This window comes from Bos taurus, chromosome 15, assembly GCF_002263795.3.
Source record: "Bos taurus isolate L1 Dominette 01449 registration number 42190680 breed Hereford chromosome 15, ARS-UCD2.0, whole genome shotgun sequence".
Taxonomy (NCBI): Eukaryota; Metazoa; Chordata; class Mammalia; order Artiodactyla; family Bovidae; genus Bos; species Bos taurus.
In genome coordinates this window covers 303,934-376,022 of record NC_037342.1, presented here as the reverse complement: position 1 = coordinate 376,022, position 72,089 = coordinate 303,934, and the positions used below count along the sequence as shown (strand labels likewise).

At 37.7% G+C, this 72,089-nt stretch overlaps 1 long non-coding RNA gene and 4 pseudogenes across 1 annotated transcript; 4 read left to right on the top strand and 1 right to left on the bottom strand.

Annotated features, from left to right (window-relative positions):
- Nucleotides 7,672-8,582, bottom strand: OR4C12EP (olfactory receptor family 4 subfamily C member 12E, pseudogene; annotated as a pseudogene).
- On the top strand, nucleotides 24,372-24,859 carry OR5M13KP (olfactory receptor family 5 subfamily M member 13K, pseudogene; annotated as a pseudogene).
- Nucleotides 33,001-69,437, top strand: LOC132342277 (uncharacterized). The gene is made up of 4 exons (XR_009490592.1): nucleotides 33,001-33,147; nucleotides 39,550-39,602; nucleotides 42,047-42,111; nucleotides 69,072-69,437. It is a non-coding gene; the product is annotated as an uncharacterized lncRNA (long non-coding RNA).
- OR5M49P (olfactory receptor family 5 subfamily M member 49, pseudogene) lies at nucleotides 37,549-38,457 on the top strand (annotated as a pseudogene).
- OR5M13IP (olfactory receptor family 5 subfamily M member 13I, pseudogene) lies at nucleotides 65,284-66,221 on the top strand (annotated as a pseudogene).
- Nucleotides 69,438-72,089: the final 2,652 nt, after the last annotated feature.

Sequence of the window (72,089 nt, the reverse complement as noted above, 5' to 3'; positions counted from 1 at the left end):
CTCAACAATGAGTTGACTTCCACATCTGTGTTAATCCACTTGACTCTTGACTGTGCAATGTTCCATGAGTGATAATGGAACAGAGGGAAGTTGATACTCTAGTTTTAGCCTCTCACTTATAAAGTCTCACCCCAAGAAGAAGAAATGCAAAAAAGGCAAAATTGTTGTCTGAGGAGGCCTTACAAATAGCTGAAAAAAGAAGAGAGCTAAAGGCAAAGGAGAAGAGGAAAAATAAATCCATATGAAAATAAAGTTCCAAGGAATACCAATGAGAGATAGCAAAGCCTTCCTAAGTGATCAGTGCAAAGAAATAGAGGAAAACAGTAGAATAGGAAAGACTAGAGATCTCTTCAAGAAAATCAGAGGTACCAAGGAAACATTTCATGCAAAGACAGACACAGTAAAGGACTGAAAATGTATGGACCTAACAGAAGCAGAAGATATCAAAAAGAGGTGGCAAGAATACAGAGAACTATAAAAAAAAAAAAAAAAAAGATCTTAATGACCTGTATAACCATTATGGTGCGATCACTCACCTAGAGCCAGACATCCTGGAGTCCAAAGTCAAGTGGGCCTTAGGAAACATCACTATGAACAAAGCCAGTGGAGGTGATGGAATTCAAGCTGAGCTATTTCAATTCCTAAAAGATGATGCTGTGAAAGTGATACACTCAATATGCCAGCGAATTTGGAAAACTCAGCAGTGGGCACAGGACTGGAAAGGTCAGTTTTCATTCCAATCCCAAAGAAAGGCAATGCCAAAGAATGCTCAAACTACTGTCCAATTGCACTCACCTCACATGCTAGCAAAGTCATAAGGAAAATTCTCCAACTTAGGCTTCAACAGTATGTGAACCATGACAGATATTCAAGCTGGATTAAGAAAAGGCAGAGGAACCAGAGATCAATTTGCCAACATTGGTTGGATCATTGAAAAAACGAGAGTATTCCAGAACAATATCTACTTTTGTTTCATTGACTATGCTAAAGTCTTTGACTTTGTGTATCAGAACAAGCTATGGAAAATTCTTCAAGAGATGGGAACACCAGACCTCCTTACCTACTTCTTGAGAAATCTGTATGCAGGTCAAGAAGCAACAGTTAGAACTGGACATGGAACAACAGACTGATTCCAAATTGGGAATGGAGTATGTCAAGGCTGTATATTGTCACTTTGGTTATTTAACTTATATGCAGATTACATCATGTGAAATGCCGGACTGGATGAAGCACAAGCTGGAATCAAGGTTGCCAGAAGAAATATCATTAACCTCAGATACATAGAGGACACTACCCTTAAGGCAGAAAATGAAGAGGAACTAAAGAGCCTCTTGATGAAGGTGAAAGAGAAGAGTAAAAAAAGCTGGCTTAAAACTCAACATTAAAAAAAATGAAGATCATGGCATTCACTCCCATCACTTCATGGCAAATAGAAGGGGAAAAAGAAGAAACAGTGACAGAGTTTATTTTATTGGACTCCAAAATAACTGCTGATGATGACTTCAGCCATGAAATTAAAAGACTCTGACTCCTTGGAGGAAAAGCTATGACCAACCTAGACAGCATATTAGAAAGCAGAGACATTACTTTGCCAGCAAAGGTCCATTTAGTCAAAGCTATGGTTTTTCCAGTGGTCATGTTTGGATGTGAGAGTTGGACCATAAAGAAAGCTGAGTGACAAGTATTGATGCCTTTGAACTGTGGTGTTGGTAAAGACTCATTACAGAAAAATAAATAACCCAATCAAAAAGTGGTCCAAGGAACTAAACAGACATTTCTCCAAAGAAGACATACAAATGGCTAACAAACATGAAAAGATGCTCAATATCAGTCATTATCAGAGAAATGCGAATCAAAACCACAATGAGGTACCATTTCATGCCAGTCAGAATGGCTGCTATCCAAAAGTCTATAAGCAATAAATTCTGGAGAGGGTGTGGAGAAAAGGGAACCCTCTTACATTGTTGACGGGAATGTAAACTCATATAGCCACTATGGAGAACAGTGTGGAGATTCCTTAGAAAACTGGAAATAGAACTGCCATACGACCCAGCAATCCCACTGCTGGGCATACATACCGAGGAGACCAGAACTGAAAGAGACATGTGTACTCCAATGTTCATCACAGCACTGTTTACAATAGCCAGGACATGGAAGCAACCTAGATGTCCATCAGCAGATGAATGGATAAGAAAGCTGTGGTACATATACACAATGGAGTATTACTCAGCCATTAAAAAGAATACATTTGAATCAGTTCTAATGAGGTGGATGAAACTGGAGCCTATTATACAGAGTGAAGTCAGCCAGAAAGAAAAACACCAATACAGTATACTAACACATATATATGGAATTTAGAAAGATGGTAATGATAACCCTGTATGTGACACAGCAAAAGAGACACAGATGTATAGAACAGTCTTTTGGACACTGTGGGAGAGGGCAAGGGTAGGGTGATTTGGGAGAATGGCATTGACACATGTCAATTATCATATGTGAAATGGATCACCAGTCCAGTTTTGATGCATCATACAGGATGCTCAGGGCTGGAGCACTGAGATGAACCAGAGGGATGGGATGGGGTGGGAGGTGGAATAGGGGTTCAAGATGGGGAACACATGTACACCCATGGCACATTCATGTTGATGTATGGCAAATCCAATACAATATTGTAAAGTAAATATAATAATAATAATTTTTTTAAAAGAAAATGCTGAAGCTGAAGCTCCAATACTCTGACCACCTGCTGTGAAGAACTGACTCATTGGAAAATACCCTTATGCTAGGAAAAGTTGAAGGCAGGAGGAGAAGGGAAAGACAGAGGATGAGATGGTTGGATGGCATCACTGACTTTATGGACATGAGTTTGAGCAAGCTTCAGGTGTTGGTGATGGACAGGGAAGCCTGGGGTGCCATAGTCCATGGGGTCACAGAGAGTCAGACATGACTGAGCAACTGAACTGAACTAATATTTGCAAGGAGATCCAAACAGTCCATTCTGAAGGAGATCAGCCCTGGGATTTCTTTGGAAGGAATGATGCTAAAGCTGAAACTCCAGTACTTTGGCCACCTCATGTGAAGAGTTGACTCATTGGAAAAGACTCTAATGCTGGGAGGGATTGGGGGCAGGAGGAGAAGGGGACGACAGAGGATGAGATGGCTGGATGGCATCACGGACTCGATGGACGTGAGTCTGGGTGAACTTCGGGAGTTGGTGATGGACAGGGAGGCCTGGCGTGCTGTGATTCATGGGGTCGCAAAGAGTCAGATACGACTGAGCAACTGAACTGAACTGAATATTTTCTAAAAGATAGCACAGTATTATATGCATAATAAATATTTAATGTGTTGGGATATATGTGTGTGTGTGTGTGTGTGTATATATAATCAAATTTACTAAAGTGAAGTCCAAAGATAGTACTAGAGACTAGGGAATTCCTTTCTACTTTAAGTGATTCAAGTTTAAGGAACATTCTGGCCTAACCTCAGGGGGAAGTACAATTTGTTTTTATTCCTGTTTAAACTAAGGATAAGAAATAAATTGAAACTATAATTATCAGCATATGAGTGAATAGTTTGCTCTTAGTAAGACTTTTTATCTTATTAATGAGAGCTCTTTAAGTAATATTCTTTTGTTAACCTGTTTACTTTCAATTAACATTTCATTATTAACAGCTGTTTTTAAAAATACATGGCTCTGGCTACATAGAAACCGATTTCAGGATAAATGCACTCCTTTTATTCTTTGTGTTTTAATTCATTAATAAACATTTTGAGCACAAAGAATGTATCAATCATGTTTATCATTGCTGGGATTGCAATGGTGAAAAAAATAAAGAGAGAGAGAGAGAACTAGATTCTGCCTTTACAAAGTTTAGGATCCACTGAATGACTCCCAAGAGGAAGTAAAAAATTACAACATGGTGTTGTCAATTACAGGCTTCCCTGGTAGCTCAGTTGATAAAGAATCTACTGCAATATAGAAGACTCTGGTTAGATTCCTGGGTCAGGAAGTTCCCCTGGAGAAGGAATAGGATACCCTTCCAGTATTCCTGGGCTTCCGTGGTGGCTCAGATGATAAAGAATCTACAGGCAATGCAAAGGACCTGGGTTTGATAGTGGAAGCACAGGGTAACCATGAAATTTGTAGGGAATATAAATTTGTACAGTCACTATGGAGAATAGTATGGAGATTTCTTAAATAATTAAAAATAGAATTGCCATATGATTCAATGATTCCACTCCTAGGCATATATCCAGAGAATTTGAGGAGATCCATGCACCCCAATGTTCATTATAGCACTATTTACAATAGCCAGGACATAAAATCAAACTAAATGTCCATCAACAAAGGAATGGATAAAGAATATGTAGTACATATATGTAATGAAATATTACTCAGCTGTAAAAAATGAAATAATGCTATTTACAGAGATATAGACAGAACTAGAGGAGAAGGCAATGGCACCCCACTCCAGTACTCTTGCCTGGAAAATCCCATGGATGGAGGAGCCTGGTAGGCTGCAGTCCATGAGGTCGCTAAGAGTCGGACATGACTGAGAGACTTCATTTTCACTTTTCACTTTCTTGCATTGGAGAAGGCAATGGCAACCTACTCCAGTGTTCTTGCCTGGAGAATCCCAGGGACGGGGGAGCCTGGTGGGCTGCCGTCTATGGGGTCACACAGAGTTGGAAACAACTGAAGTGACTTCACAGCAAACAGAACTAGAGACTTTCATACTTACTGAAGTAAGTCAGAAAGAGAAAAACAAATATTGTATAATAATATGGATCTATAAAATGGTACAGATGGACTTATTTGCAAAGCATAAGTAGAGTCACAGACATAGAGAACAAACTTATGGACTTACAGTTACCAAGGCTTGGGGGAGAGGGAGCAGAATGAATTGGGAGATTAGGACTTACATATATACTCTACTATGTATAAAACAGATAAATAATAAAAACCTACCCTATAGCACAGAGAACTCTAAATGGAAAGAAAATCCAAAAAGGAGGGGATATATGTACATGTATGACTGATTCATTTTGCTGTTCAGCTAGAAACTAAGAAACATTGCAAAGCAACTATACTCTGATTAAAATTAATTTTTAAAAAGAACTATGAGAATTTGCAGAAATGCAAGTGCCAAGTTTAATTTTAAAATAATAAAACAAAGTGTTATACAGATTTATTCACATATGAAAAAGTTTTTACTTTAAAGATTGGAAGACAAATTATATGAAATACTTATTATATAATATGTTGGTATTTTAACATAAAGATACCAATGTTTTTAATTATTATTTTCATAAATCAAAACTGTTCATAAAAATTGTTAATGTGAGTGTAGTTTGGCATAACCACAACTGTTGACAGTAGTGACTAGCAACAGAACAAAGCACAAAAACATACAGGAATGAGTTTGTGGTGGCAGCAGACTGGTCTGAGGAACATGGGTACATGGATGCAGAGGAAGAGTGAATTAGAGTTGATAAAATAACAGCTTTTTAACTGTTTTAATGAGAATTAAAATTGTCTTGTGATATAAGAACTAGAACTTCAAGAGAAAAAAGTTAAAGTAGTATAAGCAATGAAGTGCAATGTGAGTAGAGATCACTGTTACAGCTGATGAACTAATGATCATCTCTGGGACCATCTGATCATGTTCAATGGGAAAGTATGTGAAGTTTTTTTTCTTTTTTTTAATAAATATCTCCAGCTTCATTACCTCATTTCTGTCTGAACTGTCTGAAAAAGACACCCTAGAGTTGTGTTTAATGAGTAAAAGGTATGTGGACAAAGAATCATATCTCAGTATGTATCTCAGTTCTATTACAAATTTCAAGTTTGATCGAATCATGCCATTAATTCATCCATGGGCAAAAGCTAAACTTTCTCAAAAAGATTGGAATCCCAGCCTGGGAAGGAAATCTACATTCTAAATGAACTCCTTGCTTGGATACTCATTTCTCAGTCCCATGGCTTTTTTAAGAGAGCTTGTTACCCCCTTTATAGTTAATATGCTGATACAATTAATAATTGTATATGAACTTTTTTGGTTCAAATTACTCTGTTCAGTTCCCTGATAAGACCCTGCCTAATAAAATACTGAAAATATGTTATACAATGCCAGTCTAATAGGCATGCAATAAGTAGTATTTCTTTTGTACAACCAAGATTTAATCAACAAGAACATTCACAAAAAAATGTCTATATTGAGGTCAGAGTCCAAAGAGGAGGAAAATCATTAAGCATTTTAATAATCAGTTGCTGTTGTCATTGTTCAGTGGCTCAATCGTGTCCGACTCTGTGATCCTAAGGACTGCAGCAAGCCAGGCCTCCCTGTCCTTTACTATCTCCCAGACTTCGCTCAAACTCATGCCTATTGAGTCAGTGATGCCACCCAACCATCTCATCCTGTCATCCCCTTCTCCTCCTGCCCTCAATCTTTCCCAGAATCAGGGTCTTTTTTAATAAGTCAGCTCTTCACATCAGCTGGTCAAAGTATTAGAACTTCAGCTTCAGCATCAGTCCTTCCAATAAATATTCAGGGTTGATTTCCTTTAGGATTGAGTAGTTTTATCTCCTTGCTGTCCAAGGAATTCTCAAGAGTCTTCTCCAGCACCATCATTTGAAATCATCAATTCTTCAGCACTCAGCCTTTTTTTATGGCCCAACTCTAACATTCGTACATGTCTACTGGAAAAACCATAGCTTTGACTATACAGACCATTGTGGGCAATGTGATGTCTCTACTGTTTAATAAGCTGTCTAGGTTTGCCATAGCTTTCCTTCCAAGAAGCAAGCATATTTTAATTTCATGGCTGCAGTTACCGTCCACAGTGATTTTGGAGCCCAGAAAAGAAAACTGGTCACTGCTTCTACATTTTCCCCTTCCATTTACCATGAAATGATGGGACTGGATGCCATGATCTTAGTTTTTGAAATGTTAAATTTTAAGCCACCTTTTTCACTCTCCTCTTTCACCCTCATCAAGAGGCTGTTTAGTTTCTCTTCACTTTGGGCCATTAGAGTGGTGTCATCTGCATATCTGAGGTTGTTGATATTTCTCCTGGCAATCTTGATTCCAGCTTATGACTCATCCAGCCTGGCTTTTCACATGATGTACTCTGCACATAAGTTAAATAAGCAAGGTGACAATATACAATATGGAAAATATGTAATACAATGCTAATCTTATAGGTGTTTCATGGATAGTATTTTTTACACTATACAACAAAGATTTAATGAACAAGAAAATTTACAAAATAATCTATACTGAGGCCTGAGTCCATAGTAAAGGAATACCATTAAACATTTTTTTAATAATTGGTAGTAACCAGCATCTCAATGTTATATAATAAGACAACTTTAATATCCATCAAAAACAAGATTCATACTTTTTAGTTTTTGAAGATATTCCAGATATCCTGTTAATAGACAAATATGTATGACTAACAAGCATTAGGTTGTGACAAGGAGAGTGTGTGATGGGAGAGAGTAAGTCAGGATTCCAGCCCAAGTGTTAGATCCGTGCTTAAGTGTCTATCTGCAAGTATATTCAACCCATTGTTAGATTTGGTATATTGATCAAGAGGATTAGACAAGAGTACCTCTGTTATTTCTATCTGTAATATTTAATGATTATACTTAAGTACTATCTGAAGTCACTTTTTCTTCCAGTGTTTCTCCATAGCATTTTTTATCTCAGCATTTCTGAGGGTATAGATTAAAGGATGTAACATAGGGGCCACCATAGTGTAAAAGACAGCAACAGCTTTATCAATGGGCAGAGTTGTGACTGGAAGAAGATACACAGATATGCAGGACACAAAGACAAAGCAACTACTGTGATGTGAGAAACACACGTAGAAAGGGCTTTGTGCCTCCCCTCCAAACTGTAAGTCCTTAAGGAGCACAAGAAGACCACATAGGAGACCAACAGGAGGAGGAAGTTTAACAGGCAGATGAACCCACTGTTGGCAGCAACAAAGAGATCAAGAATGTGAGTGTCCATGCAGACAAGCTTTAACAAAGGGTACAAGTCACACATGAAGTGGTCTATGACACTGGGGCCACAGAAGGGCAGCCAGACTGTAAAGAGGACCTGAAGGGTTGCGTGGAGAAATCCTCCAGTCCAGGCCACCCCCAGCAGGAGGAGGCACAGCCTGTGGCTCATGATGGCCGTGTAGTGCAGAGGTTTGCAGACTGCCACATAGCAGTCACAGGCCATCTCTGTGAGCAGGATGATCTCAGTAGCACCAAAAATGTGTTCTGCATAGACTTGAGCCATACACCCATTAAAGGAGATTGTTTTGATCTCCCGAAGGGAGTCCACAATCAACTTAGGAGCTGAAGAAGAAGAGTAAATTGTGCCTATCAAGGAAAGGTGGGTCAGAAAGAAGTACATGGGGGAGTTCAGAGACTGCCTGGTAGTTATGGTAACCACAATGAGCAGGTTGCCTGAGAGGGTTACCATGTATAAGACCAAAAAACTGACAAACACTATTTTTTGCATTTGGGGGTTCTATGTAAGACCTAATAGAATGAATACAGTCACATTCCTTTCATTCTTCATCTATGTGGTGTGGTAATAAAAACTCAGGGAAAGAATGCTTTACCTTAAAAAGAAAATAAAAAAGAACCATAAAACAGTCAAACACACCAAAACTCTGCCTTTAAGCAGTTCTCTAATAATGTCACTGCTACTGCTAAGTCACTGCAGTCATGTCCAACTCTGTGCTCCCCCATCCCTGGGATTCTTCAGGCAAGAACACTGGAGTGGGTTGCCATTTCCTTCTCCAATGCATGGAAGTGAAAAAGTGAAAGTGAAGTCGCTCAGTCGTGTCTGACCCTCAGAGATCCCATGGACTGCAGCCTTCCAGGCTCCTCCATCCATGGGATTTTCCAGGCAGGAGTACTGGAATGGGGTGCCATTGCCACACATGAGTCTTACTTTCCCCAAAACTCTGTAGGAGTAGTATCTTAAAACTTCTTTTAGTTGACTTAGTTTTTTTTTTTTTTTAATTCTAATCTCGAGCTATTTTTCTTTTTTTTTTCCAGATTGGCTTCTTTTATTTAGTAATATACATGTAAGTTTCCTCAATGTCTTTTCATGGCTTGACAGTTCATCTCTTTTTATCACTGGATATTCCATCATCTGGATGTATCACAGTTTATCTATTCACCTATTGAAGGACATCCTGGTTGCTTCCAAGTTCTGGAAAATATGAATAAAGCTGCTATACACATTATGTGCAAGTTTTTGTGTGGACAGAAGTTTTCAGTTCTTGTAGGTGAAGTGCCAATGAACACATTTACTGAATCACATGGTGAAAAAGTCCTAGCTGCCTGCAAAGTGACCGCCATCTTGAATTTCCACCTGCAGTGAATGAGATTTCCTGTTGCTCCACATCCTTGTCAATATTTGGTATTGTGTATTGTCAGTGTTCTGGATTTTGGCCATTCTAATAGGTGTGTAGTGGTTCTATTTTTCTTCTGATCGAGCTATTTTTCTAAGACATAGAATAACCAGAAGAAATAAATTCAATTTCCTTGGCCATAGTGTCTGAAATATTTCAATGGAACATCAATATAATGGAAAAATTGGGCCATTAGATATAACAATTTTGGAGGATAACCTAAAAGTTTATGTATAAAATACCATGGATCAAAAAATCACAAGTCTATTTTTACAAATTATGTAAAAACAGGTAAAAATTTAGTGAATATACTTATTGAATTAACATTTAAAGATTATAAGTTTTATATACATCTTTTAAAAATAAGGTTCAAATTCAAAAATTTAACTTATAAAATTGTATATACTTTTTTTAATCTATGTTAAAACATATGTATAGAAGATTTATAAGAAAAACAATTTAATGCATTGAGGACATTTCCTCCTGAATGTGAGATTATGGTTGATATTTTATTTCTCATGTTTTTCAGTATTTTCTAAATTTCTACAGCTTACATTACTAATTATATCATGAGAAAATAAATATAATTTTCATGTTTTGTCTTAGAGTTGTGATGTTGAAACTATGTTGTTTTAAATTGATTGGAATATGCATGAGAAAACAGACATAGGGAATTGTACTTTTGTAAATCATGGGACCCCAAGAAATATCTAAATATAATTTTAGTTAACTGCTTTAAAGTACTTGAAATTGTTATCAATTCACCAACTAGACATAGAGTGAGGACACAACTGGCACTCTTTGACTTGAAAATTAGGATGAAGTGTGAGGCTTCCACGGCTGCCCCATGGGTCACTTATAGTTACCCTAAATCCCATCTTTATTCTACCAAGCAAAAATTTTGGCCTCTGCTTTTAACTTATACCATTTATACATATAGCCAATAAGTCCTCTGAATAATCAACCATATCAGTTTAAAGCAAAGTCTATTTCAACTTACTTGTAATAGTAATACACACATTATTCAAATAAACTTTAAGGTAGCATATAAAACTAAGTTTTATAGGACATTAATAATGGCATTATTAATGTTCACTTTTTTCCTGGATCTCAGATTCTCTTATTCTCTTTAGGTATTCTTAAAGCAAAAAGGCAGTGAATAGTAAAATGATTTCTCCCAGTTACACATGGCCAAGTTGAATAATGAGTTATGTGGAAAGGAAATATCTTCCAGATGATCCCACATATTCTTCATTGAGAAGCTAGTTTTAGTGTTCCAAGCCCCAGAATAGTGGTCTCCCTTCTAGATAGCCCAGTGTATCACAGAATCCTTCCAGAGAAGGGAACACCTGAGGAACAAGTTGAATATACTTCTAATTGCTTCTCTTCCCTAGAGAAGATGGCCTTTGGGAGAACCAAGAAACAAATAATATGTTTTTATAATTTCCTGAGGGTCTGTATCAAAGGTTGGATTTCATGATCAAAATCACATAGAAAATTCCAAACATGACCCACCTGTTCTCATTATTTCACTTATTGCTTCAGTTTCTTGAAAACCTTAAAGTAATTAGAACTATGTTTAAAATAATTCTATCTTATCAATGTCTTTGATATCCTCTATTAACTGACAGACTCAAACACATGATCATTTTCTTCTTACGTACTAGACTTAACTATGCCTGCTGGTGCTGCTGCTGCTGCTAAGTTGCTTCAGTCGTGTCCGACTCTGTGCGACCCCATAGACGGCAGCCCACCAGGCTCCTCTGTCCCTGGGATTTTCCAGGCAAGAATACTGGAGTGGGGTGTCATCATTGCCTATTAACACTCAAATCCTCTATGATACATATGTTTGGGGAAATGAGAAATAATGTTAATCTCACAGAGTAATTCTTATCTCTCATAAAGGCATTAATACTACAATTGAGAGGCAATAACAAGCAGATAAACTTCCTTCCAATCAGAGAAACCTTTATTACTTTTTTTTTTTTTAAGTCCACAGCTCTTTCTTCCTTTAGTTATTTTTTAAAATTTTATTTTATTTTTAAACTTTACATAATTGTATTAGTTTTGCCAAATATCAAAATGAATCCACCACAGGTATACATGTGTTCCCCATCCTGAACCCTCCTCCCTCCTCCCTCCCCATACCATCCCTCTGGGTCATCCCAGTGCACTAGCCCCAAGCATCCAGTATCGTGCATCGAACCTGGACTGGCAACTCGTTTCTTACATGATATTTTACATGTTTCAATGTCATTCTCCCAAATCTTCCCACCCTCTCCCTCTCCCACACAGTCCATAAGACTGTTCTATACATCAGTGTCTCTTTTGCTGTCTCGTACACCGGGTTATTGTTACCATCTTTCTAAATTCCATATATATGCGTTAGTATACTGTATTGGTGTTTTTCCTTCTGGCTTACTTCACTCTGTATAATAGGCTCCAGTTTCATCCACCTCATTAGAACTGATTCAAATGTATTCTTTTTAATGGCTGAGTAATACTCCATTGTGTATATGTACCATAGCTTTCTTATCCATTCATCTGCTGATGGACATCTAGGTACTTGTTTAAATTCCATATACTCTAACATTATAAGATATAAACTTTTACTATCAATCTGCTTTTTCTCATTTTTAATAGAATGCAGAGATTAAATTTCCACCATGTGGTTCTTAAGGGCTTCCCAGGTGGCACTAGAGGTAAAGAACCTGCCTGCCAGTACAGGAGACATAAGAGACACAGGTTCAATCCCTGGGTCAGGATGATCCCCAGAGGAGGTCATGGCAACCCACTCTAGTACTTTTAACTGGAGAATCCCCAAGGATAGAGGAGCCTGGTCAGTGATAGTGCATAGGGCTGCAAAGAGCCGGACATGACCGAAGCAACTTATCACACATTGTTCTTATAATAATCTTAAAATGTTGTTGAGTTTTTGCTATGTGCTATCATTATACTGCTGCTGCTGCTGCTGCTAAGACGTTTCAGTCGTGTCCAACTCTGTGCGACCCCATAGATGGCAGCCCACCAGGCTCCCCTGTCCCTGGGATTCTCCAGGCAAGATCACTATACTACAAGCTTTATATACACTATTCCATTTAACAACACTAGTATCTGTAGTCTAAAGAAAAGTAAATGTGGTGAGAAGGTAAACAATTTGTCCAAGTCAAAATGATAAAAAAAAAAATAAAAAAATAAAGTCTGTATTAAAAACCAGGATGTCTGGCTCTAGCTCTTTGGAATTTAGCTCTCTAGTGTAGATCCAGTTTACTACTGGGAATCAGCAATGTCAGAGTTCTGACAAAGCTACCACCTGTGACCATATGTAATCCATGGCAGCTATTTAGCTAAGCTGTGAGATGTACAGTTAGATGTTAATGAGTTCAGGATCTATTTAACAATTGCAGAGTTTTTGTGCCCTAAAATTCTTCCGGTACTAAGGAATAGTTCGGGAGTTTTGGATGGACATGTACACATTGCTAGATTTAAAATGGATAACCAACAAAGACCTACTGTATAGCACATGGAACTCTGATCAATGTTATGTGGCACTGAGGAGAGGAGGGGAGTTTGGGGGAAAATAGATACACATATGTGTGTATGGCTGAGTCATTGTTAATTGGCTATACCCCAGTACAAAATTAAAAGTTAAATTTTTTTTTCTAGGACTTGTATTTTATCAACTCATATTCTCTTTAAAGATGAAGGAGCTGAGGTCAGAGAATAAACACAGCTGATTAGTAGCAGATAAGAATCCAAGTTTTCTAATGATTTTTTTTTTCCCACCACCACACCTTACCTTCCTTAAGATGACTGAAGTCCAGTGTATACAAGGGCAAAAAAAAACAAAAAACAAAAAACAAAAAAACACCTTATGGTGACAAAGAAAATTAACTTTCATCTTTTATCTTCAGCAATATGCATCTTGCCTCTCTAAGATCAAAGTCTAAGTCTGAGGTCAGGGATGCAGAAATTCAGTCATATTGCAAAGACCACATCTATTTCCAGCAGAAATAAGATCTTACCTGGTTAGAATATCCAAGAATGTTTAAATATAATCAGAATAAAAAGTTACCCAGAGCTTGGGATTTAATGTATATTCCCAACTACAGCAAAGGGTACGTTCATTATAGCATTCTTGTAGATGCCATATATTAATGCATTTTCCACTTGGAATTCAATATTTGAGCTGAAGATTTCCTTCAAAGAACAAAATCTAAATGCTGACCTTCCCTTTAGTCCCAGGCTGACTTAAAAATTGACTTCAGAATCCACAAATTATAATCCTATTCTGGATAAATTACAGATAAATCCATATATATGGAGGAGAACAAATATTTCTGCAAAAGATCCCAGGGTATATAAAAGTAATCCATAAAATATTAGGAAGTAAATCTTTAATGATTTTCATTGTAAAAATCCCTTAGAAGAAAACAGAATTGTAAAAACTCGAGAAAAACAACAACAACAAAAAATAGCAATTCTAATTCACTTACCATGGTTGACTCTGTAGTTAAGGAGAATGCCCAAGGCATTTAGTAATAAGAAATAACCATTACTTGTAATGTCAAATCATACATATTTCTCAAGTCCCCACTGCCTGGACAATTCTAGAGGAAGCAGAGATGTAAAGATGACACAAATTTATTTAAATGGATTCAGCATCCTCCAATGCCTTGGAAAACCAAGTCAAAATAAAAGAAAATGCTCTGTTGAAACCCAAAGTCTTAGGTACTAAGGGGAATCTTCTGATCTTTAGAACCTAGTCTATGGCTAATAGAACAAGAGACACAAATATTTCTGTTACCTAATAAGCTTTTCTTAAGTTTTCTCTTAAAATTAGGAAACATCTTCTCCATGAATGCTAGTGTTTAGAGAGAATACTGAGAACATCAAAGAACCAATCTTTCTATCTAAGGTTTTATCCTCCCTGGAATTAATTACCTCTGTTTTGTAATATTTTGCCAGAAGCAGATATTCGGGAGAATTCATCCATGAGCAACACATTATCACCTTATTGGTTCTTTCCCTACACTATAACAGCCTACATTCTTGGTCTGGAAAATTATGTGGTAAAGCTGAGGCATGAAGGACTCTAAATGATGGAACCATGGTGTTTCATCCAGGTGGAATATCCCTGAGAAAATTTACTCACTGACTGATGTCACCAGAGGAGGCTGAGATACATATAGGTTCATGATTATTATATCTTGAGTAACTGACTATTTATTTAATCATTATAAAATGTCTTTCTTGGTCTATAGCAACAATTTATGGCCTAAAGTTTATTTTGTCCTATATTTGCATTGTCCATTCTTTCACCTCTCTTTTTGTTACTATTTCCATAATATATACTTCTTGACATTTTCACTTTCCACTGTGTCTTTGGATTATGAACCTTGTAGATAAAATATATATGAGTCATGTTTTTTGTCCATTCTGCTAATCTCTGCCTATTAATTGGAGTGCTAAACCAATTCTACTTTATATAATTATTGATAAGATAGGATTTACATCTTACATCCACTCCTGCTAGTTCTTTCCCCTTTCCACTCCTTCATCCTTTCCCCTGTGCAGGTCTATAAAATTATGGAAACCTTTTATTCAGGGCTCCCTCAGCAATGAGATGACTCGCATATCTGTGCTAATCCACCTGACTCCTGGCTGTGCAATGTTTCATGAGGGATGATGGAACAGGGGGAAGTTGATACTTACTCTACTTTTGACCTGTCACTTATACTATGTCAGCAAATGATTGCTTTCATTTGTGACTTATTAATTTATTCATTCCTCTGTCATCTGACAATTCAGTTCTCTTTTCCTCTCAGCTGAGCCCTTGAGTCTATATATAAAATTATGATATCTGTGAATAACAATGGTCTTATATTTTATTTTCCCATCTTGATACCTTTCATTTTATTTTCCTATTGTATTGTATTGAATAAGCTTCCCAGATTGTGCTAGAGAACCCATCTACCAATGCAGGAGACATAAGAGATACAGGTTCTATCCCTGGGTCGAGAAGATCCCCTGGAGGAGGGCATGGAAAGCCACTCCAGTATTCCTGCCTGGAGAATCCTGTGGACAGAGGAGCCTGGTGGGCTACAGTCCATAGGGCTGCAACTGAAGTGACAGCACAATATATTGGATAAGACCTCCAATATTATATTAAATATAATATATCCAATGTTATATTAAATTTCTGAGTCTTTTCAGAAAACAATTTTCCAGAAATCCACAGATTCTATCTTTTGACTCCTGGTCAAGTCATTAAATAAAAATCAGTCATAATTATTCATCTCCTGCATATATCACTTATAAAACAGAAAAGAATAGAATGACATCTGCCAAGCTGCTAATGCCTTGCATCATCAAATGAGGTGTGGGCATTTTTAAAAGAAGCATTTCATTTAACCAAATATTTCACCACAAACTTGTTCATAAGGATGCACGACTTTGATAACCGTTTTATCTCCTCTGACCACTAAAATTTAAACTTAAAGAAAAGTATCAATGTATTGATTATATAACAATTCATTGATTGTTAACTAACTCTAGTTCCTCCTCTAACACATCAGCTTTCATCTAATGAATATCATGGGGAGATTTTAATTCAATTTCCTAATATGTTTGATCATCAATATCAGTATTATCACAGATTTCATTGAAATAAAATTAATCCTACCAGTTATACCTGTATTAATCCCCCAAAAAGGTACACTATTATTTATTTATTTATTGGCTCCCTTTTTAGCAACAATTATTTCTTTCTATTATTTGAATTAATTTTCACTCAGATTCCCCTATTTGATATAATCCAGGGTTCCCCTTATCTTCCAGTTATCTAAGGCCCATTTTGCAGACTCTATTATGAATCCATTGGATACTTAGTGAGAATCAGTAGTCCATCTGATGCCACTACCATTATAATCCATTTCTCATTCCACAAGGAACGCCGCTCTTCATTCTACTCACTGAATGGATTTACATTTTCCTCTTTAGTGAATTAGTTTCTATGCTGCTACTTACCAGATTGAGAAATAGCTTTTCACTCTTGAGCCACCATTTGTAAATAATACTGATTTTAGGCATCTTCCAATAACTGATCATAGGGAGGGACTCCTTCAGCCATGAGGTTTTGATGGTCTTCAGGAGGATCTAGTATAGGGCTTGAAGGCAAAGCAGCCATTGTTCATACATGCAATGATTACTGTATTCACATATTCTTAAATTTGATTTCCTATTTGATAAAATAACTCTTCTGTTCATTTTCCTACATACTAGAATGATTATCTGACATAATTCAGGGTAGTTTAGATCTCAATAATGTATGTCCTCTAGTAATAAAAAGCAGTTTCAGGTAAAGTTCAATTACAAGCTAGAAAATCATCATTCAGTGTGTTCTCTTTAAGTGTTTCAGGTAAATTCTCAGTCCAAAATCCCACTGATTAACAATAAGTGGCAATTCTGGCATCCCCTTGCAAAAAAGCATTATTCAGAAAAGAAAAAAATTGTTTTATAACTCTTTTTAGGAACAGAGAAGCATCACTCAGAAGTGCACCCACATGTGGAGAAAAGGGAATGCTCCTATGGAAAATAGGATGGAGGTTCCTCAAAACAAAACAAAACAAAACAAAAAAAAAAACCAGAGTTGCCATATGACCCAGCAATTCCACTTCTGAGCATATACTCAGACAAAACTAATTTGAAAAGATACCATTCCTACATTCATAGCAACACTATTTACAATAGCCAATACAAGGAAACAGCCTAAATGTCCATGAACAGAAGAATGGGTAAAGAAAGATGTGGTACATATATACAGTAGAATATTATTCAACCATCAAAAGAATGAATCAATGCATTTGCAGAATATGGATGGACTAGAGATTATAATACTAAGCAAAGTAAGTCAGAAAGAGAAACATAAATACCATATGATATCACTTATATGTGGAATCTAAAATATGACACCAAAAAATGTGTGGGTATATGTATATGTATATGTATATGTATATGTATATGTATATGTATAATTACTTCACTTTGCTATACACCTGAAGCTGACACAACATTGTAAATCAATGATATGCCAATAAAAATTTTAATAAATAAATAAAATATGACACAAATGAACATATCTACAAAACAGAAACAGACTCACAGACATAGAGAACAGAGTTGCAGTTGCTAAGGGGGAGATTGGGTAGGGGAGGGAAGGAATGGAATGGGAGTTTAGGATTAGCAGAGGCGAACTAGTATATACAGGATGGATAAACAAGGTCATATTATTTAGCACCAGGAACTATATTTAATATCTTGTGACAAATCATAATGGGAAATAATATATATTCTAAGTCACTTTGCTGTACAGAAGAAATTAACAGAATATTGTAAATCAACTATATTTCAATCAAATTTTTTTAAAAGTAATACCCAGAGTTTTTTTTTTTTTTTTTCCTTAGCTAGAATTGTGTCACATGCCTATTCCTAAGTTTATCACTAGAAAGGAGAAAAACATAGTCATAGTTACTTAAACTAATTCAAAGTCACACTATGGTCTGGAGATGGACCACAGTTTCCCCTGAACACATGGTCACCTGGCACCAGAACAAATGAAGTTTTGGTTGAAAGAAAGAAGATGAGAAATAGCTACTCTGTGGACAACTGTCTGCCATACCTAATAATCCTCTACTGATTACTCCTTCTCACTCCTGTATCTATAACTTTATTACTCCTTCCCTGCCCCTTCCATTTCCCTTCCCCTCCTCCTTCCTCTGCCTCTTCCTCTTCTTTTCTTCTCTCCCAATTTCTCACCCTCCCTCATCTCCTCTCTTTTTAAGCTCTTCCATTGGTATTTAGACACGACCAACTTTCTCCCGTTTTGAAAAACAACCATCTTCAATCCCATATCCCAAGATAGTACCTAAGTACCTAATTTGATTCTAATCAACCTATGAGATACTGTTATTATCTCTCTTTATAAGATAGAGGAAACTGAGGCACAGAGAAGTTGAATAACTAACCCAAGATTACACAGCTTAGCCAGGATTCAATAAATGATGATCAACAGTATTATAGTTGTGGAGAAATGCAAAATTTTCAGGAAATATTTTTATGCATAAAGCACTAATGGGTAATTGTATATGATATTTTTTGGTGTTCCTCCCAATAACCCCTATTTATTTAAGCTGTATTTAAGCTGTTTAACAGGTTCTGGTAAGTTCGATGACAAGCATAAAATCTACAGTAAATAGAACTGATCATCAATACACAGGTTCATGTCTTTGGTATATTATTTCTCTAGGACTCTACCATGCCCCATTCATATAGAGAATATCCCTGGTCCTAGGTCTGAACATCTGCTTAGTCTTCCATTCTACTCTGAAAACATCAGGAAATTTATAGAATGAAAACTCCCAAGAAAGTGCTTAGGACGATATCCCAGATAGGGGCCAAATGTGGAAAGGGAGATGAGAAATATTCTCTTTTCTCAATGGTCCTTTCTGGTCAGTGCTACACAGGGGGCATGTCTGAGGAATATGTATTCCTTGCCACTGGTGGTAGAAGCAAAGCCTCTAAATAATGTACAGTTGGTCTGAATCAGCACCTTTTCCCTCACCAATACCACTGCAAAAAACACATCACAGAATCAGTGCCTGGTGCCCTATAATAACATAATTGTTAGAGCTCAAGCTTAGAAATTAGACCAGCTTGTATTTCAATCCAAGGTCTACTTATTATTAGCCTTTTGATCTCAAAAGATGCTCACAGTAAACATCAATTTTAATTTACATAAAGTAGGAGTATGTGAGAATTAGATGAAATACCACACTTAGCGGAGTGACGTAAATACAGAGTGCTCATTATCTGTTAGTTCTCATTGCATCCACATTTCCTGTATCTCCTACAACCTTCCTAGGACTCAACTAAACTGTCAGATTTTTTAGTGAGAGAAGGCTGAACATCCATAGATTTCTGGACTATAGTGACTTTTGAATCAGTATTCAATACTTTAAAATTTAACCTTCCTTCTCTCTTAATTTCTGTATTTGTCCAGATTTTACCAGCCATAAGAATAAAGAAGCCATGTATGTGATTTGAGACAATTCTTTCAGAAACTTGAATCAGTCAAGCCATGTGCTCTGGTTTTGTATACAGAAAGTGACGAAAGACAACAGTGAGCTTTTGGTTTATGCCAAGCACTGTTGTAAGCACTTTACATGTGCTCACTCATAGAAACCCCACACTATCCTGTGACAGGTACTCCTATTGCCCTCTTCTTACAAGTATTAGAACTCAGGTATAAAGAAAGAGGCTGAGGAACTTGCCCAAGATCACATAATTAGCAAACAGAAGAGGCAGCAAAACTCTTAACAGTTAATCATGATTCATTATTCTATTACTAAAAGCAGTTTCTCTAGCCTGGCAGTTGCTCAGTCATGTCTGACTCTTTGCAATCCCAAGGACTGTAGCCCCCTAGGCTCCTCTGTCCATGGAATTCTCCAAGAGAGAATACTGGATTGGGTTGCTATTCCCTTCTCCAGGGCACCTTCTCAACCCAAGGACTGAACCCAGATCCCCTGCGTGGCAAGCAAATTCTTTACCTTCTGAGTCACTCTAGCCTACATGCCTTTATCTACTGGGCATTAGCAGTAGAATAGCAGTTCTGCAGGGACTTAGATATTTCCACATGTTCTCTTCCTCAATCCCCCCTACAACTCTGTGTGACAGGTATGAATAAGGCTGTTTTATGAACACTAGGGAGCTCATGCATCCATTATCCCATGACTAGGACCTTCTGTGCCTTGGGTCCCAGAGTCCAAGATAATTTTCTAAACACAGTTATAGACGGGGCGCAAGCCCAGCCCAGATGCCCCTCCCTCGTCTCCTTGATCACAGGCGCCATGGCCACAAGAGAGAATGGATAAACTGGTTTGGCTGCCATCTTGGTTGAAGCTGCTAGTTCTTATCCTCTGGGAGTTGAGAGATCAGAGACTTCCTAACTCCTTGCACTTGAGTAATACGTATTTAAATATTTCCCTGTAACCACACTGGAAAGTGTTGATAAAGATGAACCCCAGAAGACCATATAAGCATAACCATCCCCAGATCACAGAAACTGTGTGGTTTTGAGTCTCCAACACATTTGGATCCAGATTCCCAGGAACCAAAGAAGATCTCTATAGGCTAAGCACAAGTTTAGTAAGAAGAATATTTGAAAGATTTGCCAACCATTTGGCATCACTGACTCGATGGACATGAGTCGCAGTGAACTCCGGGAGTTGGTGATGGATAGGGAGGCCTGGCGTGCTGCGATTCATGGGGTTGTAAAGGGTCGGACATGACTGAGCAACTGAACTGAACTGAACAAATATTTATAACTGTACAGTGGGGTGGTATCATAGCAGAAAAAGAACTAGACCAATGACAGAAACTTAAGTGAGTGTCAAGAGTACAAATTTGTTCATCTCCAAAGACAATTCTGTCCACTTGCAAATACTTCTTCCTGAGTTTTTTTTTTTCCCTATCACATAAGATGCTGTGTTCTATTTTTGTAAAAGAAGGTCATTACCATCAAATACTCAAATGATCTGGAATGCTCATTGCTTGCAATCCCTCATTACCCCATAGTAAAAATAAATGGAAAGACAAAAGGTCCTCTATAAATAAATGAGCTCAGTTCTGAGAGTGCATTTGTAATTACAATTTGTAAGTCCAACTAAGTTAGCCTATGTACCCAATTAACACAGTCGGCAATATACGTTCATAACAGGTACAATAATATGTTTATGGTACAAACAAATAATACACATATAAAGAACAAACACAAAAATAAAGACAACACTTTCAATTTTACAGTACAGTACCTTTAAAAGTTCACTAGTACTCTTGCCTGGAAAATCCCATGGACGGAGGAGTCTGGTAGGCTACAGTCCATGGGGTCGCTAAGAGTTGGACAGGACTGAGCGACTTCCCTTTCACTTTTCACTTTCATGCATTGGAGAAGGAAATGGCAACCCACTCCAGTGTTCTTGCCTGGAGAATCCCAAGGACGGGGGAGCCTGGTGGGCTGCCGTCTATGGGATCGCACAGAGTGGAACACGGCTGAAGTGACTTAGCAGCAACAGCAGCAGTACTGTGAAATGGCTGGCAAACAGGAGCTGACACCTATGTTCGCACTTTGAAAGTTTGCAACTTGAATGTCTGTATGTAGGGGGTTTACTGTATTAGTTATTTTGGCTTTTGATTAATAATTTAATAAATAGGGACACTAAAATACAATCCCAGAACCAAAAATGCTTTATTATGACAAATACAGAATGATTATAATTTCATTGATTTAGGAGACTTATACTTTATTATGCTGGTCAATAAGTCCAAGTTTCTCAGGTGCATAATGAAATAATGCACATGGGTAAGAAAGCAGGAGTGTTTCATTTACAAAGTACATTACAAGGTGACCTCTGTCCATCACTGAAATGGTAGCTATTAATAAGAGTCATTATAACAATGACATACCTTTATGTGCTATGAAAGTAAAGTGTAGATTTTTCCATCATAATCTTCATGGCCACCTTTATCATGCACAAACGTTGGGAGACACACTTTACGATTTCTTATATACTGTCTCAGTTATATGGATCATATGATTATTTTCAGTATGACTTTTTGCATGCTTTAATGAACTTTATATTGAAAATTCCAGTTTTAGAATTTATACTTACTCTTTGCAAGAGTTAAAACGTGGTAAACTTAAAATCATTATGATCCAAGGATATTGCTGACAATCTTTTTTGATTGCTTTTTAAATTTATATTTAATAGGAGGATAAATGTTTTACAAAATTGTGTTGGCTTCTGCCATAGGACAATGCAAATCAGCCTTACATATACATATGCACCCTCCCTCTTGAACCCCGCTCCTACCTTGCACATCATCCCCCTTCTCAGTTGTCCCAGAGCACCAGGTTGAGTTTCCTGTGTTGTACAGCAACTTTCCATTAGCTCTCTGCTTTACATATGGTTATGTATATGTTTCAATGCTGCTCTCTCAATTCATTCCACCATCTCCTTCCTCTGCTGTGTCTGAAGCCAGTTCTCTATGTCTGAATTTCTATTCCTGCCCTGCAAATAGGTTCATCAGTACCACTTATCTAGATTCCACATATTTCACACCAGGGTGATTTTAATACAATATCTCTATACCCCAATCACTCTATACTCGAATATTTAATATCACTGATATATGATACATATATATATATATACCCATCCACCAACACATACACATTATTTATGTATTATATGCTTCTCTATTATCCAAAAATAGGGATTTGATTTTGTATCTCATGCAACAAATTGGCCCCCAATAATTGTCTATAAAATACAAAGCAAAGATATTTTGAGCTATCTTAAAAGTTGAATAATATTTGATTATTTTAGGACCCCCCGAGATAGACAAGAGTGGGGAAAGAGGATATGCATTGCAGAGTGAGGGACCAGTCTGAAAGTGATCTTGAGTTTGAAGGGGCAAGTAGACAGAATCTGGTTCTATAAAGACCCACCAATTCCATGAACTTAAGTCCACTAAGCTGTGAAAACACATGAGTTTTGATGACTGATGCTTTAGATACCACATCATAAGTTATATTGAAAAACAAAGTGTCATAATTTCAATGAAAAGCAATGTTTAAAGAATTATAAGTAATTCTGATCATGAAAACAATTTTCAGAAAACATAAATATTTTTCAACTATGAAAAGACTTGGAGAAAAGCATTTGAATGTATGACTTTATGTAAAGAAGCTCTGTATTAATTTAGATATTCAAAGTATTAATTTCACGCTTACTAGGCTATTTATTTCACATGTATTTACATTATGAGAGGAATGGGCATCAGATGATATGATGTGAGTAATGGAAAAATGACAAACGAGTTTTATTTCATTTACTTTAGAACATGTTGGAAGCTGAGCAAACACAATGTTAAAGGAAAACTACACAGAGGTGACTGAGTTTATCCTCCTGGGACTGACAGATCGAGCTGACTTGTAGCCTGTCCTTTTTGTGGTCTTCCTAGTCATCTACCTGATCACAGTCATTGGTAATGTGGGCATGATTTTGTTAATCAGAACTGACTCAAAGCTTCAGACTACAATGAATTTCTTCCTCAGCCACCTCTCTTTTGTAGATCTGTTATGCCACCAACATCACTCCTGAGACGCTGGTTCATTTCCTATCCAAGAGAAAAATAATTTCCTTCCTTGGCTGCTTTATACAGTTCTACTTTTTCATTGCCTTGGTGATTGAAGATTATTATATGCTCACAGTGATGGCTTACAATAGCTACATGGCCATCTGCAAACCCTTGTTATATGCCAGCAAGATGTCCCGAGGTGTCTGCCTTTCTCTTTTTGCTGTTCCTTATACCAACCTAGATAGCATATTCAAAAGCAGAGACATTACTTTGCCAACAAAGGTTCGTCTAGTCAAGGCTATGGTTTTTCCTGTGGTCATGTATGGATGTGAGAGTTGGACGGTGAAGAAGGCTGAGCGCCGAAGAATCGATGCTTTTGAACTGTGGTGTTGGAGAAGACTCTTGAGAGTCCCTTGGACTGCAAGGAGATCCAATCAGTCCATTCTGAAGGAGATCAGCCCTGGGATTTCTTTGGAAGGAATGATGCTAAAGCTGAAACTCCAGTACCTTGGCCACCTCATGCAAAGAGTTGACTCATTGGAAAAAACTCTGATGCTGGGAGGGATTGGGGGCAGGAGGAGAAGGGGACGACAGAGGATGAGATGGCTGGATGGCATTGCTGACTCGATGGACGTGAGTCTCAGTGAACTCCGGGAGTTGGTGCTGGACAGGGAGGCCTGGCGTGCTGCAATTCATGGGGTCACAAAGAGTCGGACACGACTGAGCGACTGATCTGATCTGATACTTACGGCTTTGCAAATGGTCTTGCGCAGACCATCCTGATGCTCCGTCTCTCCTTCTGTGGACCCAATGAAATCAACCACTTTTACTGTGTGGACCCACCTCTCCTAGTCCTGGCCTGCTCAGATACTTATGTCAAAGAGACTGCCATGTTTGTAGTTGCTGGTTCCAACCTCATGTGTTCTCTCACCATCATCTTCATCTCCTACATTTTCATCTGTAGAGCCATTCTGCATATCTGCTCTGCAGGAGGGAGGCACAAGGCCTTCTCCACCTGTAAGTCTCATGTGACGGCTGTCACTATATTTTATGGGACACTGTTCTGCATGCATCTGAGGCCCTCTTCCAAGACCTCTGTAGAACTAGGCAAAACTGTAGCTGTTTTTTACATTTTCTTGAGTCCTATGCTAAACCCTTTGATCACTGCCTTCAGAACAAAGATGTTAAAAACTCAGTAAGGAGAATGATGCAAAGGAAATTTTTTCCCAAATAGGGTGCACATTTTGATCACAGATATGTAATATATCCATATTGTCTGATCAATTAGTGAGTTATTTAAATTAAAAAATAATTTTGGCTATGAATTATTCTTTTTCTTTTGAAATTCACCTATAAAACTTGGAGGAATGTTAGCCTATTGTTAGTTGTGACTTAGTGTATTAAAAAAATACCACATATAAATTAAAACACAAGACCAAGCAGCATTGTTATTGCTGTATAAAGTTAATAAAGGAAAGTTTATTCTACCCACTTTACTCATAAGTGTACAGAGTTTTAATATACAGACCTAAAGCCTTCCAAACAAAGATGTAAAAAGAGAAATAAGCAAAGTGTTTCAGGAGAAATTGTTGATCAATTCAGATACACATTTCACCAGAGGTATATAATATATTTGTATTCTCTAACTAATCAGAGATAATTTTCAGTACATAAATCACTCTTCCTATTTTTTTTTTTTCTTTTGTAATTCACTTATGAGACTTGGAGGAATGTGTCAGATCATTAGCTTGTGTTATTTTAGTGTATTTAAAATAAATGTCACATAGGAATTTAATGACAAGACCAGACTGCATTGTTATTGTTATGTAAAATTACTAAGGACAGATAATTCTATTCACAGTGCTCATAATAGTCAGTCAGTCAGTTCAGTTCAGTCGCTCAGTTGTGTCCAACTCTTTACAACCCCATGAACCACAGCATGCCAGGCCTCCCTGTCCATCACCAACGCCCGGAGTTCACTTAAACTCATGTCCATCGAGTTGGTGATGCCATCTAGCCATCTCATCCTCTGTCATCCCCTTCTCTTCCTGCCCCCAATCCCTCCCAGCATCAGGGTCTTTTCCAATGAGTCAACTCTTTGCATAGTACAAAGTTATAAAAGACAGATTTACCAAACGGTGCTAAGACAATGAAATTTTTTTGATTTGGAAGGTTTATAGTTTCTGAAATATTTTCAAAAACTTGTCAGCCATATCATGAAGAGAGGTTTTTCTCTTTGTTTGCTTGATTTTTCCTTGGTTCACATTATGTATCAGTGAATATCATTGGGTATCTTAAGTTATTACTCTAAGAAAGTTGTTTAGATGTTAGTACTGGTCCAATGGAATCCTCATTCTTAAATCATTTGGCAGAAATGCCAAATTGCCTTTAGATTTTGAAAAAAAGATTCTTATGATTTGTTTTACCTACAAGTGTCCTTTTAAAATTGATATTTTACTTTCTTTTTTTTTAATTTTATTTTTTTTAATTTTATTTTATTTTTAAACTTTACATAATTGTATTAGTTTTGCTAAATAGAGGGATGGTGTGGGGAGGGAGGAGGGAGGAGGGTTCAGGATGGGGAACACATGTATGCCTGTGGTGGATTCATTTTGATATTTTACTTTCATTAATAATTTTTTATTATGATCTTTTACCAGCTCACAACCATAAACACAAAATAATATAAAGAGCACTTGTCTAAGCATAAGAAATCATTGCTAAGTATTCTCACAATGACACTTTTGTTTAGGATTTTCACATATCTCCATGTCATGGACCCCACTGCTCACCTTTGGCATCTCTTTCTGAGGCATACAAGTGGGGGAATCTTATGGTGCTGGAAAATTCTCAGAAGAGATGGCAGTTGAGCAAAACATGGTTTTATTCTGCCAAGTTAGTTGATTTCTCTGCTTTTGTCAGATCTTCAGTATCCCCACACAAGTTTTATTGTTTCACACATAAGACATGAGAGAGATGTTTGTGGGTTTTTCTCTTTTCTTTTCATAGTTCTCTAAATATGGAGTTTATATTATTAAATTATGTCAAGTAATAAGTTAGTATTATTCCTCATATCATTTATAGTTTCTATCCCATCTCTGATACTTAAAAACTAAAAGTTGTTTCTGATAATCATAGTTCTTTAGCAGTACATTTATTGTTTCCAGTTCAGTCAGTTCAGTTCAGTTCAGTTGGTCAGTTATGTCTGACTCTCTGCAACCCCATGGACTGCAGCATGCCAGGCTTTCCTGTCCATTACCAGCTCTCAGAACTTGCTCAAACTTGTGTCCATCGAATCAGTGATGCCATCCAACCATCTCATCCTCTGTCGTCCCCTTCTCCTCCTGCCTTCAATCTTTCCTAGCATCAGGGTATTTTCCATTCAGTCAGTTCTTCACATCAGGTGGTCAAGGTATTGGAGTTTCAGCTTTAGCATCAGTCCTTCCAGTGAATATTCAGGACTGGTTTCTTCTACGATAGAGTGGTTGGATCTCCTTGCAGTCCAAGGGACTCTTGAGAATCTTCTCCAACACCACAGTTCAAAAGCATCAATTCTTCGGTGCTCAGCTTTCTTTATAGTCCAGCTCTCACATCCATACTACTGGAAGAACAACAGCTTTGATTAGAAGGACCTTTGTTGGCAAAGTAATATCTTTGCTTTTTAATATGCTGTCTAGATTGAGGTTCCCTGGTGGCTTAGAGAGTAAAGCATCCACCTGCAATGCAGGAGACTCTGGTTCAATCCCTGAGTTGGGAAGATCCCCTGGAGAAGGCAGTGGCAACCCACTGTAGTACTCTTGCCTGGAAAATCGCATGGACAGAGGAGCCTGGGAGACTACAGTCCATGGGGTCGCAAAGAGTCGGACATGACTGAGCAACTTTCACTTTCCTAGATTGGTCAAAGCTTTTTTATTTTACCCACTGTGAATTAAATCATATTTTCTAAGCTTCTTTTCTTTTTACTCCTTGTTTGACTATGACACATTCTATCATCTATTTTCAATAAATTGACTTAAAATTTATATTCATACTTGTCTTAGTCATTAATCAGTACATCTACTTTATTATTAAATAATAAAAGGAGCTTAAAATATTTTAATTATGAATTTATCCTGCTTCTAACTAATAAACTTTCATCTGCAGGCACAGAATTCATCACTAATAATAAATTATTTAATAATGAAGTTTACACATTGTCTATGTAGTATATGATTTCAAGTATATTTATATTAAATATTGATTCAATATCCATGTTCCTTTAACTTTAGTGACATTTATCCCTGTTTCTGTAACAATTCTCTTTGCTGCCACTCTTCGTTTATGGTTTAGTTTTCTTCTGAGAGTTATGAACCCTTAATTAGTTCTTTTAGTGAGAGTCCCTTCAATCCACTTATCTAAGAATATCACTTGTCCATTCGGAATGGAGCATTCATTTGGGTATGAATCAGTCCAGTTCAGTTCAGTCGCTCAGTTGTGTCTGACTCTTTGCGACCCCATGAATCACAGCATGCCAGGCCTCCCTGTCTATCAACTCCCGGAGTTCACTCAGACTTATGTCCATCAAGTCAGTGATGCCATCCAGCCATCTCATCCTCTGTCGTCCCCTTCTCCTCCTGCCCCCAATCCCTCCCAGCATCAGTCTTTTCCAATGAGTCAACTCTTCGCATGAGGTGGCCAAAGTACTGGAGTTCAGCTTTAGCATCATTCCTTCCAAAGAAATCCCAGGGCTGATCTCCTTCAGAATGGACTGGTTGGATCTCCTTGCAGTCCAAGGGACTCTCAAGAGTCTTCTCCAACACCACAGTTCAAAAGCATCAATTTCTCAGTGCTCAGCTTTCCTCACAGTCCAACTCTCACATCCATACATGACCACTGGAAAAACCATAGCCTTGACTAGACGAACCTTTGTTGGCAAAGTAATGTCTCTGCACTTGAATATGCTATCTAGGTTGGTCATAACTTTCCTTCCAAGGAGTAAGCGTCTTTTAATTTCATGGCTGCAGTCGCCATCTGCAGTGATTTTGGAGCCCCCCAAAATAAAGTCTGACACTGTTTCCCCATCTATTTCCCATGAAGTGATGGGACCGGATGCCATGATCTTCGTTTTCTGAATGTTGAGCTTTAAGCCAACTTTTTCACTCTCCTCTTTCACTTTCATCAAGAGGCTTTTGAGTTCCTCTTCACTTTCTGCCATAAGGGTGGTGTCATCTGCATATCTGAGGTTATTGATATTTCTCCCAGCAATCTTGATTTCAGCTTGTGCTTCTTCCAGCCCAGCATTTCTCATGATGTACTCTGCATAGAAGTTAAATAAGCAGGGTGAAAATATATAGCCTTGACATACTCCTTTTCCTATTTGGAACCAGTCTGTTGGTATGAATATGCCAAGACAAATACTTGTTTTCAGTATTTAAAATATATTTTATTTTCTGGCTTCTTCTAGTTTAATTATAGAGAGAGATGCACTATCAGATTATCTTTCTCTGTGGGTAAAGTGTTATCGTTATTAGTTTTCTTATTTTCAGTTTCAGTGTTGTGCTAGCTGTGGAAACCTGTCTTCAGGTTGAGGTATGGAAACCACCTATGACTGAAACTGTAGACAGTTTGGTTTCTGAAGGCAGGAACTCAAACACTACCTGAACACAAACTAGCCATGTAGGACAAGGTAAGTTAGTGACACAATTTTCCTTTAAAAGCATCTCTATCTGTTTAGCTGAAACTTCAAGAGTGAGTCACTGTCTCTTTGGGTTGTTTTGAGGAATCAACTTACCTATATAAATGATGTTTGCCAATCACTTTGCCAGTTTCAGACTCCTGTTAAAGCCTGACCTGTTCAAGACATGCACATGCATCATGAAGGATATTGATAAGAGCTCTGAATTTTAGAGAGGAAGTCATTTCATTATAAAAGAAAGGGAAAACATAAAACAAGCAGTCATCAAACTTTCAATTTGATATTTTTTGTGTGCCCACATACAGCTTTTAAGGCAAACAGTGGTTTGAAATTATGGAGAATAAGACTAAGACATGATTTTCTCTCTGGTCCCAGGTGTTACAATGAATCTCGAGAGGGATGATTCCCAATGTCACATTCAGGTCCCTACTTCCCATATCCTGCTAGAAATGTGGTTACATTTCTCAGCTTGCTGCTGCTGCTGCTGCTGCTAAGTCACTTCAGTCGTGTCCGACTCTGTGCGACCCCATAGACGGCAGCCCACCAGGCTCCCCCTTCCCTGGGATTCTCCAGGCAAGAACACTGGAGTGGGTTGCCATTTCCTTCTCCAATGCATGAAAGTGAAAAGTGAAAGTGAAGTCGCTCAGTCATGTCGGACTCTAGCGACCCCATGGACTGCAGCCCACCAGGCTCCTCTGCCCATGGGATTTTCTAGGCAAAAGTACTGGAGTGGGGTGCCATTGCCTTCTCAGCTTAGAGAGGATCAATGAACTATCTTAATCAGAGGTAGAGAAAACAAGTGCACATCCAAACCAGAAGTAAACCTTTGTGTTTCTACTTTCTCTTTTTAGTCAAAAGAAACTTTAGTAAAGTCTCAATCTAATGCCTACAATTTACACTTTGTTTTATCAAGTTATGTGCAGACATTCCTTTCTGTTTTCAGTGTCAGTTTGAAATTCAACTAATTTCCTAGGCAACAAAGTTATTGAAATGTCTATTGATCTTTCTGAGCAATATTTTACAGAGCTGTCAGTGGTGCAGAAGAACCAAGAAAGGCAAACATTCTGCTCCTCACATACTAATATAAGGACATGTCCTCAGGCATATGATGGACCTGATCTAGTACAAGAGATTTTATCATTAGAGGCAGACAACCTAAGAACCACTTGTATATTGATTTTTTGATTTCTTGTTAAGATTGTGTGGGGTTGCCTTATTTTTATTGAGGATCCATGATTTTAATATACTTTTGAAGGTTTTCATGAGATATAAAGCAAAGCAAACAAATAAAACAGAGGATGTGAAAACCATCTTACAGTGAATTCATGCTAAAATTTTACCTTTACTGATTTTTTCTGAAACAAAATATTTTCTCATTGACTTGTAATTAAATATCTTAAAAAATTCATCTGTACAAGTAGGTTGCCCTCTGTCTTACAGGAATGGTATGCTTTGTGTACATACAACTAGTATGTTAACAGTGTTTTGGTCTCAGAAACCCTTATATTAGATGCAATGCTCTCCTCTCATTGTCTTGAAATGCTTGATAGTTTTTGACAAGGATATAGTATATTTGTTATTGTACTGGATCTTATCTATAATGTACAAAGTCCTACTTCCAGGTTTAACAATTTGTAGCTTTCTACCATCCTTGAGCTAATCCTTTGATATATACTTTTTCCAACAGATAGAGGCTCTTCTTGGCTATGAACTAGTAAACCCATAAGTACCTTGTTCAGAAGATACTCATCTTCACTCCAGCCTGACCAGGCAGCCAGGTCAACTGTGATTTTCTTTCTGTGTATCCAAATTCTCTCAACAGGCCTTTTTTTTTTTTTTTTTTTTTGTCTTTCCATTTATCAGTAGCTCTATTCTACTTCAGTTGTTGTATGTCTGGATCTCACATAAGTCATTGAGCTTATGAGTCAAGACTACTTTGAGTTCCACAGGCAAACATCAAGTGATACATAATAAATGAATCCTTCAACTGAACTTCTCTAGTTCAGTTTCCTACACATCTTTATACATTTGAAATTCCCAAGTCTTGATCATTTTCCTTCCATTTTTCTCTGTTCTGGTAATCACCACTTATTCTATCTCTTGAGTTGCTTGTGTGTTAAAGATCATGAAAATTTTCCTAAGCCATCTTGATGCTATCATACAAATGAATATGCTGTTTTCAGAGTGTTTCCTCCTAAACGCTCCTTTAGAGGACCTGTAACTCGGTGCTAACTCTTGTTCTCCAGCAAAAGTTGTTGCATCTTGACTGGAAACTCATAGACAGAAATGAGTCACAGCCTCAATGAAGTAAAACATTTGTGTTTGAGGGAGCAACTCACATATGATTTACTGCAGTGCTCTGTGCTGTGTGCACCCACACATGCCTACAGTTTCCAAAGTAAGATTATACTTTTTTACTAGTGAAAGATTTTTTTAAATTCTACAGTGCTTTAAAATTTTCAAGAGTTTCATACACATAAATATTCTCATAATAACTCGATTTTCCTGTAGCCCTATTCTGCCTTTCCCCATTTCCCTCTCCCCAATGGCAGCCATAGCTTGGCTTCTGTATCTGTGAGTTTGCTTCTTTTTTGTTTAATTCACAAGTTTGTTATATTTTTTATATTACACATGTGTGCGATATCATCCAACATTTGTGTGTTTTCTCTTTATGCATTATTTCGGTAGTTTAATGCCCTCCAATTTAATCCATGTTGTCACAAACAGCATAACTGTATTCATATACAATAAGTCCTTTACATATGAACCTTCAATTTGTGAATTTTCAAAGATGTGAATGTGTTGTTCACATGTCAGATCACATAAGTTAGTTCTTGTGACTGGTGTACATTATGTGTGCGCATCCTCTACAAGTGGTTGTGTTTTTGTGTATTCTACTGTACAGTATCTTTATTTCATCCAGAGGCAAGTGTAAAAGAAGTACTGACTTTGAAGGACATTTCAGATGCTCTCTATAGATTCCCACTTACCTACACTGGTTTGAATTGAAGTCTCTTAGTCATGTCTGACTTTGAGACCCCAAGGACTGTAACTTATCAGACTACTCTGACCATGGGATTTTCCAGGCAAGAAGGCCAGAGTGGGTTGCCATTTCCTTCTTCAGAGGATCTTCCTGACCCAGGGATCAAACCCAGGTCTCCTGCATTGCAGGCAGATGATTTACCATCTGAGCCACCAATGGAAATACATAACATGATGAAAAAGATCACTGCAGGTGCCTCATCATCAATAGAAATGTCCTTTTCTGCTCAGTGTGGTTGATACCCATGTCCATCTCAATCAGACATGCTGCTTGGTCATGTCAAGAAGGAGGAGGGAGTAACAGTCCTCTGACTATTCTGCTGTGCCTGGGTGACTCTAATTCTCAAGAAAGGGGTAGAGAGGCATGTCTAAGCCACATTCTCATATCCAGTTTTATCTGCAAGAATGCTGGTATTTTAGCTGGTGAAGAATCCACTTGCAATGCAGGGGGCCCTGGTTCAATTCCTGGGTCAGGAAGTTCCCCTGCAGAAGGGATAGGCTACCCACTCCAGTGTTTTGGGGCTTCCTGGTGACTCAGAAAATAAAGAATCTGCCTGCAATGCAAAGACCTGGGTACAATCCCTGGATTGGGAAGATCCCCTGGAGGATGCCATGGCAACCCACTCCAGCATTCTTGCCTGGAGAATCCCCATGGACAGAGGTGCCTGGCAGTCTACAGCCCATGATGTCACAAAGAGTCAGATCTGTTGAGTGAATAAGCACAGCACAATGCTTAGCAGACTGAGGCACAAAGAACAGTGGCACTCCTCAGTCAAATTTGTTTCTTTGAAGTGGTTTCAATTTTGGTGAGTCCTTCCAACTCAAAATACTTCCAACAGTATTTAGAAGGCAAAAGCACCTTTTTTGAGAAAAACTTCCCCGTCCAGATCCATGAAACAAAAATAGATTTATGGTGAAAACTGAAAATGAGCACAGAGAAGAATAGCAAAGTCAGTGGTTTGGTCAGATGGGGTTTTTTGTTGTAGTACTTTTTGATTTCTGGTGTGTTTGGTGTTTCATTTCTAATGTGTTTTATAACTACAAAATGGTTATTACATTTTGTAGCAATTTAAAACCAAAGTTGTTAGCATCATTTTACTGTTGTACCAGTTAATATTCAGATTCCTATTAAATGTGCTAAGAATACTAAATGTAGAAGAAACAGTCTGGTAAACAGCATTCCAGTAGGAAAATAATAATACTATCCCACATTGGGGCTTGACCACAGTCCCCCTCGCTGGACATGTGCTGAGCTTCAGACCTTGATTGCTGGACTCCTGTCATTTAATACCTGTTTCTCTTTACAATGGCACCCCACTCCAGCACTCCTGCCTGGAAAACCCCATGGATGGAGGAGCCTGGTAGGCTGCAATCCATGGGGTCGCTAAGAGTCGGACACGACTGAACAACTTCACTTTCATTTTTTCACTTTCATGCATTGGAGAAGGAAATGGCAGCCCAATCCAGTGTTCTTGCCTAGAGAATCCCAGGGGCAGGAGAGCCTGGTGGGCTGCCATCTATGGTGTCACACAGAGCCGGACACAACTGAAGTGACTTACCAGTAGCAGTAGCAGCAATGCTAGTAATTTTAATCTCTGACTCCTGCATGTAGTCGGCAAGTGATCCATGACCCAGAAGGATGGTGATTCAATGGCCCCTTTAGTATCCAGCAATGGTGAAGCCAGAAATATCACTTCAATCACAACATTTATTGAGTAATTATTGTGTAACACTCTGGTCTGACAAAACAAAATCCTACTCACATGTTTTAACTGAAGAGAATTTAATGGAAAGAATTTAATTTAATGAGGAGAATATTGGCAGTGTTAAATAAATCAGTCCAAGAATTTGAAGCACCTGGAGGCTAAGGTCATAAAGCAATTTTCATACAAGTCTGAAGCAGCCAATACAAGGGGCTCTGTCAGCGTTCTAGTGTCACAGGATCCAGGAAGAACTTGCCAGGCCACCTTTTCAACACACACCTCAACAGGAATTTTCCTTGAAAAGATGCAGCCACCTTAACCTTCATTGTGAAACTGGGAGAAAATGAAAATTAAATTTGGATACTTTTCCCTTCTTCTCATCTCTATTATGCTCCTGGTTTCTCTCGGTGGCCTAACTCAGATGGAAACTAGACACTTGAGGAGCTCTATTGATGGAATTTAAAGATTAAGCTCCAGGTAGACCAAAAAAAAAAAAAAGATAAAAAAGACAAACTGTATAGATGGTCTAGACTGACAAACGAAGCATCATCAGCATATTTATATTATCTGTATATCCATGGTATTCCCTTTGCTAGTTATTTATTATTATAGCAATTTAAAATATAAAGAGCAGGGAGGGTATGGGGAGGGAGGAGGGAGGAGGGTTCAGGATGGGGAACACATGTATACCTGTGGTGGATTCATTTTGATATTTGGCAAAACTAATACAATTATGTAAAGTTTAAAAATAAAATAAAATTAATTAAAAAAATAAATAAAATATAAAGAGCAATGTTCAGAATCAGTAAATAATAGTTCAAATGCAGCAAAAGTTATCTGACTGAGGGTTTTCCTATATCATTCAGTCTTCTATCTGCATGGGAACTTAGTAACTTTTCCAAGTCAAGTCTCAAAATATCAAGACATTTAAGCATTAGTTTTTTTAAAAAAATGAGTCCCATTAGTATACCATTTCAGATTTGATTCCCTAAAGATACTGGGGAGAGGCAAGAAACATGTCCTCAATGAGTTTAAGATTTTAAAAAGAATAAATCACTCATGGTGGTTTATAGTCTAGATGATTTTCTGTGAGAAATAATTGAACCCTAGGGTGTTGGCCCCTCTGTGACAATTTTGGTATAAATTCCTCAGCTTCTTCATATCCATTCTGTCACTGGGAAATCATTCTTCTTTCACAGGTAGGACTACGTATTGGACAGTTTGCTGTGCTCTATGCTGAGTCATTCAGTTGTCTTTGACTCTTTGCGACCCCATGGACGGTAGCCCACCAGACTTCTCTGTCCATGGGGATTCTCCAGGCAGGAACACTGGAGTGGGTTGCCATGGCCTCCTCCAGGAGATCTCCCCAATCCAGGGATCAAACCCAGGTCTTCTGCATTGTAAGCGGATTCTTTACTATCTGAGCCACCAGAGAAGCCCAAGAATACTGCAGTGGGTAGCCTATCCCTTTCCCAGGGGATCTTCAGGACCCTGTAATCAGAATGGGGTCTACTGTTTTGCACTAAGTGAAGTTGCTCAGTTGTGTCCAGTTTGCAATCCCATGGACTGTAGTCTACCAGACTTATCTATCCGTGGGATTTTCTAGGCCAGAGTACTGCAGTGGGTTGCCGTTTCCTTCTCCAGGGGATCTTCCTGACCCAGGGATTGAACACAGGTCTCCTGCACTGCAGACAGATGCTTTACCCTCTGAGCCACCAGGGAAGCTCCTTCATTGCATGCATATTCTTTACCAGCTGAGCTAAATTCTATTTTTTTCATATTACAAATATTTATAAATATGCCATGGAGTGGTATCACAATGGAAAAAGAAATAGATCAAAGGCCACAAGACAGAACCTCAGGTTGAGAGTCTTTCAAGAATACCAAGTTTTATAGTGCCCAGAGCCACTTCTGTCCACGTCTCTCTAAGTTTTCCTTGCCAAGTCATCTCTTCCCATCAGGTGGCCAAAGTACTGGAGTTTCAGCTTCAGCATCAGTCCTTCCAATGAATGTTCATGACTGACTTCTTTTAAGATGAACTGGTTGGATCTCCTTGCAGTCCAAGGGACTCTCAAGAGTCTTCTCCAACACCACATTTCAAAAACATCAATTCTTAGGTGCTTAGCTTTCTTTATGGTCCAGTTCTTACATCCATACCTGATTACTGGAAAAACCACAGCTTGGATTAGACAGACATTTGTCAGCAAAGTAATATCTCTGCTTTTTAATATGCTATCTAGGATCGTCATAGATTTTTCTTCCAAGGAGATAGTCTCCTTTATCATGTACTAAAGATGAGAAATGCACTTTATGATTTCTTACATACTGTCTCAGTTTTATAGATAATATGGTTATTATTAACAGTATGACCTCTACAGACTCAAATTGAATCCCTATCATACAGTTTATTTTTATTTTCTGAGAGTTAAAATGAGGTAAAATTACAACAAAATTATTATGGTTTGGGGATGGGTCTGTCAATCACTCTTTAAAAAATTGTCTTCTTCTCAAGAAGAAATTTTTAATATGTTATTTTACCCCAATTATTCCTTCTTTTAATATTTAATACCACTGATAAATGTGGATATATAAAAATAATCATGTATTGTTTATGTACTGTATTTTTACCTGTATTTATACAAAAACACTGATTTAATTTTTTCCCATGAGCCAATTATTGCCCTAAATAATTGGCTGAAATATACAAAGCTAAGGATAGCCTGGGATATCTAACTGAAGTAAGATCTGGTCATGTGAGGGCCACCTGAGGTAGGCAAGGGTGCATAAAATGAACATGCAATGCAGTGTGAGGGACTACCTAGAAAATAACCTTGAGGTTAGAGTGGCAGGTAGACAGACACCGATTTTATAAAGATCTATTTGTTCTATTTCCCTAAATCATTCACCTGTGGGGAAAAAAACAATGAATTTCAATTATTGACACTTTAGACACTACATCAGGATTATTCTGAAAACAAAAAATCATAGTTTTAAAGAATATAAATATAAATCATATATTTAAAGGGATTGTAAGTGACCAATCCATGGTAATGATTTGTAGAAAAGATCTAAGCTTCTCAACTATGAAAAGACTTGCAGAAAAGTATTTGAAACTATGTAAATGTATCCTATATTAAGTTAAATATTGAAGCATCTACTACATTATTTCTGGATATTTAAAGACAAATTTGATGAGAAACATTTTTAAAGACTACTGAATTTCTTATAACATTGCTTCTGTTTTATGTTTTGTTTTTCTGGCCATGAGGCATGTGGGATCATAGCTCCCTAAAAGGGGATCAAATCTTTGTTCCCTGCATTGCAAAATGAAGTTCTAACCACTGGATAACCTAAAAAGTCCCTTATGTAACTTCTTTATGCCACATATATTTAGAAGTTTGAAAGAAGTAGGCATTGATGAAATGATGTTAATAATGGAGAATGATAAAAAAATGCATTTTTATTTCATTTACTTTAGACATCATTGGAAGCTGAGCAAACACAATGTTAAAGGAAAATTACACAGAGGTGACTGAGTTTATCCTCTTTGGACTGAAGATCAAGCTGACTTGCAGCCTGTCCTTTTTGTAGTCTTTCTAGTCATCTACCTGATCACAGTCGTCGGTAATGCGGGCATGATTTTGTTAATCAGAACTGACTCAAAGCTTCAGACTCCAATGAACTTCTTCCTCAGCTACCTCTCCTTTGTAGATCTCTGTTATGCCACCAATGTTACTCCTCAGATGCTGGTCAATCTCTTATCCAAGAGAAAAACCACTTCCTTCCTCGGTTGCTTTATACAGTTTGACTTTTTCATTTCCTTGGTGCTCAGAGATACCTATATGCTCAAAGCAATGGCTTATGACCACTACATGGCCATCCACAAACCCTTGTTATACGGCAGCAAGATGTCCCGAGGTGTCTGCCTCTCTCTCGTTGCTACATCTTATATTTATGGCTTTGCAAATGGTCTTACCCAGACCATCCTGATGCTCCGTCCCTCCTTCAGTGGACCCAATGAAATCAACCACTTTTACTGTGCTGACCCACATTTCCTAGTCCTGGCCTGCTCAGACACTTATGTCAATGAAACTGCCATGTTCGTGGGGGCTGGTTCCAGCCTCATGTTTTCTCTCACCATCATCCTCATCTCCTACATTGTCATCTTTACAGCCATTCTGCAAATGAATTCTCCAGAAGGGAGGCACAAGGCCTTCTCCACCTGTGGGTCTCATCTGACAGTTGTCACTATGTTTTATGAGACACTGTTCTGGATGTATCTAAGGCCACCTTCTGAGGCATCTGTAGAACAGACCATGCAGCTCTTTTTATGTCTTTCTGAGTCCTATGCTAAACCCTTTCATCTACAGCCTTCAGAAAAAAGATGTTAAAAGAGCAATAAGGAAAGTGTTTCGAGAGAATTTGTTTGTCAAATCAGGTACACATTTAGTCAGAGGTATGTATTCTCTGACCAATTAGAGAAAATTTTCTACTAATAAGTCACTTTTTCTCATTGACTTGTCTTTTTCTTTTGTAATTCACTTATGAGACTTGAAAGAATGAGTCCAGTCATTAGCTTGTGTTACTTTACTGTGTTTGAAATGACTACAACCTTGAATGGAGAAGAAAATGGCAATCCACTCCAATATTGTTGCCTGGAGAATCCCATGGACGGAAGAGCCTGGCAGGTTACAGTCCATGGGGTCTCAAGATTTTGACAGGACTCAGTGACTAAACCACCACCATCCACCATGCTGAAATTCATAAAGCATTGCTATTTTTCTGTAAAATTAATAAATGTCAGATAATTCTACTCATAGTACCCATAATGGTAGAAATTTATGAAATTTCAAATTTCATAATGCTAAGACAATGACAATTTGTTTGATATGGAGGGCTTAATAATTTGCAACTGTTTACCAAAATCTGTCAACCATATCAGGAAGAAAGATTTTTCTTTCTTTGATTCTTTTGGTCAGTTTTTCCTGTTTTCACCTTATATATCAGTGAAGATCAATGGGTATCTTAAATTATTAATCTAAGAAACATATGTAGATATTAGTACTGATGTAATGGAATCCTCATTCATAAAACTTTTGAGAGAAATGCCAAATTTCCTTTAGGTTTTTAAAAAGCTTATTTATTTTGACTCTTGTTTGCTTGTTTTACCAATATGCTTTTCACTTTAAAAGTGATACTGTGTTTTGATTTAGTATTTTTTTTTATTATGAACTATTAACAGCTCACAGCCAGAAGTAGAAAATAATGTAAAGAGCACTTGACTATGCATAACTAATCATCAGTAAGCATTTACACAAGGACACTTTTGTTTAGGATTTTCACACATCTCCATGTCATGGACCCCACTACTCACCTTTAGCATCTCCTCCTGAGGCATACAAATTGGGGAATCTTATGGTGCTGGAAAACTCTCAGAAGAGATGGCAGTTGAGCAGAACATGGTTCTATTTGGCCAAGTTAGTTGATTTCTCTGTTTTTTTTCAGATCTTCAGCATCCCTACACATGTTTATTACTTCATACATAAAACATGAGAAAGGTTTGTGAATTTTTCTTTTAATAATTATTTAAATATTGAATTTGTATTATTGTATTATGTCAAGTAATAAATTAGTATTATTCCTCATATCATTTATAGTTTCTATCCCATCTCTGATACTTAAAATCTAAAAGTTGCTTCTGATAATCATAAATCTTCAACAGCACTTTTTATTGTTTTTAGTTGGTGCTTATTTATATATGTCCATTCTTTTAAAAATTAATTTATAATTGATTTATAATTTATAAGTTTCAAGTGTATGACATAAGGATTCACTATTTTTAGAATTTATAGGAAGCTTCCCCATTAGCTCAACAATAAAGAATGCCTACAGTGCAGGAGACTCAGAAGATTCTGATTTGAGGTCTAGTCAGGAATATGTCTTGGGGGAGGAATTGTTAAAAAAGCAATAAGGAGAGTGACTCAAGAGAAATTATTTGCCAATAGGATAGATATTTTGGTCACTTGTATATCACATATCCATATTCTCTGGTCAATTAGTGAGTACTTTAAATCATTTTGGCTATAAACTATTGTTTTTCTTTTTGTAATTCAGGTATTAGACCTGGAAAAATGTTTTCAAATAGTTAGTTGTAACTCAATGTATTAAACAAATACCATATATAAATTAAAACACAAGACCAAAAATCATTGCCAGTGCTCTATAAAATTAATTAAAGGCAGATTATTATGTCCACATTACCCATAAGGGTACACAGTTTTACCAGACAGAATTAAAAAATTATGCTAAGGCAATGACATTTTGTTAGATTTCTAGGGCTTTCTAAGGTTTCCAATCTATTTTCCAGGAACCTGTCAAAAATGCATGTGTATTGTCTGTTGATATTTTTCTTTTATTTACTTTTATCCAAATTATATAAGAATGAAGATCATGAGATTTTTTATGTAAATGTAATATATCCTATCAGATCAGATGAGATCAGATCAGTCGCTCAGTCATGTCCAACTCTTTGTGATCCCATGAATCACAGCACTCCAGGCCTCCCTGTCCATCACCAACTCCCAGAGTTCACTCAGACTCACGTCCATCGAGTCAGTGATGCCATCCAGCCATCTCATCCTCTGTCGTCCCCTTTTCCTCCTGCCCCCAATCCCTCCCAGCATCAGAGTCTTTTCGAATGAGTCAACTCTTCCCATGAGGTGGCCAAAGTACTGGAGTTTCAGCTTTAGCATCATTCCTTCCAAAGAAATCCCAGGGCTGATCTCCTTCAGAATGGACTGGTTGGATCTCCTTGCAGTCCAAAGCACTCTCAAGAGTCTTCTCCAACACCACAGTTCAAAAGCATCAATTCTTCGGCGCTCAGCCTTCTTCACCGTCCAACTCTCACATCTATACATGACCACAGGAAAAACCATAGCCTTGACTAGACGAACCTTTGTTGGCAAAGTAATGTCTCTGCTTTTGAATATGCTATCTAGGTTGGTCATAACTTTCCTTCCAAGGAGTAAGCATCTTTTAATTTCATGGCTGCAGTCACCATCTGCAGTGATTTTGGAGCCCCCCAAAATAAAGTCTGCCACTGTTTCCACTGTTTCCCCATCTGTTTCCCATGAAGTGATGGGACCAGATGCCATGATCTTCGTTTCCTGAATGTTGATCTTTAAGCCAACTTTTTCACTCTCCACTTTCTCTTTCATCAAGAGGATTTTGAGTTCCTCTTCACTTTCTGCCATAAGGGTGGTGTCATCTGCATATCTGAGGTTATTGATATTTCTCCTAGCAATCTTGATTCCAGCTTGTGTTTCTTCCAGCCCAGCGTTTCTCATGATGTACTCTGCATAGAAGTTAAATAAGCAGGGTGACAATATACAGCCTTGATGTATTCCTTTCCCTATTTGGAACCAGTCTGTTGTTCCATGTCCAGTTTTAACTGTTGCTTCCTGACCTGCATACAAATTTCTCAAGAGGTAGATCAGGTGGTCTGGTATTCCCATCTCTTTCAGAATTTTCTACAGTTTATTGTGATCCACACAGTCAAAGGCTTTGGCATAGTCAATAAAGCAGAAATAGATGTTTTTCTGGAACTCTCTTGCTTAATACTTTTATTATTCTGTTAATGTTTTAAAACAATTTATACCCCTATCATAAAACTAGTCTTGTGGTTTCACTTTTATTTATTTTTTGTTATGAACTATTTTGAATACACAGCCAAAATACAAACTCATATAAAGACCACCAGTTTCAGTAACTAACAGGTAATATCTTCGAGCAATGCAACATTTTTCTTTTTCATTTTTATTTGATACTGGAGCAGAGTTGGTTAACAATGTTGTGTTAATTTCAGGTGTACAGCAAGGGGACACAGTTATACATATACATGTAACTACTTTTTTCAAATTGTGTACCCATTTAGATTATTATAGAGTATTGAACAGTGCTTCCTATTCTCTAACAGCAGGTCCTTTTGTTTCATATATTTTAGAAACTCAGATCCTGCACCTCTCCATGTCATGGACCCTACTGCCCATCTTTGGCACCCCCTCTGAGGTACATTTGGGGGGAAGACTATGATGCTGAAAGTGCTTATAGGAGATGAGAACTGAGCAGAGCAGGGTTCTATTACTTCCATCTACTGCAATGTATTCCTAAAGATCTTCCATAGCCTTAAAAAAGTTAGAATTTTCTTATGCAACAATGGAGAAAGATGATGTGGATTTGCCTTTTTAAAAATTTTTTAAAATATATTGAGGCTGTATGATTAGGTCTAGTCAAGTACTGAACTAGTGTTATTCATTTTAACATTTATGGTTTCTATTCCTTATATGATATATAAAGTCTAAAACTCTGATATTCACATATATTGGGCAGTGTTTTTTTTTTATTTTTTAAATTTTATTTTATTTTTAAACTTTACAATATTGTATTAGTTTTGCCAAACATCGAAATAAATCCACCACAGGTATACCCGTGCTCCCCATTGATTTTAGTTGGTTATGCCTGTTATGTATATTTCAAAACTTTTATTTTCAGGTCCTGAGTCCTTTTAATCATTGTGTATCTTATTTTATTGTGAGGGTTGACACTTTTGAATATTTTCTAACAAGTTAATTTGTGCTTTTCACAAATTGTCTTTATGTGTTTTTCCCCCTTTACCTACTATGAATTAAATCATATTTTTAAGTTTCTATTATTTTTGATCTTTGTTTATCTATGACACATTCTTTTATTTATTTTTAATAAATTCCTGTAAATTATATGCATACTTGTCTTAACTTAGTCTTCATTAATCAGTACATCTACTTTTCTAATAAAATAGTAAAATGAACTGAGAATATTTTAATTGTGAATACATCCTGCTTCTAACTTATAAATGGTTATTTACAGGTATAGAATACATCACTAATAATAAATCATTTAACAATGAAGTTTAAATATTATCTATATTGTATCTGATTGCAATTATAATTATTTAATATCAATATTCCTTTAATTTTAATTATAGTGACAATTATAAATATATCACTCACAATTCTTTTTGTTCCCACTCTTAATTTACAGTTTAGTTTTCTTCTCTGTGTTATAAACCCTTATTTAGTTCTCTTTAGTGAGATTCTCTCCCTATTCACTTATCTGAGAATATCACTTGTCGGTTCTCAAAGAAACATTTATTTGGATATAAATGTAGAAAGTCAGATACTTGCTTTCAATACTTAAAATACTTTATTTTCCAGTTTCTTTTAGTTTGGTTATACAGATAGATGTACCATAAGATTACTTGTTATTTCTCCATTGGTAAAATATTTAATAATTTGCTATTTTTCAGTTTCATTATAGGGATTTAGTTATATTGTTCCTTTTATATTTCCAATGCTTCCTTGGCTGATCTCTTAAAGTCATATCCTTTTAGGATATGTTTTCAAAATAGCATATAATTTTAATTCATAGAAATTTGGCAACTGTAGTTTTAATATTACCAGTGTGATTGTCTCATGATTTTATCATCTGCAGTATTCTCAGTTTCATGAAGATCAGATCTATGGTTCATGTCTGGCTTTGCTCACTAACTTAAAGTCAGAAATTATTCCAAAACCTAGAGTTCTCAATAAATATCTACTGAGTTAATAAACTAATAAACTATGCCTACTGCATTATAGTTCTTTGAGTATTGCAAGCTCTATTCTCTTCCATTTCCAACACAATTTTCACTAATTCTTAACTATTTAAAATCTGATTGTACAACTTCTATGCCTCATCTCTCCCATCATGAAACAAAAACTTTTGAAGGACAAAAAAACATCTTTTGTCTTTTTCTTTCACTTTCTTCATCGACCATACAGTGGCAAACAAGGGATTATCTCTGAATATTTGATAACTATATGAACACATGAATGAATGGATTAATGGATAAATGAATGCCACTTTACCCAGAAAATGTGTAGTGAGAGAGTTAATTCGTATGTAGGTTGATAAGGAGTCTGGATATCTCAAGGAGGAAAGAAAGACAACATTTTTGTCTACATTCCTTTGCCTTAGACACGTAAGACTTTTTCCTTAAATTCTGAGTTATTATGACAATAATCTATATGACTGACTTCCTTTAAGCCTAGAGCTAATGATTATAGAACAAAACAACTCACCTTGTTCAAGGGTATGTTGTTCCTTAAGCTCTGTGCTGGAGCAGCCGTGAAGAGATACCCCACGCCCAATGTAAGAGAAACCCAAGTAAGATGGTAGGTGTTGCAAGAGGGCATCAGAGGGCAGACACACGGAACCCATACTCACAGAAAACTAGTCAATCTAATCACACTAGGACCACAGCCTTGTCTAACTCAATGAAACTAAGCCATGCCCATGGGGCAACCCAAGACAGGCAAGTCATGGTGGAGAGGTCTGACAGAATGTGGTCCACTGGAGAAGGGAATGGCAAACAACTTCAGTATTCTTGCCTTGAGAACCCCATGAACAGTATGAAAAGGCAAAATGAAAGGATACTGAAAGAGGAACTCCCCAGGTCAGTAGGTGCCCAATATGCTACTGGAGATCAGTGGAGAAATAACTCCAGAAAGAATGAAGGGATGGAGCCAAAGCAAAAACAATACCCAGTTGTGGATGTGACTGGTGATAGAAGCAAGGTTCGATGCTGTAAAGAGCAATATTGCATAGGAACCTGGAATGTCAGGTCCATGAATCAAGGCAAATTGGAAGTGGTCAAACAAGAGATGGCAAGAGTGAATGTCGACATTCTAGGAATCAGCAAACTAAAATGGACTGGAATGGGGGAATTTAACTCAGATGACCATTATATCTACTACTGCAGGCAGGAATCCCTCAGAAGAAACGGAGTAGCCATCATGGTCAACAAAAGAGTCTGAAATGCAGTCTCAAAAAAGACAGAATGCATTCTCAAAAAAGACAGAATGATCTCTGTTCGTTTCCAAGGCAAACCATTCAATATCACAGTAATCCAAGTCTATGCCTCAACCAGTAATGCTGAAGAAGCTGAAGTTGAAGACCTACAAGACGTTTTAGAACTAACACCCAAAAAAGATGTCCTTTTCATTATAGGGGACTGGAATGCAAAAGCAGGAAGTCAAGAAACACCTGGAGTAACAGGCAAATTTGGCCTTGGAATACGGAATGAAGCAGGGCAAAGGCTAATAGACTTTTGCCAATAAAATGCACTGGTCATAGCAAACACCCTCTTCCAACAACACAAGAGAAGATTCTACACATGGACTTCACCAGATGGTCAACACCGAAATCAGATTGATTATATTCTTTGCAGCCAAAGATGGACAAGCTCTGTACAGTCAACAGAAACAAGACCAGGAGCTGACTGTGGCTCAGATTATGAACTCCTTATTACCAAATTCAGACTTAAATTGAAGAAAATAGGGAAAACCACTAGACCATTCAGGTATGACCTAAATCAAATCCCTTATGATTATACAGTGGAAGTGAGAAATAGATTTAAGGACCTAAATCTGATAGATGGAGTGCCTGATGACCTATGGAATGAGGTTCATGACATTGTACAGGAGACAGGGATCAAGACGATCCCCATGGAAAAGAAATGCAAAAAAGCAAAAAGGTTGTCTGGGGAGGCCTTACAAATAACTGTGAAAAGAAGAGAAGTGAAAAGCAAAGGAGAAAAGGAAAGATATAAGCATCTGAATGCAGAGTTCCAAAGAATAGCAAGAAGAGATAAGAAAGACTTCTTCAGTGATCAATGCAAATAAATAGAGGAAAACAACAGAATGGGGAAGACTAGAGATCTATTCAAGAAAATTAGAGATACCAAGGGGATATTTCATGCAAATATGGGCTCGATAAAGGATAAAAATGGTATGGACCTAACAAAAGCAGAAGATATTAAGAAGAGGTGGCAAGAATACACAGAAGAACTGTACAAAAAAGATCTTCACTACCCAGATAATCACGATGTTGTGATCACTGACCTAGAGCCAGACATCCTGGAATGTGAAGTCAAGTGGGCCTTAGAAAGCATCACTATGAACAAAGCTAATGGAGGTGATGGAATTCCAGTTGAGCTATTTCAAATCCTGAAAGATGATGCTGTGAAAGTGCTGCACTCAATATGCCAGCATGTTTGGAAAGCTCGGCAGTGGCCACAGGACTGGAAAAGGTCAGTTTTCATTCCAGTTTCAAAGAAAGGCAATGCCAAAGAATGCTCAAACTACCACACAATTTCACTCATCTCACATGCTAGTAAAGTAACGCTCAAAATTCTTCAAGCCAGGCTTCAGCAATATGTGACCCATGAACTTCCTGATGTTCATGCTGGTTTTAGAAAAGGCAGAGGAACCAGAGATCAAATTGCCCACGTCTGTTGGATCATGGAAAAAGCAAGAGAGTTCCAGAAAAACATCTACTTCTGCTTTATTGACTATACAAAAGCCTTTGACTGTGTGGATCACAATAAACTGTGGAAAATTCTGAAAGAGATGGGAATACCAGACCACCTGACATGCCTCTTGAGGAAACTGTATGTAGCTCAGGAAGCAACAGTTAGAACAGGACATGGAACAACAGACTGATTCCAAATAGGAAAAGGAGTACATCAAGGCTGTATATTGTCACCCTGCTTATTTAACTTCTATGCAGAGTACATCATGAGAAACGCTGGGCTGGAAGAAACACAAGCTGGAATCAAGACTGCCAGGAGAAATATCAATAACCTCAGATATGCAGATGACACCACCCTTATGGCAGAAAGTGAAGAGGAACTCAGAAGCCTCTTGATGAAAGTGAAAGTGGAGAGTGAAAAAGTTGGCTTAAAGATCAACATTCAGAAAACTAAGATCATGGCATTTGGTCCCATCACTTCATGGGAAATAGATGGGGAAACAGTGGCAGACTTTATTTTGGGGGGCTCCAAAATCACTGCAGATGGTGACTGCAGCCATGAAATTAAAAGATGCTTACTCCTTGGAAGAAAAGTTATGACCAGCCTAGATAGCATATTCAAAAGCAGAGACCATTACTTTGCCAACAAAGGTTCGTCTAGGCAAGGCTATGTTTTTTCCTGTGGTCATATATGGATGTGAGAGTTGGACTGTGAAGAAAGCTGAGCATCGAATAATTGAGGCTTTTTAACTGTGGTGTTGGAGAAGACTCTTGAGAGTCCCTGCAAGGAGTGCAGGAGATCCAACCAGTCCATTCTGAAGGAGAAGCCCTGGGATTTCTTTGGAAGGAATGATGCTAAAGCTGAAACTCCAGTGCTTTGGCTACCTCATGCGAAGATATGACTCATTGGAGAAGACTCTGATGCTGGGGGGGGATTGGGGGCAGGAGGAGAAAGGGACGACAGAGGATGAGATGGCTGAATGGCATCACTGATTCGATGGACGTGAGTCTGAGTGAACTCCGGGAGTTGGTGATGGACAGGGAGACCTGGTGTGCTGTGATTCATGGGGTCACAAAGAGTCAGACACGACTGAGCGACTGAACTGAACTGAACTGAACCTAAATCTGATGAGAATGGAGAGAGTCGTGACTCAGGGAAAGCTAAAGGAATGTTTAAAAAAAATACTGAAGGGAGAATGGACAAATTGTGTCTTTTAGTTTGAGGAATGGAAACTATCTATGACTGAAAAAATAGTCAACAGCGTTTTTGAAGGCAGGAATTCAAATCCTACCCTGAAACATACTAGCCGTGTGGCACAGGTGAATTAGTGATTCACTTTCCTTTAGAGGAAACGATCTCTTTAGCTGAAACTTCAAGAGTAAATCACTGTCTCTGTGTTTAGAGGAATCAATTAAATTACCTACATAAATGGTGTTTACCAATCACCTTGGCACTTTCAGAATCCTGGTCATTCCTGACCTGCCCAAGACATACATGTTCATCAGGAGGACACTGGTGAGAGTTCTGATTTTGAAGAGGAGGCAGTTTCGGTATTAAAGAAAAGGAAAACATGTAAAATTGAATGCTCATGAAATTTCAAGTTGAAATATTTTGTGTGCCTGCATAGAGCTCTTAGGGAAATTGGAGATTTGAAATTATTTAGAATAAGACTGAGGCATATGATTGACTTTCTGAACCCAGATGTTCCAGTGAATCTTGTGTGGGTTTATTCCCAATATCACATTCATAGCTACTGTTGCTAAGTCCTTCTGAGATTTGATTTAAAAGCAGGCCTTTACCTCCCATATTCTGCTAGAAATATGGTTGTCTTCTCAGTTTAGAGTGGATCAGTGAACTTTCTTAATCATAGGTAGAGAAAATAGAAGCATACCCAAACCAATATTAAGCCTCCGTGTTTCTACTCTCTATTTTTGGTTGAAAGGACATTTTATTACATTCTTAATATTATGCCCACAATTTGCACTTTGTTTTCTCAAAATATGTACATGCAATCCTTTCTGTTTTCAGTGTCAGTTTCAAATTCAACTAATTTCCTGGACAACAGAGTTACTGAAATATTGATCTTTATGAACAATATTTTACAGAGCTGTCACTGTTGCAGAAGAATCAAAATAGGCAAATGTTCCACTCCCCACAGACATGTCCTCAGATGTAGAATGAGACTGATTCTAGTACAAGAGATATTATCATTAGAAACAGGCAATCTTAGAACCACTTGAAGTGGATTTGTTTATTTCTTTGGAAGATTTTGTGTCAGTCATTCAGTCATCTCAGTTGTGTCCAACTCTTTGCTACCCTATGGACTACAGCACACCAAGCTTCCCTGTCCATCACCAGCTTCCAGAGCTTACTCCAACACATGTCCATCAACTCGGTGATGCCATCCAATCATCTTGTCCTGTCATCCTCTTCTCCCCCTGTCATCAATCTTTCCCAGCATGAGGGAAATCAGTCTTAAATATTCATTGGAAGGACTGATGCTGAAGCTGAAGCTCCAATACTTTGGCCACCTGATGCAAAAAACTGACTCATTGGAAAAGATTTTGTGTGGGTGCATTGTTTTTATTGAGGATCCATGATTTTAATAGCCTGTCATCATTTTCTCATGAGATTTAAAACAAAACAAAGGAGTTGGGAAACTTGAGAAATATTCTTACAGTGAATTCTTGCAAAGAGTTTATTTTTGATGCTTTTTTTCTGGGGAAAAAATAGTTTCCCTTTCACTTGTAATAGAATGTCCTATGAAATTCATCTAGACGGGTGGATTCTCTTTTTGAACAGTCTCACAAACACTTAGCTGGAGGAGGAAATGTCTCCCATTTCAATATTCTTGCCAGTGAAATTCCCATGGACAGAGAAGCCCACTGGCTACATCCATGGCATTGCAAAGAGTGAGAATCGACTTAGTGACTGAGCACACACACTACACAAGCACTAAACACTTGATTTGGGGAGCAATTTTCCTTTCTCTTTCCATTTTAAAAATATTTTTGTAGGTTTTAGGATACTTTCCTTTTTCCCTCCATACTCCATTGGCAGCTCTGCTTACAAACTGTTGCAGAAATGCAAGCTTCATGCAGATCCAACTTGTGCAGTTAGCATGCTTCTTTTTTCAGAAGCCCATTTCATGCTCTACTCTCATTGTCTTGAAATGCTTGATAGTTTTTGAACAGTGATTGAGAACATTTTCCTTTGTACTGGATCTTGTCTATGGTATACAATATCCTAGTTCTAAGTTTAACAATTTGTAGATTTCTAATTATACAGTGGAAGTGACAAATAGATTCAAGGGACAAGATCTGATAGGCAGAGTGTCTGAAGAATTATGGACAGAAATTCCATAGTACAGGAGGCAGCTACTTTTTCTTTTTACCCAAGAAAGAGAAATGCAACAAAGCAAAAGTTTTAGGAGGCTTTACAAATAGGTCAGAAGAGAAGTGAAAGACAAAGGAGAAAAGGAAAGACTTACCCATGTGACTGCAGAATTCCAAAGAATAGCAAGAAGAGATAAGAAAGTCTTCCTAAGTGAACAGTGCAAAAAAAAATAGAGGAAACCAATAGACTGGGAAAGACTAGAGCTATCTTCAAGAAAATTAGAGATACAAAGGGAACATTTTATGCAAAGATGGGCACAATAAAGGACAGAAATGGTAAGGACCTAACAGAATCAGAAGATATTAAGAAGAGGTGGCAAAAATACACAGAAGAACTGTACAAAAAAGGTCTTAATGACTCAGATAGCCATCATGGTGTGATCACTTGCCTGGAGTTAGACATCCTGGAGTGTGAAGTCAAGTGGGCCTTAGGAAGCATTACTATAAATAAATCTAGTTGAGGTGAAGAAATTCCAGCTGAGCTGTTTCAAATCCTAAAAGATGACACTGTTAAAATGCTGCACTTAAAAGGCCAGCAACTTTGGAAAACTCAGCAGTTGTCACAGGACTGGTAAAGGTCAGTTTTCATTCCAATCCCAAAGATGGGCAATGCCAAGAAATGTTCAAACTGCCACACAATTACACTCATTTCACATGTTAGCAAGTTAATGTTCAAAATCCTTCAAGCTAAGTTTCAAGAGTATGGAGACTGAGAACTTCCACATGCACAAGCTGAATTTAAAAAAAAAGCAGAGGAACCAGAGATCAAATTGCCAACATCCATCAGATCATAGAAAAAGCAAAGCAATTCCATAAAAAACATATATTTCTGTTTCATTGACTATGCCAAAACCCTTAACTGTGTAGTCACAACAAGCTGTGGAAAACTTTCAAACAGATAAGAATACCAGAACACCTTACCTGCCTCCTGAGAAATCTGTATGCAGGTCAAAAAGCAACAGTTAGAACTGACATGGAACAGCAAACAGGTTCCAGGTTCAAAATTTGGAAAGGAGTATGATAAAGTTGTATATTGTCACCCTGTTTATTTAACTTATATGCAGAGTAAATCATGCAAAATGCTGGACTGGATGAAGCACAAGCTGAAATCAAGATTGCCCAGAGAGGGGAGGAGCCAAGATGGCGGAGGAGTAGGACAGGGAGAACACTTTCTCCCCCACAAATTCATCAAAAGAGCATTTAAACGTCAAGTAAATTCCACAAAACAACTTCTGAATGCCGGCAGAGGACATCAGGCACCCAGAAAAGCAACCCAACTCTTCAAAAGAGGTAGGAAAAAATATAAAAGACAAAAAAAAAGAGACAAAAGAGGGAGGGACGGAGTTCCGTCCCGGGAAGGGAGTCTTAAAAAGAGAGAAGTTTCCGAACACCAGGAAACCTTCTCACTGCCGAATCTGTGCCGAGCTTTGGAAGCACTGAGGGCAACATAACAGGGAGAAAAAATAAACAATTAAAACTCGCAGATTGTGAGCCCTACGGTAACTCCCCCAGCGGAGAAGCAGTGCAGACGCCTGCATCCGCCATTAGCAAGCGGGGGCTGGGCAGGGAGGCGCGGCGCGGGCTGCATCGCTGAGAATAAGAATCTGGCCTGAATACCCTGAGCGCTATCTGAGCGAAATAATTTGGGCTAGCAAACCAGATGGAGGGATATCTACCACGCGAAAAGCCAGCCCTAACCTAAGACACCGCCAGGCCCGTGCACGGAACAAAGGACTGAATAGAGATAGCCAGCTGCAAACCTTCCCCCTCCGGTGACAGGCAGCCAGAGCCGGAAGGGGGCAATCGCAGCCCCAGAGAGACATTATCTATAAAACTGTAAGCAGGCTTATTTGCTATCTAAAACTTATTGGGGGTCTGGACGGTCAACATCTGCCTGAGAAGGTGGTTTTACACCCAGATAACTGAGTGGCGGGGAGGCGATAAGTCGCAGCATTGGCGCTCGCCAAACACCTCATCACCTGAGCTGCTCGGACCTGGGAAGAGCACAAAACAGAGGCCCAACTGAGTCTGCGCCTCTGAGGACTACCCAAGTGCCTGAACCTGAGCGGCTTGGATCTGAGAGGTACATTCAGCCCAGGGCCGGCCTCGGATTGTTCCCAGCGGAACAACCTAGAGCCCGAGCAGTGTAGGCAGGGAGGCTACATGCGCCATGAGCGGGGGCAGACCCAGTGTGGCTGAGGCATTGTGAGCGCACGCCAGTGTTATTTGTTTGCAGCATCCCTCCCTCCCTCCCCGCAGCGCGACTGAACAAGTGAGTCTTTAAAAAAAAAAAAAAAAGTGTCCTCCACCATCCCCTTTGTGTCAGGGCGGAAACCAGACACTGAAGAGACCAGCAAACAGAAGAAGTTATAACAGAAGGAAACGCCTTGGAAGCTACAGGCAATAGATTAAAACCCTGTGGTTACTACGGACTACATAGGAAGGGGCCTATAGATCTTGAGAAATATAAGTCGGACCAAGGAACTAGCCAAAAATGAACTGAACCCACAATACTCACAACAAAACCGAAGAAAGTCCTAGATATGTTTTTACTATTTTTTACCACCATTCTTTCTTTTTTTTTTTTTTAAATTTTAAGTCCTCTATTGTTCCTTTAATTTTCACTTTTATAACCTATTACTTTGCAAAAAAAAAAAAAAAGACCCTATTTTTTTCTTCTTCAGCAAACTTCATATATATATTTCTTATAATTTTTTGACCTTGTTTTTTTTTTTTTCCTTCTTCTTCTTCTTCTTTTCTTTAACATTGTATTTTTGAAATTCCAAACTCTACTCTAGATTTTTAATTTTAGCTTTTTGGTATATATTATCAATTTTGTACCTATAGTCTTTTTTATGGTTTCTGTGACTTTTTTTTTCTTTTCTCTGTTTCTTTCTCTTCTTCTTTTATATAACACTGTATATCTGAAATTCCAAACTCTACTCTAGATTTTTAATTTATGTTTTTTGGTATTTGATATAAATTTTGTACCTGTATTTTCTTTATAATTTTTGTGACATTGTTTGTTTTTGTTTGTTTGTTTTTTCTCTCTTTCTTTTCCTTCTTTTCTTTAACATCGTATTTTTGAAATTCCAAACTCTACTCTAGATTTTTAATTTTTGCTTTTATGTTATGTATCTGTTACTAATTTTGTACCTTTAAGAACCCAATCTTCAGGACCCATTTTTCACTAGGGAGCGAGATTACTGGCTTGACTGCTCTCTCTCCCTTTGGACTCTCCTTTTTCTCCACCAGGTCACCTGTGTCTCCTCCCTAACCCCTCTCTACTCTACCCAACTCTGTAAATTTCTGTGTGTTCCAGACTGTGGAGAACACTTAGGGAACTGATTACTGGCTGGATGTGTCTCTCTCCTTTTCATTCCCCCCTTTTTATCCTTCTGGCCACCTCTGTCACCTTCCTCCTTCTTCTCTTCTCTGTATAACTCTGTGAACATCTCTGAGTGGTCCAGTTGTGGAGTGCACATAAGGAAGTGACTACTGGCTAGCCCACTCTCTCCACTACTGATTCCACCTCATCTCATTTGGGTCACCTCTAACTCCCTCCTCCCTCTTCTCTTCTCCATGTAACGCTGTGAACCTCTCTGAGTGACCCTCACAGTAGAGAAACTTTTCATCTTTAACATAGATGTTTTATTAATGGTGCTGTATGGAAGGAGAAGTTTTGAAACTACTGTAAAAATAAGACCAATAACTGGAAGCAGGAGGCTTAAGTCCAAACCCTGACTCCAGGGAACTCCTGACTCCAAGGAACATTAATTGACAGGAGCTCATCAAATGCCTCCATACGGACACTGAAACCAAGCACCACACAAGGGCCAACAAGTTCCAGGGCAAGACATACCAAGCAAATTCTCCAGCAACAAAGGAACACAGCCCTGAGCTTCAAGATACAGGCTGCCCAAAGTCACCCCAAAACCATAGACATCTCATAACTCATTACTGGACATTTCATTGCACTCCAGAGAGAAGAAATACAGCTCCACTCACCAGAACACTGACACAAGCCTCCCTAACCAGGAAACCTTGACAAGCCACCTGTACAAACCCACACACAACGAGGAAACGCCACAATAAAGAGAACTCCACAGAATACAGAAAGGACACTCCAAACTCAGCAATTTAAACAAGATGAAGAGACAGAGGAATACCCAGCAGATAAAGGAACAGGATAAATGCCCACCAAACCAAACAAAAGAGGAAGAGATAGGGAATCTACCAGATAAAGAATTCTGAATAATGATAGTGAAATTGATCCAAAATCTTGAAATTAAAATGGAATCACAGATAAATAGCCTGGAGACAAGGATTGAGAAGATGCAAGAAAGGTTTAACAAGGACCTAGAAGAAATAAAAAAGAGTCAATATATAATGAATAATCCAATAAATGAAATTAAAAACACTCTGGAGGCAACAAATAGTAGAATAACAGAGGTAGAAGATAGGATTAGTGAATTAGAAGATAGAATGGTAGAAATAAATGAATCAGAGAGGATAAAAGAAAAACAAATTAAAAGAAATGAGGACAATCTCAGAGACCTCCAGGACAATATTAAATGCTACAACATTCGAATCATAGGGGTCCCAGAAGAAGAAGACAAAAAGAAAGACCATGAGAAAATACTTGAGGAGATAATAGTTGAAAACTTCCCTAAAATGGGGAAGGAAATAATCACCCAAGTCCAAGAAACCCAGAGAGTCCCAAACAGGATAAACCCAAGGAGAAACACCCCAAGACACATATTAATCAAATTAACAAAGATCAAACACAAAGAACAAATATTAAAAGCAGCAAGGGAAAAACAACAAATAACACACAAGGGAATTCCCATAAGGATAACAGCTGATCTTTCAATAGAAACACTTCAAGCCAGGAGGGAATGGCAAGACATACTTAAAATGATGAAAGAAAATAACCTACAGCCCAGATTATTGTACCCAGCAAGGATCTCATTCAAGTATGAAGGAGAAATCAAAAGCTTTTCAGACAAGCAAAAGCTGAGAGAATTCTGCACCACCAAACCAGCTCTCCAACAAATACTAAAGGATATTCTCTAGACAGGAAACACAAAAATGGTGTATAAATTCGAACCCAAAACAATAAAGTAAATGGCAACGGGATCATACTTATCAGTAATTACCTTAAACGTAAATGGGTTGAATGCCCCAACCAAAAGACAAAGACTGACTGAATGGATAAAAAAACAAGACCCCTACATATGTTGTCTACAAGAGACCCACCTCAAAACAGGGGACACATACAGACTGAAAGTGAAAGGCTGGAAAAAGATTTTCCATGCAAATAGGGACCAAAAGAAAGCAGGAGTAGCAATACTCATATCAGATAAAATAGACTTTAAAACAAAGGCTATGAAAAGAGACAAAGAAGGTCACTACATAATGATCAAAGGATCCATCCAAGAAGAAGATATAACAATTATAAATATATATGCACCCAACACCGGAGCACCGCAGTATGTAAGACAAATGCTAACAAGTATGAAAGGAGAAATTAACAATAACACAATAGTAGTGGGAGACTTTAATACCTCACTCACACCTATGGATAGATCAACTAAACAGAAAATTAACAAGGAAACACAAACTTTAAACAATACAATAGGCCAGTTAGACCTAATTGATATCTATAGGACATTTCATCCCAAAACAATGAATTTCACCTTTTTCTCAAGTGCATATGGAACCTTCTCCAGGATAGATCACATCCTGGGCCATAAAGCTAGCCTTGGTAAATTCAAAAAAATAGAAATCATTCCAAGCATCTTTTCTGACCACAATGCAGTAAGATTAGATCTCAATTACAGGAGAAAAACTATTAAAAATTCCAATATATGGAGGCTGAACAACACGCTGCTGAATAACCAACAAATCACAGAAGAAATCAAAAAAGAAATCAAAATTTGCATAGAAACGAATGAAAATGAAAACACAACAACCCAAAACCTGTGGGACATGGTAAAAGCAGTCCTAAGGGGAAAGTTCATAGCAATACAGGCACACCTCAAGAAACAAGAAAAAAGTCAAATAAATAACCTAATTCTACACCTAAAGCAACTAGAAAAGGAAGAAATGAAGAACCCCAGGGTTAGTAGAAGGAAAGAAATCTTAAAAATTAGAGCAGAAATAAATGCAAAAGAAACAAAAGAGACCATAGCAAAAATCAACGAAACCAAAAGCTGGTTCTTTGAAAGGATAAATAAAATTGACAAACCATTAGCCAGACTCATCAAGAAACAAAGGGAGAAAAATCAAATCAATAAAATTAGAAACGAAAATGGAGAGATCACAACAGACAACACAGAAATACAAAGGATCATAAGAGACTACTATCAACAATTACATGTCAATAAAATGGACAATGTGGAAGAAATGGACAAATTCTTAGAAAAGTACAACTTTCCAAAACTCGACCAGGAAGAAATATAAAATCTTAACAGACCCATCACAAGCACAGAAAATGAAACTGTAATGAAAACATCTTCCAGCAAACAAAAGCCCAGGTCCAGACGGCTTCACAGCTGAATTCTACCAAAAATTTAGAGAAGAGCTAACACCTATCCTGCTCAAACTCTTCCAGAAAATTTCAGAGGAAGGTAAACTTCCAAACTCATTCTATGAGGCCACTATCACCCTAATACCAAAACCTGACAAAGACCCCACAAAAAAAGAAAACTACAGGTCAATATCACTGATGAACATAGATGCAAAAATCCTTAACAAAATTCTAGCAATCAGAATCCAACAACACATTAAAAAGATCATACACCAAGAAAATGAAGCAACTGACAAACAACTAATCTCAAAAATATACAAGCAACTCCTACAGCTCAACTCCAGAAAAATAAATGACCCAATCAAAATATGGGGCAAAGAACTAAATAGACATTTCTCCAAAGAAGACATACAGATGGCTAACAAACACATGAAAAGATGCTCAACATCACTCATTATCAGAGAAATGCAAATCAAAACCACTATGAGGTACCATTTCACACCAGTCAGAATGGCTGCGATCCAAAAGTCTACAAATAATAAATGCTGGAGAGGGTGTGGAGAAAAGGGAACCCTCTCACACTGTTGGTGGGAATGCAAACTAGTACAGCCACTATGGAGAACAGTGTGGAGATTCCTTAAAAAACTGGAAATAGAACTGCCTTATGATCCAGCAGTCCCACTGCTGGGCATACACACTGAGGAAACCAGAAGGGAAAGAGACACGTGTACCCCAATGTTCATTGCAGCACTGTTTATAATAGCCAGGACATGGAAGTAACCTAGATGCCCATCAGCAGATGAATGGATAAGAAAGCTGTGGTACATATACACAATGGAGTATTACTCAGCCATTAAAAAGAATACATTTGAATCAGTTCTAATGAGGTGGATGAAACTGGAACCTATTATACAGAGTGAAGTAAGCCAGAAGGAAAAACACCAATACAGTATACTAATGCATATATATGGAATTTAGAAAGATGGTAACAATAACCTGGTGTACGAGACAGCAAAAGAGACACTGATGTATAGAACAGTCTTATGGACTGTGTGGGAGAGGGAGAGGGTGGGAAGATTTGGGAGAATGACATTGAAACATGTAAAATATCATGTAAGAAACGAGGTGCCAGTCCAGGTTTGATGCACGATACTGGATGCTTGGGGCTAGTGCACTGGGATGACCCAGTGGGATGGTATGGGGAGGGAGGAGGGAGGAGGGTCCAGAATGGGGAACACATGTATACCTGTGGCGGATTCATTTTGATATTTGGCAAAACTAATACAATTATGTAAAGTTTAAAAATAAAATAAAATTAAAAAAAAAAAAAAAGATTGCCCAGAGAAATAACAATACCCTCAGATATGCAGGTGACACCACCCTTATGGCAGAAGGCAAATAGAAACTGAAGACCTTCTTGATGAAGGTTAAATAGAAGAGTGAAAAAACTGGCTTAAAACTCATATTCCAAAAGCTAAGATCATGTCGTCAGGTCCCATCACTTCATAGTAAATAGATGGGGAAAAAATAGAAACAATGACAGATTTTATTTTCTTGGGCTCCAAAACCACTGTTGATAGTGACTGTAGCATGAAATTAAAAGATCCTTGCTCCTTGGAAGAAACGATTTTACAAACCTAGACAAGGCATTAAAAAGCAGCAACATCACTTTGTCAACAAAGATCCATATTGACAATGTTATGGTTTTCTCAGTAGTCATTTACGGATGTTTGAGCTAGACCATAAAGAAGACTGAGTGCTGAAGAACTGATGTTTTTGAATTGTGGTGCTAGAGAATACTTTTGAAGAGTCCCTTGGACAGCCAGGACATCAAACCAGTCAATCCTAAAAGAAATGAATCTTGGATATTCACTGGAAGGACTGATGTTGAAGCTGAAGGTCCAAAACTTTGGTCATCTGATACGAAGACCCTGATGTTGGTAAAGATTGAGGGCAGGAAGAGAAGGGGGTGGAAAAGGATAAGATGGTTGGATGACATAGTGGACTCAATGGACATGAGTGAGCAAACTCAGGGAGATATTGAAGGACAGGGAAGCCTGGCATGCTGCAGTCCATGGAGTCACAGACTCAGACATGAATGAGCGACTGAACAACAACAAATATTTATATATGTATAAATTTTATGTTATGTTATTCTATTATCTTTATTGGCTGAACCATTCTTTAAAATCTGTAGTGCTTTGAAATTCTGGCTCAGATGGTGAATGCGGGAGACCCAGGTTTGATCCCTGGGTCGGGAAGATTCCCTGGAGAAGGAAATGACAACCCACTCCAGTACTTTTGCCTAGAAAATCCCATGGAAGGAGGAGCTTGGTGCAGGCCACTGTCCATGGGGTCGCAAAGAGTTGGCACAACTGAGCAACTTCACTTTCTTTACATGTGATTTTATATATTCTCATAACAACTCCTTTTTTTTCCCTAATGCTGTATTGCATTCCCCTGCTTCCCTCTCCCACCGATAACCACTAGTTTGTCTATATCTGTGCCTCTGGTTCTTTTTTGTTTACCTCACAATATTGTTGTATTTTTTTATATTCCACCTATATGTGATATCATACAGCATTTCTTTTTGTCTCTTTCTGCCTTATTTTAGTAGTTTAATGTCCTCCAAGTACATCTATGCTGCCACAAACAGCAAAACTGCATTCACATACAGTAGGTCCTTTACATATGAGCTTTCAAGTTGTGAACTTTCAAAGGTGTGAGTGTGTGTTCACATGTCAAATCACATCAGTTAGTTCACATGTCTAGCCTACTTTATGTGCGTGCATCCTCTACCACTAACTGTTTGTGTGTACTCTTCTGTACCATACTGCAGAGTACACTGGTACAGTACCTTTATTTCAAGTCAAACACATCTGGAAGCAACTGTAAACACACTGTGACGTGAAGTACACTTCAGATACTCTCCACTTATGCCTACTTACTTACAGGTGATTGGTAACAATGTCCCATCTCAGTCAGACACGCTGCGTGGTCTTGGCTCTGGAAAGGGGAGAAGGGAGCAATAGTTATCTCACAGCTTTGCTGTGCCTGGGTGATTCCAGTTGTCAAAAAAAAGGGGGACAGAGAAGCACCTCTAAGACACATTCTCAAATTCAATTTTATCTGTGATAATCCCAGTAATGTTAATCTCTGATTTTTGTGTTTAGTCTGCAAGTGACCCACGATCCAGAAGGATGGTGATTCAATGACCCTTTTAGCATCCAGCAATATTGAAGCCAGAAATGCATATTCTACTGCAGCATTTATTGAATAACTATCATGTGACACCCTGGTATAAGTAAGGGATGAGAAACAAAATTTTACTCAGATGTTTTAACTAAAGAGAATTTAATGGACCAAATTTATAAAGACAATGCAGTCAGAGTTAAAGAAATCAGTCCAAGAAATTGAAGTATCTGTGGCTAGGTTTAGAATGCAAGTTTAGTCCCAGACCTGAAGAGGCCAACACAAGAACTACTGTGAGGAGTCCAGTGAAACTATATCCAGGAAGAATGTCCCAGTCCACCTCAGCAGGAATTTTCTTTGGAAAGATGCAGCCACCGTAGCACTTCATTATGAAACTGGGAGAAAAATGGAAAAGAAATTTGGATATTTTTCTCTTACTCTCACCTGTGTTATGCTCTTGATTTCTCCCATTGGCCAAACTCAAAACTAGTTACCCTAGGTGCTCTATTGATGGACTCTAAGGATTAAACTATGAGTGAACAACAACAAAAAAATTGTAGAGAAAAAAGACAATAGATCTAGATGGGCTAGACTGATAGAGGAAGAATCAGCAGCACATTTATATTATGTCTACCCACAGTGTTCCCATTGTTATGTGTTTATTACTATAACTACCTAAAATATAAAAAACAAGGATCAGAATCAGGAAATAAGTAGTCCAAATGCAACAAAAGTTGTCTGATCATCTGATGGTTTACCTATATCATGAACTCTTTCATCTTGTTTCTTGTAAACAGGAGAACTTAATGTGTTCCCCAAGTCAAGTCTCAAAATATCAAGATATTTAGGCATAAGTTAAAACAAATAATGGATCCCATTGCTTCACCAGTTCAGGAGATTTTATTCCCTGATGATACTGGGGAGTGGCAAGAAGTTATGTCCTCAATGGACTTAAGATTATTAAAAGAGTAAAAAACTTGTTTACAGTCTAAATGATTTTATGTAAGAAATAACTGAACCCTGGGGAGTTGGCTCCTCTGTGACAATAATGGCAACTCCTTAGGTTTCCACTTCCATGCTGTCCCTGGGAAATCACTTTTCTTTCACAGGTAGGACTGGTTATTATTAAAATATTTTAGAATCTAAAAATAAATATTTTAATCAAAAGAATAAAGTCATGGCCTGAAGCCTATTCTCATAAAATAACAAATTTTTTTAACAATTCTTAAATGAATTTTAATAAAATTTCTACATTAAAGTAGGAAAGAACAGTACATATTTAGAATAAATGCAATGGAAGAAACATCCTTCACTGAATATTGCATGGAAATCATTATTATTTTATAAGCTAGGCAAAGTTCTTTTAAAAGTTATTTTTCTTCTTTTTCTCTATAACGGAGGTAAAAGAAGAATTAACTGTGCCTAGATCATCACTAAGTAATTACTGCTTATTGAGTACTTTCTGCTATGAAGATGAAAAAAAAAAAAAAAGTGAAAGGGTTAGTCCTTCAGCCATGTTTAACCCTTTGCTACCCCATGGACTGTAACCCACTGGACTCCTCTGTCTATGAAACTCTCCAGGCAAGAATACTGGAGTGGGTAGCCACTCCTTTCTCCAAAGGATCTTCCCAACTCAGGAACTGAACCGGGGTCTCCTGCATTGCAGGCAGATTCTTTACCATCTGAACTACCAGAGAAGTCCCCTTTCTGCTATCCTGCCCTTCTAATTGCTAACTTTCACCTGATGAAGGGGATGTGCTCCCCGCAAAGAAAAGGATGTCATAAACACATGCATCAAATATAAGACACAATTCAGTTTGTGAAATGCTAACAGTTCAGTTCAGTCGCTCTGTCATGTCAGACTCTTTGAGACCCCATGGACTGCAGCATGCCAGCCTCCCTGTCCATCACCAACTCCCAGAGTCTACTCAAACTCATGTCCATTGAGTAGGTGATGCCATCTCCATCAGTGCCATTTCGGTCAGTAAAATGCTATAATGTAACTCAAATTCAGGTATTGCTTCTAAATACCGGCCATTTCTTTCACTTCTCTCTGAGTTTTTCTTGTGCAATCTTGTAAGATACTGTGTTGTGTTTTTGAAAAGAAAGATCATGACCATAAAATACTCAGGTAAATGAAATGGAATGTTCATTGCTTGCACTGTCTCATTTTTGCACAGTGAAAATTGAATGGAGATGTTAATTATTTGGAGTTTAGGTTGTTCAGTTCAGTTCAGTCACTCAGTTGTGTCTGACTCTTTGCAACCCCATGAATCACAGCATGCCAGGCCTCCCTGTCCATCACCAACTCCCAGAGTTCACTCAGACTCACGTCCATCGAGTCCGTGATGCCATCCAGCCATCTCCTCCTCTGTCGTCCCCTTCTCCTCCTGATCTCAATCCCTCCCAGCATCAGTCTTTTTCAATGAGTAAACTCTTTGCATGAGGTGGCCAAAGTACTGGAGTTTCAGCTTTAGCATCATTCCTTCCAAAGAAATCCCAGGGCTGATCTCCTTCAGAATGGACTGGTTGGATCTCCTTGCAGTCCAAGGGACACTCAAGAGTCTTCTCCAACACCACAGTTCAAAAGCATCAATTCTTTGGTGCTCAGCCTTCTTCACAGTCCAACTCTCACATCCATACATGACCACTGGAACAACCATAACCTTGACTAGATGGGCCTTTGTTGGCAAAGTAATGTCTCTGCTTTTCAATATGCTATTTAGGTCGGTCATAATTTTCCTTCCAAGGTGTAAGCGTCTTTTAATTTCATGGCTGCAATCACTGTCTGCAGTGATTTTGGAGCCCCCCAAAATAAAGTCTGACACTGTTTCCCCATCTATTTCCCATGAAGTGATGGGACCGGATGCCATGATCTTTGTTTTCTGAATGTTGAGCTTTAAGCCAACTTTTTCACTCTCCACTTTCACTTTCATCAAGAGGCTTTTGAGTTCCTCTTTACTTTGTGCCATAAGGGTGGTGTCATCTGCATATCTGAGGTTATTGATATTTCTCCCGGCAATCTTGATTCCAGCTTGTGCTTCTTCCAGCCCAGCATTTCTCATGATGTACTCTGCATAGAAGTTAAATAAGCAGGGTGACAATATACAGCCTTGATGTACTCCTTTTCCTATTTAGAACTAGTCTGTTGTTCCATGTCCAGTTCTAACTGTTGCTTAGGATTCAATAAATACATATTAAAGACACAATCCTTACCCTAAAGTATGTTTACTTATTACAAGAAAAGCTATAATCTTCAGTTCAGTTCCATTGCTCAGTCATGTCCAACACTTTGCAACCCCATGGTCTGCAACACAGTAGACCTCCCTGTCCATCACCAACTCCCAGAAATGACTCAAATACATGTCCATCAAGTCGGTGATGCCATCCAACCATCTCTTTCTCTGTCATCCCCTTCTCCTCTGGCCTTCAATCTTTCCCCAAATCAGGGTCTTTTCAAATGAGTCAATTCTTTGCATCAGCTGGCCAAAGTATTGGAGCTTCAGTTTCAGCATCATTCCTTCCAACTAACTGTAATCTTAGGAACTTATAAAAAGAAAACCAAATGATTGTGATCTTAATTGATTTAGATGACTTCTCTTTCATTTTATGACCCTGGTCAATAAGTTCACATATCTCAAGAGGATAATGAAGTAGTGTAAATCGCAAAAAAGCAAGCGTGGTTCATTTACAAAGTGATTTAAATGTGACTCATGCCCATTCTTGGCACTGTAGCTACTAATAAGTGTCATTATAACAATGACATACCTGGTTATGTGCTATTGAAAGAAAGTGTAGATTTTTCTAGCATGGCGTTCATGATCTCCCTTATCATGCACAAATGTTGAGAAATGCACTTTATGATTTTTTTACATACTTTCTCAACTTTATGTGTAATATAATTATTCTTATCAGTGTTTCCTTTTACATGCTTTAAATAACTTAGAATTCTTGTTGTTGAGTATATCTTTATTCCCTACAAGAGTTAAAATGAGGTAGTTACAATAAAATCATTACAGTTTGGGGATGTGTCTGTCAGTCAGTCATCTTAGAAAAATTGTCTCTTCTCCTAAGAGGAAACTTTTCATACATTGCTTTACCCCAATAACACATTTAATGAATTATTACCATCGAGACCAGCTCAACAAGCAAGGTTTCTGAAAGCATGATACCATGAGAGAATGAGAAAGAGACACAAGAATTCAGAGAAAAGAGAGGATCAGGAGACCAACACCGCTCCAAGGTGAAGATGTCGATAATGAATCCAAGCCAGCTTTATTATACTTTATTATAACTTTATTATACTTTTTATATGAATGAAAGAATATGCGGGGAGTTAAACTATAACTCATGCGGCCTTCAGGGCCAAAGAACAAAATGATCATTAACCATTGAGTAATTAGGAAACAGTAATCAATAACAAATCAGTAACTAAGACTAATATTCTTATATATAGATTTTCCTCCAAATACATAAAACATGTGACTCTGATAAGCCAGTTGAGAAACAGTCTGGGGTCGGTTTTCTGACCCCAGGATCATATCTTGTTTTCAAGATTATGAGTTGTTTCCTCTGGACGTGTTCCAAGAGTCTCATGCCTTATAGTATCCAGTTTATCAATAATTATAAATTTCTTTTGTGGCCCTTGCTGGGGCCTGCTTTTCTTTTATTCTTCCTGTCTCTTACAATTACATCTCCAACAATGTGTTTAATACATTTAATACATTATTGCTCCCCAAATAATATGTTTAATACATTATTGCTCTTTCATTTAATAGTTACCATGTATATATATATATATATATAAATATATACATATTGCTTATGTACTAATTGCTTACCTGATTTTGCAAAAAAAAAAAACTGGTTTATTTTGTACCCTAGGAACCAATTTTGCCCTCAATAATTGACTGTAATATAGGAAGACAAGGATATCTTGAGATGTCTTAAAAGTTAAGTAAGATTTGGTAAGGGCCACCAGAGATAGGCAAGAGTGGATAAAATGAACATACATCGCAACGTGAGGGGCTATCTTTAAAATGACCTTGAGGTTAGAGTGGCAGATTAGAAGACAGACACTGCTTCTATAAAGATATATCTATTCCACTTACTTAAGCCCAATCAGCTGTGAAAAAATGAGTTTCAATTACTGATGCTTTAGACACCACATCAAAATTATAGTAAAAACAAAGGAACATAATTTCAAAGAGAAACAATATTTAAAGGAATTACCAGTGGTCAATTCATGCTAATGTTTTCTAGAAAAGATAAAAGCTTTTCAACTATTAAAAGAATAGCAGAGTAGCATTTTAAAATATGATTGCCTTTATGTAAAGAGACTGTATTAAGTTAGATATCGAAAATACATAGTTCATGCTTACTAGCTTATTTCGGTCTTTAAAGTACTTTCTGATGTGGCCCATTTATAAATTTTTTACTGAATTTGTTACATTATTAGTATAGTTTTATGTTTTGGTTTTATGGCCACGAGGCATCTGGGATCTTAGCTGTCTAACTGGGAACCAAACACACATGCACCACATTAGAAGGTGACGTTTTAACCACTGGATTGCCAGGGAAGTCCCCTATGTTATTTCTTTATACCACATGTATTTACGAGTTTGAAAGGAATAGGCCTCAGATGACATGATGTCAGTAGTGGAAAAATGACGAAGGACCAATTCATTTTAATTTCCTTTACTTTAGACATCACTGGAAGCTGAACAAACACAATGTTAAAGGAAAACTACACAGAAGTGACTGAGTTTATCCTCCTGGGACTGACAGATTGAGCTGATTTGCAGCCTGTCCATTTTATGGTCTTCTTAGTCATCTACCTGATCACAGTCATTGGTAATGTGGACATGATTTTGTTAATCAGAACTGACTCAAAGCTTCAGACTTCAATGTATTTCTTCTTCAGCCACGTCTCCTTTGTAGATCTCTGTTATGCCAGCACTGTTGCTCCTCAGATGCTGGTCAATCTCTTAACAAAGAGAAAAAATATTTCCTTCCTTGGTTGTGTCATACAATTTCACTTTTTAATTGCCCTTGTGATCACAGATTATTATATTTTGGCAGTGATGGCTTATGATCGCTACATGGCCAACTGCAAACCCTTGTTATATGCCAGCAAGATGTCCCGAGGTGTCTGCCTCTCTCTCGTAGCTGCTGCTTATATTTATGGCTTTGAAAATGATCTTGCCCAGACCATCCTGATGCTCCGTTTCTCCTTCTGTGGACCCAATGAAATCAACCACTTTTACTGTGCGGACCCACCTCTCGTAGTCCTGGCCTGCTCAGATACTTATGTCAAAGAGACTGCCATGTTTGTAGTTGCTGGTTTCAACCTCATGTGTTCTCTCACCATCATCCTCATTGCCTACATTTTCATCTTTACAACCATTCTGCGTATCCATTCTGCAGAAGGGAAGCACAAGGCCTTCTCCACCTGTGGGTCTCACCTGACGGCTGTCACTGTATTTTATAGGACATTGTTGTGCATGCATCTGAGACCCCTTCTGAGACCTCTGTAGAACAGGGGAAAATTGAAGCTGTTTTTTATATCTTTGTGAGTCTTATGCTAAATCCTTTGATCTACAGCCTTCAAAACAAAGATGTTAAAAGAGCATTAAGGCAAGTAATTCAAAGGAAATTGTTCAACAAATAGGGTAAATGTTTTGGTCACAGGTATTTAACATAGCTGTATTCTCTGAGCATTTATTAAACATTTTAAATTAAGTCATTTTTTGTAATTGGCCTATTATATTTATAAGAATTTATCAAATTATTAGCTTGTGTTGCCTTAGTTTATTTAAAATGAATACTGCACAGAAATTAAAATGTAAGACCAGACAAAATTATTATTGCTCTATAAAATTAATAAAGGACAGAAAATTATATTGGCAGTATTAAGAGGGATACATGTTATAAAAGGCAGAATTTCAAAAAAATGTTACACTTATGACAATTTGTTAGATTTTGGGGGTTTAAAATTTCCAGGTGATTTTCCAGAAACTTTCAACCATAGCCAGTGTGGTTTTGTTTATTTGTTTGTTTTTCCTTCATTCAAATTATGTATCAGTGAAGATCTTTCAGAATATCATGCTGTTAATCTAAGGAGTATTTTTAGATCATAGAACTGGTCCAGCGAAATCCTCAAAAACTACCACTTGAAGGAAATTCCAAATTTTCTTTGAAAGTTTTTTTTTTTTAATTTCTTTTATTTTTTTAAATCAATATGCAGCCATATCTTAAAATATTTAGCCATCTGTATGTCTTCTTTGGAGAAATGTCTATTTAGTTCTTTGGCCCATTTTTTGATTGGGTCGTTTATTTTTCTGGAGTTGAGTTGTAGGAGTTGCTTGTATATTTTTGAGATTAGTTGTTTGTCGGTTGCTTCATTTGCTATTATTTTCTCCCATTCTGAAGGCTGTCTTTTCACCTTGCTAATAGTTTCCTTTGATGTGCAGAAGCTTTTAAGGTTAATTAGGTCCCATTTGTTTACTTTTGCTTTTATTTCCAATATTCTGGGAGGTGGGTCATAGAGGATCCTGCTGTGATGTATGTCGGAGAGTGTTTTGCCTATGTTCTCTTCTAGGAGTTTTATAGTTTCTGGTCTTACGTTTAGATCTTTAATCCATTTTGAGTTTATTTTTGTGCATGGTGTTAGAAAGTGGTCCAGTTTCATTCTTTTACAAGTGGTTGACCCGATTTCCCAGCACCACTTGTTAAAGAGATTGTCTTTAATCCATTGTATATTCTTGCCTCCTTTGTCAAAGATAAGGTGTCCATATGTGAGTGGATTTATCTCTGGGCTTTCTATTTTGTTCCATTGATCTATATTTCTGTCTTTGTGCCAGTACCATACTGTCTTGATAACTGTGGCTTTGTAGTAGAGCCTGAAGTCAGGTAGGTTGATTCCTCCAGTTCCATTCTTCTTTCTCAAGATCGCTTTGGCTATTCGAGGTTTTTTGTATTTCCATACAAATTGTGAAATTATTTGTTCTAGCTCTGTGAAGAATACTGTTGGTAGCTTGATAGGGATTGCGTTGAATCTATAAATTGCTTTGGGTAGTATACTCATTTTCACTATATTGATTCTTCCAATCCATTAACATGGTATATTTCTCCATCTATTAGTGTCCTCTTTGATTTCTTTCACCAGTGTTTTATAGTTTTCTATATATAGGTCTTTAGTTTCTTTAGGTAGATATATTCCTAAGTATTTTATTCTTTCCGTTGCAATGGTGAATGGAATTGTTTTCTTAATTTCTCTTTCTGTTTTCTCATTATTAGTGTATAGGAATGCAAGGGATTTCTGTGTGTTGATTTTATATCCTGCAACTTTACTATAGTCATTGATTATTTCTAGTAATTTTCTGGTGGAACCTTTAGGGTTTTCTATGTAGAGGATCATGTCATCTGCAAATAGTGAGAGTTTTACTTCCAACATCACTCATTATCAGAGAAATGCAAATCAAAACCACTATGAGGTACCATTTCACACCAGTCAGAATGGCTGCGATCCAAAAGTCTACAAATAATAAATGCTGGAGAGGGTGTGGAGAAAAGGGAACCCTCTCACACTGTTGGTGGGAATGCAAACTAGTACAGCCACTATGGAGAACAGTGTGGAGATTCCTTAAAAAACTGGAAATAGAACTGCCTTATGATCCAGCAGTACCACTGCTGGGCATACACACTGAGGAAACCAGAAGGGAAAGAGACACGTGTACCCCAATGTTCATCGCAGCACTGTTTATAATAGCCAAGACATGGAAGCAACCTAGATGTCCATCAGCAGATGAATGGATAAGAAAGCTGTGGTACATATACACAATGAAGTATTACTCAGCCATTAAAAAGAATACATTTGAATCAGTTCTAATGAGGTGGATGAAACTGGAGCCTATTATACAGAGTGAAGTAAGCCAGAAGGAAAAACATAAATACAGTATACTAACGCATATATATGGAATTTAGAAAGATGGTAACAATAAGCCGGTGTACGAGACAGCAAAAGAGACACTGATGTATAGAACAGTCTTATGGACTGTGTGGGAGAGGGAGAGGGTGGGAAGATTTGGGAGAATGGCAATGAAACATGTAAAATATCATGTAGGAAATGAGTTGCCAGTCCAGGTTCGATGCACGATGCTGGATGCTTGGGGCTGGTGCACTGGGACGGCCCAGAGGGATGGTATGGGGAGGGAGGAGGGAGGAGGGTTCGGGATGGGGAACACATGTATACCTGTGGCGGATTCATTTTGATATTTGGCAAAACTAATACAATTATGTAAAGTTTAAAAATAAAATAAAAAATATATTTAAAATATTTCTTAAAATTCTTATAGAGATGGGAATACAAACCACCTTACATGCCTCCTAAGAAACCTGTGTGAAGCAACAAGAAGCAACAGTTAGAACCATACATGAAAAAAAATGGACAGGTTTAAATATGGGAAAGGAGTATATCAAAGCTGTATATGGTCACCCTGCTTATTTAACTTGTATTCAGAGATCCTTACGTGAAATGCTGGACTGGATGAAGCACAAGCTGGAATCAAGGCACCTGGGGGAATATCAACATCCTCAGATATTCAGATGACACCATTCTAATGGCACAAAACAAAGAAGAATTAAAGAATTATTGAAGAGGGTTGAAAGAGAAGGGTAAAAACAGTGGCTTAAAACTCAACATCCAAAAAACTAAGATCATGGTATCTCTCTTGCTCTCTCTCTGTCTCTTTAGTTACTAAGTCATGTCCAACTCTTGAGACCCAATGGACTATAGCCTGCCAGGCTCCTCTCTCCATGGGATTTGCCAGGCAAAAATACTGATCCCATTATTTCATGATGAGTAGATGGGGAAAAAAGTGGAAACAGTGACAGATTTATTTTCTTGGCCTCCCCAAATCACTGCAGATGGTGACTGAAACCATGATATTAAAAGACACTTGCTCCTTAGAAAGAAAGCTGTGACAAACCTAGACAGTGTTTAATACAATATATTTAAATATATTACTTTAATATTAAAAATCAAGGACATCACTATGCCAACAAAGGTCCATCTGGTCAGAGCTATGATTTTTCCAGTAGTCAGGTACGGATATGAGATTTGGGCCATAAAGAAAGCTGAGCAGCAAAGAATTTGATGCTTCAAATTGTGGTGATGCTTCAAATTGTAGATGACTGTTAGGCATCCCTTGGACAACAAGGAGATCAAACTAGCCAATCCTAAAGGAAATCAGGCCTGAGTATTCATTGGAAGGACTGATGCTGAAGCTGAAGCTCCAATGCTTTGATCACTTGATGTGAAGAGCTGCCTTATTGGAAAAGACCCTGATGCTGGGAAAGATTGAGGGCAAGAGGAAATGGGAATGTGACAGAGGATGAGATGGTTAGATGACATCAGTGATTCAATGGACAGGAGTGTGAGCAAACTCAGGGAGATAGTGAAGGAGAGGGAAGCCTGGATTGCAACAGTTCCTGGGGTCACAAAAAGTCAGACATGACTTAGCAACAAACAAAAACAACAATCTCATCTTAAAACTGGTTTTGTGTTTTCACTTTTTTGTTTATTTATTTTGTTATGAATTATTTCCAATATAGAGCCAAAAATAGAAACTAATAGATCACTGTCCCAAATATATGTAATAATTAATGTTTACATATCTATTTTTTATTTTTTTACATATCAATTTTTATTCAGATATTTTAAAAATTCAGATATTGGATCCCATTCCACGTTCTGAAGCCCTACCTGTCATTTTGGCATTTCCTCTTGAAGCATATCTCAATTTTCTGGTGCCAATAAGCTTTCAGAAGTAATAGGAGTTGAGTATAGCAATGTGCAAATAGATCAATTGGAGGGTATGGCCACCTACTCCAGTTTTCTTGCCTGGAGAGTCTGTAGGGACAGAGGAGCCTGGAGGGATACAGTCCATATGGTCACAAACATTTGAATACTACTGAAGCGACTTAGAATGCACACTCACATACTTGATTTATGCTTGCTTCTTTCTTCTGATCTTCAGTATCCCTACTAATGTTTTATTGTTTCATCTATAAAACCAAGAGAAATGTTTGTGTATTTGTCTATTTCTTTTTGTAATTTTTTTTTCTTTAAACACTTAGGCTATATTATTAATCACATCAGTAATGAACAGGTATTTTTCCTTTTATCATAGATAGTTTCTATCCCTTCTATGATGTATAAAGTCTAAAAGTTTAATTTGTCTGATATTCATAGCTCTTCAGCAGGATTTTCTGTTTGTTTTTAGCTAATTCATGCTTATTATGACTATTTTTATCCTTTTTTAAGTTGGAGTCTTCCCTGGTGGCTCAGATGGTAAAGTTTCTGCCTGCAATGCAGGAGACCTGGGTTCAATACCTAGATCCAGAATATCCCCTGGAGAAGAGAACAGCTACCCACCCCAATATTCTTGCCTGGAAAATTGCATGGATGGAGGAGACTGATGGGCTAGAGTCCATGGGGTCGCCAAAACTTGGATATGGCTGAGAGACTAACACTTTCACTTTTTTTCATAGTTGACTTACCATATTATGTTTCAGATGTACAACATAATGATTTTGATCCACTTATAGTTATTATGATATATATTGGCTATATTCCTTGAGCTGTACAATATATCCTTGTATCTCACTTATTTTATATATAGTAGTCTCTAGTGTGTCCATCCCTACTCTTATCTTGCCCCTCCCCTTTCTTCTTCCCACAGGCAACCACTAATTTGTTTTCTATGTCTGTGAGTCTGATGGTTGTTTTTGTTGTTGTTATACTCACTAAGTTGTTTTAATTTTTATATTTCCAAATAGAAGTGATATTGTACAGTCTTTCTCTGTTTGACATTTCACTAAACATGATACCTTTTTTTTTCTTGATACCATGAGTTCCTCTAATCATTGACTTTCTTATTTTGTTGTAAATATTGATACTTTGGAATACTTTCTAACAGTTTTGTGCTTTAATTTTTTTTTAATTATTAACTGTCTTCTATTAGTTTTTTAATACAAATGTTGCATTACCAGATTACTTGATATTTCTCAGTCTTTTTCTAATTTCCTAATTTTTAATTTCAGTGTTTGTCTTTTTGGGGATTTAGTTATATTTTATCCTTTTGCATTTTCAGTGCTTTCTTGACTGATCTTTCAGTCATATCCTCTTAGGATATGTTCTCACAATATCATATAACTTTAATTTACAGAACTGTTTTCAACTGTAATTTTAACATTGTGTATGTGATTCATTCATGGTTATATTGTCCTCAGGATTGTCAGCTTCATGAGAGCCAGGTCTACGTCTGGTTGTGCTCATTAATTTTTTTTTTTTAGCAACTTGCTGCTGCTGCTGCTAAGTCACTTCAATCGTGTCCGACTCTGTGCGACCCCACAGACGGCAGCCCATCAGGCTCCCCCATCCCTGGGATTCTCCAGGCAAGAACACTGGAGTGGGTTGTCGTTTCCTTCTCCAATGCATGAAAGTGAAAAGTGAAAGCAAAGTCGCTCAGTCGTG